The sequence below is a fragment of the Rhinolophus sinicus genome, linkage group LG02 (genome assembly GCF_036562045.2).
Source record: "Rhinolophus sinicus isolate RSC01 linkage group LG02, ASM3656204v1, whole genome shotgun sequence".
Classification (NCBI taxonomy): domain Eukaryota; kingdom Metazoa; phylum Chordata; class Mammalia; order Chiroptera; family Rhinolophidae; genus Rhinolophus; species Rhinolophus sinicus.
In genome coordinates, this window is record NC_133752.1 from 81,044,445 (window position 1) to 81,116,533 (window position 72,089).

The window sequence follows — 72,089 nt, forward strand, 5'->3', positions numbered from 1 at the left end:
TGGAGGTGTTCTTAGTTTTATGACTGTCACCAATCCATTTCAACTCCTACTTCTATTTCTTATCCATAATTTCCACTGTTGACATAAGAAACATCCAAACCTGTAGAGAATTTTATAAGAGTTTGAGCCAAACTGATGACATATGCTGGGGAACAAGAGCTCAAATGCTCTAGAGAATAACAGTTTTGCAGCTTCTTTTATGCATTTGAAATTAAAGAGGGAACATAAGGAAGATTGCATGAAGGTAGGAGAAAGCAAGACCAGATTGGATTACAGGATAATTAACAAGATTATGTGCTCTCTGGAGGGTGGTTATAACTTATTTCAAAGGTGTGTTAGACTAGATGCATAGAAACAATGGACAGGCTTTACTTAAGGCAAAAAAAAAAGGCTTTTAGTAAAGAAGTTATATGCCTGGGGGGGTGACTACCCACTATGACCTGCTCAGTTAAAAATTTTGGATCAGATCACCCTGTGAGGTTACTTTCCATGGAACTTTTCTTGTCCTTACCACTGCGCTAGTTGAGAACAATTTCTTGCTTAAATTCTCACATCAGTAGCTTAACTAGTCTACCTTCCCACAGTCTCACCCATCTACAATCCATCCTCCTCACCATCAGCTGGGAAATTTCTTTAAAATTTCTTTAAAGGGGTCATATCTATAAAATAAATGTTAGGGGTTGGCCACACACTACAATTTGCCTACTTATTATTGATTTCCCCTTTATCTTTATTAATAAAACTCTTCATTTTTATAGAGTGACAATGTGCCCACTTAAAAATGCTTATTTCCCTAGACTCACGGTGAGCAGTTCTGGCCATTGATATCTATATCGCAGTCTCTGCATGACACTTCAGGAAAGTTTTATTACCCTAATCAAATGTGAGAGTTGAAACGAGTCTTTCACCCTTTTCCCTTCCTTCTCACTCCTGTCTGGAATTAATCAACAATAGCAGGAGGTGTAGTGGCTGCTTTAATACCATCAGGAAGGAACAGACCCACCAAGGTGGAAGAGCAGGTCCATAGAAGAAGCCGGGTTCCTTTGAGCTGTCACATTAACCCTGCCTGCATTTCATACCTCTGGTCTTATTCCCACTTCTTACAGAAGAAAAATAACCCTCATTTGTTTAATACAGTTCTTTGAGTTTCTATTCCTAGCAGCCAAACACAATCCAAGTGTTTGAAGAATAAATTACAAAGCTTTTATTAAAAATAAAAGCTTTGCAAATTCCTTCCAGGTCAAATTCTACATGATTCCAGAATTTATTCACCTCATCAACAGGATTTGATGAAATAAAACTCATGCCAGATTATCTTACTTCTAACACCAAATGCCCATTTCTCCACATCTAGAGGCTATGTCCTAATCAAATTGATTCTCTAAGTAGAGCTCACTAACATATGCTCTTTATGCAGAATAATCAACACAACAGAAATATAGAGAGCGCTTATCCCATTCAAAGCTTTATTCTATGCACTGTAGAGTCATAAAGGACATAAAACATAGAGTCCTTGCACTTAAGAAACACACTACGTGGAAAGATAAGAAATAAACATGAAAAAAATATTGTAATGAAAATAGCAGATCAAGATAAGAATAGAAAAGACCTGATAAGACAGAATGCAAATTAATCCTTTTTTAAAAAGATGTGGAAACAATGAGAGTGTTGAAGCTTAAATCAGAAAAAAAAGTGCACTTTAACTGAATATTGAAAGGAATAATAAGGATTAAATATTTTTTAAAGTCTTCTAGCCACAACAGCATGGTGAATTCACACTTTGAAGAATCATCTCTCTTTCAAACACATAGTAATTATAAATAAAATATAGAAATTAGAAGGAAAAAAGAACCAGTTTCAAAACAAGAGGATATCCACAAAAGAGAGAAACAAAGCAGAGAGTCTGATTAAAGCCACAAGCCCACTGGTGGTTGTAGCCAGAGGTTGACTTCAGCGGACTTGACAAAATCAGACATTCTTTACATCACGTGGCTGGCCAGGGTGAGGCTTGAAGCCAGATGCTGGCAGATAAGAAAATAGTACTGAACACTCCCTAAAAAGTAACAGCTTTGAACAAGCCTGTAGACCTAGAAAGATGGAAGAGTTCAGGTACAGCCTCATGACCAAAAATTAATCAAGCCACCTGCTGACCCAGTGACTGAATCTGTAATTTCATTATTATGACTTTGGATGGGCAGCTCCAAAATAGCATTATAAAACCTGGTCTGGACTGGGGCCCAGAGAGCGTGGTGGAGAAAATTGAAAAGCCAATAGACAAGGAGAAGTAAGAAAAGAGAAAGGATAAATAAACAAACAAACAAAGAAACCTAAAAGTTACCATTTAAAACAAGCCTGAAAACCTAAATTCCAAAAAACTGTGGAAAAATCTAATGCAAATAAGATGGCCATAAAATTTTTAAGTGGAGATAAATATATTCCAGATAAAAATAATGTGATGGAAAAGTATAATGTAGACTTTACATAAGTATTTTTAGATGTTTAAAGAGATAAATGCAACAACTTCTAATAAAAGAAAGCCAGAAACTATTGGGGGAGTGACAAATGAAATTAAAGCAAAAACAGGAATAAATTATTTTTAAAAATTCAAAAATCTTGAAAATAAAAAATGTAGTCAAGTAAATTTTAGAAAAATAACCCAACTGGATAAATGTTAAAATGAAAACAGTAAGAGACTAAATGAAAGAACTGAAAGATAGTACTGAGGAAATCACCTAAAATACAGTACAAAGAAATAAAAAGTATATTTTAAAAATGTGAAAAATCAATTTAAGATTTGAGTGTGTATCTTAGGTGACTTCCTCACCCAGGCACTATTGGCATTTTGTGCAAGATAATTCTTTGTTATGGGAGCTATCCTAAGCTTTATAGGATGTTTACTAGCATCCCTGGCTTCTACCCACTAGAAGTCAGTAGTATCCCTCAGTTTTGACAAAAAATAAATAAAATGATTCCAGACATTGACAAATATCCCCTGCAGGGCAAAACTGCCTCCTGTTGAGAATCATAGCACTAACACAAACCTAAAATGAGTTACAGAAGGTACAATGGTAGAAACAGTAGACAGCAAGATAGGAAGAGATAATAGCTGAGAATTTTTCGGTAATATGAGTGCTCAAATAAAAAATGCATTCCAAGTATTCAATAGGAAAAAATAAAGAAAATATAAATATAGGCACATTATAATAAACCTTAAAAAGACATACTTATAAACAAACATTAAAAATTATAATAAACATAAAGTGAAATCAGAAGACCACCAGAGAGAGAAGATAAATTACCTACAGAGTAAAAATAATTAGACTGACATCAACAACAATAGATTTCAAAAGACAATGGTATACAAGACATAAATAAAGCTACTTCTTACTTCTTACTTTAGAATTTTATACCTAACAATCACTCAGAATTAAGAAAAAATTACAGGTATTTCCAGACATGCAAAAACTAAGAGAGCTTCCCTCCCTACAGCCTAACTTAACAAACTTCTAAAACATACAATAAATAATACTGAGCACAGTAAATCCTAAAAGCATATCAGTTAATTTAATTCAATGTTAGTGGAAAAATGAATTTAACACTTTTTGTACTAAAGGAACACATCGAAACAAAACTCTAGAGGAGATCGAAGATGGCAGAGTAGATAAACACTGTGCCTCCTTCCTTCCATGAACACATTAAAATTATAACTAAATTATAGAACAATCAATCTGGAGAATATCTGAAGTCTACCTGAACAGAAGTTGTATAACCCAGAATATAATGAAGACACCACATCAAGACTGGTAGGAGGGGCAGACAAGTGAAATGGGCTAGCTCCAAACCTCCATGTGGAGGTGAGAACCAGGAGAGACATCTCAGCCATGGAGGTTCCCCCGGAGGAACAAGGGACCCCAGCCACAAACTAGTCTCCTCAGCCCAAAATACTGATGCCGGTAAGAGGAAACCCCCCAACATCTGGATGTGCAAAACAGTGAGGATTCCAACCCTCCAGGTGGGATGGAAAGCTGCAGGAAACCCAGACAAGATCGTCTTAAATGGCCCATGTGCAGACTCACTTGCTCACAGGCACTCACCTTGGGCTCCAGTGGGGGACAATAACTCGGGGGTGACGGAGATATAGGGGTGCAGATTGAGGTGTGTGGTTTCATAGGAAGGGCCGCAGAATAGTCATCATTTTCCCTGTGTGGGGTCTTTCTCCCATGCAGCCCATTGATGGGTGTCATTTTTCCTGGGTTGAGCCCTCCCCCACAGGCCAAATCAGAATTAGATAGGCCTGGTGAGCTCCACTCGCTCCACCCTGCCCAACACTACAGGAACTTTCTCCATGAGCATCCAGCCCCACCCAAGTTGCACTCTTCTTGAAAAACTGAGTCCAGGTTGCTGGCAACTGGCCTCGGTGTGCTCTGAGACTTTTGTTGAGTAGCTCTAGGCTCAGCACTCCAAACCAGAGTCTACATTAAACTATTGACACAACACTTCCAAATCTAGTGACCCCCTGAGATCCTGCCTCACTCAACTTGTGTACCACACAAGGCTTTATCAGTGGCTGAACTTTAAGGGAGCCAGAAGGTGGCAGCAGGCCTCAGGGTGTCCTGGCTTTTTGTGGAACTACCCCATGCAGCCATCATCGTTTAGCAGCATGGCCTCTCCTATGTGCCTCTAGGTTTAGCACAGGCAGTGAACAACTGTGGTTCATTTTTTAGCTCCTACCAGGTACTCCCGGGCCAATCACAGGCAGTGGGTGACCTGGGCCTGCACCAGAGCTCCTTGCAAGCGGCCCCAGAACCAATATACTTGGAGGTTGGCTCAGACCACAACAGACCACCATCCATTTAGCCCCACAAGTGGCACAAACAAAGGGCGGTCTCAACAGGCACCAGATCCTGTGGGATCAAATCCCACTAAGTGGGGTAAGCCCCCCTGCCCAGCAGTCTGCAAGCTGTGGATGTAGACAAACCCCATCGCTAATCAGCTTGAGGGATAATCCCACCTACTGACAGGCCAATAGCAATCAAGGCTCAACTGTAACAGGCAGGCGCATACAACCAACACAATGGACACTCCTGGAGCACCCAGAGCAGGTGACCAGGGAGACTGTCAGGGTCCCACAGGGCACCTGCTACATAAGGACACCTGGCCAATACTGGCAGACATAGCAGGTCTACCTAATACATAGAAACAAACAGAGAGGCAGCAAGAATGAAGAAACAAAGAAATACATCCCAAATAAAAAAAAAAAAAAACCACAGGAGAAAACTCCAGAAAAAGAACTAAATGAAATGGAGGCAAGCAATCTACCAGAGACAGAGTTCAAATCAATGGTTATAAGCATACTCAAGGAATTTACTGAGGACTTCAACAGGCAGATAGTAAGCATAAAAAAGGATATAGAAAAAAACAACAGTCAGAAGTGAAGAATACAATAACTGAAATGAAGAATGCACTAGAAGGAATCACCAGCAGACTAGATGAAGCAGAGGATCGAATCAGTGATTTGAAAGACATGGTAGCAGAAAATACCCAATCAGAACAACAAAAAGAAAAAAGAAAGCAAAACAATGAGGAGAGTCTAAGAGACTTCTGGGACAACATCAAGGATAATAACATTCACATCATAGGGGTATCGGAAGGAAAAGAGAGAAAGCAAGGGATTGAGAACATATTTGAAGAAATAATGACTGGAAACTTTCCTAACCTGGTAAAGAAAATAGACATACAAGCCCAGGAAGCACAGGGAGTCCCAACAAGATGAACCCAAACAGGCCCAAACCAAACACATCATAATCAAAATGCAAAGATTAAAGACAGAGAGAATCCTAAAAGCAGTAAGAGGGAGGCAACAAGCAACATCTAAGGAAGCTCCCATATGATTGTCAGCAGATTGATTTCTCAACAGAAACTTTGCAGGCCAGAGGGATTGGCACAAAATATTCAACGTGATGAAAAACAAGGACCTGCAACCAACATTACTCTACCCAGCAAAGCTATCATTTATAATCGAAGGACAGATAAAGAGCTTCCCAGATATGGAAAAGCTAAAGGAGTTCATCACCATGAAACCAGTATTACAAGGAATGTTAGAGAGACTTCTTTAAGATGTGGGGGGAAAAGATATTCCAATCAAGACATAGGAGGGCTGAATGAATAAGAAAAAGAAAACCTTACATATGCTGCCTACCAGGAGACTCACTTTAGGTTGAAAGACATACAGATGGAAGGTAAAGGGATGGAAAAAGTTATTTCATGAAAATGGAAATAAAAAAAAATGTTTTTTAAGTTGGGATAGCAATACTTATTCCAGACAAAATAGACCTTAAAACAATGGCTATAAAAACGGACAGAGAAGGACCCAGTAATCCTATTTCTGGGTATTTATCCAAAGAAACCCAAAACACTACTTTGAGGGAACATGTGCATCCATATGTTCATTGCTACATTATTTACAATAGTCAAAATGTGGAGGCAGCCTGAGTGTCTATCGATGAATGAATAGGTAAAGAAGAGGTGGCACATATATACAGTGGAATATTGCTCACCTAGGGAAGGGAATGGGTCCTTGCCATCTGTGGCGGCATGACTGGAGGGTACTGTGCTGAGTGGAGTGTCAGACAAAGACAGGTGCAATGTGATTTTATTTATATGTGGAGCTAAAGAACAAAGTAAACAAAACAGAAACAAACTCATACATACAGAGAACATATTGATGGTTGCCAGTAATAATGATTCTACTTAACTGAGCATGGTAGGAGCAAGCAATTAACTAGCAGACTACTGTGGAACACAGGGAGTACCAGGAGATGAGACAGACATGGGGGGTTGAGGAGGCCTCCACAGAGTCCAGGTTGACTCGCAGCCGTGTGCATTACCAGCAGAGACCAGAACAGGCCCAATCGTCCCCTGGGTCACTAGCTGGTAACACCCACTGACCTGATTAGAGGAGATATAAGAGGCTTGGCATAAAAGAAAAACTGGGGCAGTCTTGAAAAATGGGTGAATCTGAATGTGCTTCCTGGATAACATGGAAGAGATGCCTTACAGACTTAAGGTATGTGAGCACAACCTCTCTAATTGATGGCTAAGCTATGCAGACACTCAGAAAAACCCTAGGAAATGAGGTTTAAAAGTAAAAAAACTAACTGAGCAGAGTCATCACAGTTACACACTGTGAGGAGACAGACTTAGTCTAGTCAAGTTATTAACAATAGACTGACAACCCTCACTGGGAAACCCAGAATGTAGAGTTGCTACGGTAGATTACCGTAAATGTCCAGAATTCATCAGCAAAGACAAAAATTAGTGGGCATGCAAAGAGCTGACATGTTACAAGGTGGAAAGAAGGATACTCAAAGACAACTTGGACAGAGGTCCAGAAGGAAGGAAATAGAAAAGTGTCAGAGCAACAGTGAACAGATCTGTAGGGTTACATCTCAGGGTTTACAGGTGAGGAGGGTAAGAACAGCAGGGGAGGCCTAGAGACAGAGGAACTTGAACACCAAGCAGAGAAGATCAACTTAAGTCTCCTGGAAATGGGGAGTCATCGAAGGGTTTCCAAGGGAAGGAGGGGAATAGTGTGATCAGACCTCTCTGCTGGCCAGAGGAGTGGGCAGCAAGACGGGGCTTCGGCAGTGACCTAGGCAACAGGGAACACAAGCCAGAGGTCAGGACAGTCACGCCAGGCACAGAAAGTTACAGGGACATATTTCAGAGATAGAAACTCTTCTTCTGAGGTCCAACAAAGTCATTGCTTCACAAAGAGCCATTTTTGTCAATTCAGACCAATATCATAACTTGACAGGGTCTTTCTTTTCCTAGGACACAAATAAAGTAATATCACTAAATTCTCTTCCTCTAGTGTAGAGAATTCGCCCCACCTTGATTTGTGTATCTTCCCAAAGGCATGACTTGCTTTGGACAAACCCCATGCTGTACGGCTGAATACAGATATTTTACATGAAAGTCCTCAACTACACAATTCAAGTGCAACACTAGAAACCCTGTTCTCCAAAGTTCAAACATGGAGTTTGAACAGAAGCTCCCAGGTTTCTGAAGGCAGAAAGCGGCAGGCATAAAATCTCAAAGCCCATATGTCTGATAAATTGAAAAAGCTAATGTGTGTTGAATCCCTTACCTCTGTTTCCTCAGGGCAGCTTTCTATGTTCCTGGTATGCAGAAAGTGCTTGGGGAGCTTCCAGCTTTGTCATAAACGTGCTCGTGGCAGGAATGATAAAGCAATATAATTATAATTCAGACTTGCCAGTGTGCAAAATTTATTTAAAGATTTTTATCAAAGGATCTCACAGCACATTGAGTATCTTTGGATCACTTCCTAACATTAAGTATTTTACAATTCTTCCTGTGGACCACTCTCACAGCAAGTTGATAAAAAACGGTAGGTAACTTTATTCCCATTTTACAAATAAGAACAAGTCTCATATCATAAGGCAGATCAGCAGAATGCTGCTAAGGGTTTTGAGGGTAGTGATGACTCTTCAACAAACACAAAATTGATTATCTATACATTGTTATGTCCTGAATTGTGTCCCCCTCCAAAAAAAGAAAAAAATGTGTATGTTGAAGTCCTAAGCCCCAGTACCTCAGAATGTGACTATATTTGAATATAGGATCTTTAAAGAGGTAATTAAAGTTAAAATGAGGTCATTATAGTGGGACTTAATCCAACATGACTTGTGTCCTTATAAGAAGAAATTTGGACACAAACCGGCACAGAGGGAAGAACTTGTGAGAACACAGGGAGAAAATGGTCACCCACACTCCAAGAGAGGCCTGAGAAGAAACTACAGCAGCCCTACCAAACTCATATATGATTTCATGATCTGTGTCAGTAGACCACACAGATATAGTTTGGTGACATTTTTAAAAGAGCAATAACAAGTGGTTTAATTGTTTATCTACTCTGTTCTGGAAGAGCATTAAATTGGAAGGCCTTGTTCTGTCATCAGCCATCTGTGTGACGCTGGGAAAATCACTTAAACTCTTTAACTTTCCATTTTCGTATAGGCTGACTTAAACTAGATGAATACTTTTCAAACTCTGTTGAGCAGAATCTTAGGGTTTCAGAAAGGTGCCCCAAGAACTACTTGGAAAAGCAAGAGCAGTTTTACCCTGCCTTTTTTCTCACTGGGGTTTGACCTAAGAATGTAAGAATTCATCTTTGATGAGGGAGATTAAAAAAGAAAACGACAATGAGATGATCTTCAAAGTTACTTCTAGTCCTATGTTATGTGTAATTCTATTAGCCTACAGGAGGGTTTCCACTTGTTAGTTCTGTGTTTGTATAATATCCAAGTACTGGTAACAAAAATGCAAGTTAATCAATTGAGAAAACTTAAGGACACTTACCATAATGTTGCACAGCGTTTCTCAACCTGATCACTGCTGAAATTCTGGCCTGGATGATTCCTTATTTTGGAAGGCTACCCTGTGTATTATGGAATATTTAGCAGCATTCCTATCTCTACCCATTATGTGCCGGTAGCAACTCTGACATCCAGTTGTGACAATCAAAAATGCCTCCAGACACTGCCAGTGCCCTCTGGTGAGTCAAAATCGCCCCCAGATTGTGAACCACTGTGTTATAGTAACTCAGATATCCTTGCCTCCCTTCAAGAGAGGCCAGGAAGATGTGATCTCAATCCATGATGCTCAAATATATTCATCACTCACTTGGATCAAATGAGCCTCTTCCACACACACACAAAAAATAAAAATAAAAAAAATAACAAAAAACAGAACAATGTTTATACTATGTTTTTCTCTTTGATCAGGAGAGGTTAACAGATAAGTAAACAATTGCCATACTGGTCACTTAAATAAAAGGAAGCTCAGTTAAGGAAACTGTGTCCCCCGTTGGGGCTAGCTTCCCTAGCTCTGCACCATTTCACAGAGCTTTGCTCATTTAGAAGTGTCCCCAGCTCCAGGTTTCATGCTCTGCTGTCTCTGTCTTGAAATTCTTTACAATTATATTTTTGAGTTCTTGTGTTTTATCAGTGAAGCCCCATGGGGCAGTACAGCATGGCCTCCCTCTCGCTGCCTCCCCCACTCCCTAGGACCAGGTCCAGGCCATTCCTCTCCACTCCTGCATCAGGGGTATCCCACGTGGCATCTCGGGCCAGCAAGGCAGAGGCCACCCCCACTCTGGGTTGGCAGAGACAAGGACGTTTTACAGAGCGAGGCTGGGGCCTCTCACTCGACCCCAATCAGGCACGAGTATGACCCCGCACAGAGGATGCAGTCCCTTGGAGATTTGTGGGTTATTTGTCTGCTGTGGGGTTGGGGCCACGGCCATGGAAAGGGGAGACTGATTTCCCCACCCCACTGAGAGAACTGGGTATTTTCATTTTGTAAATTATATAGCTGGCCCTGCAGCCATCCTCCGAAAACTAGAGTTTCTCTGTGCCAGCCTGAGATACTTGGAACTGCACTGCAACATCTCCGGAAGTTAAACTGAACACTGACCCTGGTCAGGGCTATCCAGTGGACCCTGGGGCTCACTCTACCCTCCACCATCATGCACAGGAGAAGACCTGCAGGACAGCACAGAGGGGTCAGCCACATGTGCCTGGGGGCAAAGGGTACCTGGCGGGACCAACCTGGCCAGGAGGGAAACACCTATGCACAGGGTGGGCACACCAGAGTATGCATAATGTGGCTGGGATGACTGCTTGGAACATACACATGTGATGGAGAGACCAGTGGTTTGCTCTTTGCCAGACTCTTGGGTCTTGGTTTCTTTGACCTCTTGGTGGTTTTGATTTCCTGCTCGGAGACACTGCTCCCTGGTTCTCCACCCACCTTGCTCTCCTGACTCTCCCACTCTATGGCCATGCCCTTGGCCTCCTTCAGGAGCTCCTGTTTCCCTGCACGGCTTTGAAATGTTTGGGCTCATGACCTTCTTTGCTTCTTACACTGTGCCTTACCTGTGCAATCTCCTGGGCACCACGGTGCCAGACACTGCCTCTGTGCTAGACTTGAAACCTTGTCCCAGCCGCGTGAGTGCAGGCTCTATCCCTTGTCCAAAATGCAGGACAAGGTGCTGGGAAGGGTTCTAAAAGAGAAAGTTTTTCCTTTCTTTCACACTCTCCCTCTTGCCATGATGGCATTTATTTATTTACTATTTAATGTCACTCTAAATAAATAAATTAAAATTTTGGATTATTACATGAATTTTACCATTATTTTTATATTGTACATTGCCAATTTTAAACATAAGATAATTTAACCCATGGACAGTGTCACCAGACCTGCATAATTTACATTTCACAGCTCATTCATACATGTATGTCTGTATTACCAGAACAGTGGAAACACTGCGCAAAATTAGCTCTACTGTTTTTATTTCATTTCTTGATCATCGTTGTTTCAGCCAACATTCTCTACCTTTGTCTTACCAATGAATAAGGACTAAAAGGAAAAGGAACTGGAGGTTATTCAATCTTTCTCTTTGCTTCTATGCCATCCTTAACACTGTGTGTTTGGCTAATTACAGGAATTAACATGAGCAAGAAAGAATATGACAGGGCTCCTTGGTCATTCCCATTTCTTAGAACGCCACCGCCTTCTTTCTACATTCAAAGTAAGCTCTGGTTGGAATGGGAAGAGTGGCCTCTGGGGCTGTGGGCAGCTCTGTTGGTCTCCCACAGTCATGGGTCCTCCACAGTGCTGTGTTGTGGGACATCAAGGATGGAAAATGCAGAAGAGTGATGCGGAACCATGGTGCATGGACACTGCCGGGACCTCCTCTCCTCACAGCACCTCCATTGTCCCGTCAGATTTCACTTGTACGAGGTCAAAGATAAATTAGTAAGAATTTCAAGACAGCAATGGCAGAACATTAAACCAAGTGCAAGTCCCTTCTCTGAAATACATATCTCCAGCCCCAGACCACTTTTATAAACTACAAGCTTAAAGTACCACACATGTCCTATAAATGTCTACCTCAGTGTGTATAAAACTGAGTTCCTCACCCAGCTGCCTCCCTGTCTCCTGAGTAGAAGACTCTGCCCTTCCCCTCTCCGCCTCCATCCTCATACACCAGGACTCGTGGACTCTCTGGCCTCCTCTTTGTACTTACATCAGTCAGCCACCTTTGAATTTGTTTTAATGTCTGAACATCTCACCTGAACATATCTCCCCTAATTACTCCTGCCACATTTCTGTGCCTCCAACCCCATCCTTCGATTTAGCCTCCATTTCAGAGATGTGCTTTTCTAAGGCAATTGGATCTCTTTGCTATTTAAAACCCTTCCTAGTTTCTCCATCCCATTTGGGGGAACCTCTACTAGTTCCTTTCATCGCACATCATCCCTTTTGTGAGCTTGCTCTGGCTACACTTCCAGCCCCAAATTTCACTGCTCCTCAACAGAGACCTTCTTTTACAAATACACTTAGTACAGATTTCTGCAAGTTCCTTTCAAAGGCATCATATTTTCTCATGTCTCTCTGTGCCTCGCTCATGTTATTTCCTCTGCCTACAGGGTCTTTCCCTTAGCTAATGCCTATTCATCCTTCAAGACTTATTTTAAACACTCTTTTCTACAAAAAATCTTCTAATGCCAACCTACGGAGGTTAAGTTGACTGGCTCAAGCTTACAAATCTTTTGCATTTACACTACTTCCACTGATTGTAGCTCTCATCTTAAAGCATTACTAGTTTGCTAATCTGTTTTCTGTCTAAAGTGTGAATGTCCTTAACGAAAGAGCTGTGTCTTATGTATCTTTATAACCCCGGCAGATAGCACATGCCAGTTGCTCAATAGTTTTTGTTGGCTGAGTGATTTGATGAAAATAGATGGATCTCAGATTATTTGGTTGACTCCAGCCTAACTATTCCACTCTTAACTGGATTGCTTTGTATCGTTTTTTGCTAGGATATTTCTAGCTGATTGATTAATTTATTTTGTTTTCCTAGGAACCATAGTTAATTAGGCTGATTTTTTTTCAGGAACATTCTTTTCTCTGTTAAGTACAAATTAAATATTCTATAATCCTAGATCATACCTGCTTTCGTTCTTCTCTGTGTTCCTTGAAACCTAGCAGAGTATCTGGAATATAATAGTCCTCAATAAACATATTTCAAATGAATGAATGAATGAATGAATGAATGGGCCCCACCTTCCACTGCCCAATTTTTAATCTTCAGGAAATTCCTTAGACTTTATAAATATCCTGTGGGCAGGGGGAAAAGCAGGTAAAACTAAAATACAAAATAATTATTATATTTGGCTCAAGAAAAGATCAATGGCAAAGCCAAAAATAATAGGCACTTAATTATTTAATTCCCACATGCTGAAGAAGGGGGAAAAATGCCTATAAAACTAAATCCTGTGAATGCTTTAATTTTTTGCCAAAGTCAGGAGATATACCAATGAGCTGGGATACCACAAGATGAAAAATGCATTTATCTCTAGGATCACAGCAACATCTGCATCATGTTAGAACTTGTACCACAGTGTTGTAGTGATGGACTAAACTAAACAGTTGCAACTGAGATGAATTGACCATTTTCTCTCACAAAGTGCCCTGAGTGCTGCTAACGTCCATGCAGAAAGACCACGTGGCTGGAGATCCACAAGGAAATTCTTAGACAGGACAGAAATGTAATTAAGTTCTAAACTGAAACAAACTTCATCATAATGATCTGTGCAATTTATGAAAGGGCTAATTTATAGGTTAATAGTATAATAACATAAGCACTGTGTTTTTTACCCTGAGAATTTTCCAAATGGCTATTCACGAACCCAAAGCATTTTCCATTATCATCAAATTGACTAATGTGGGTCATGTAGAAATAGGTCAATGCTGAATTAATTCTGAAAGCAAACTTTACTGGGGCATAGGAGACCATGGATTCACTATTCACCTTATGTCCTTTTCTAAAGAAAGACAACAAAAACAATGGACTTTCCTATTGTCCAAGTTCACCAGTGATTAGACCAAGAAGACTATACTTTGAGTCAGTTCATTTCATGTCCTGGAATTCTTACAGGTAAATGTCTTCTTCTAGGACATGCTCACGTTCAAAAGACACAGTAAATGCTGATCACTGGGCCCAAAAGATCAGCTCCCAGCATAGTAAAGAAGGAGAAAAAATCGAATTGTTCCAAAGGTATCTACAAAAGACATTTCTTTACAGCAAAATAAAGAAATACATACATACATATATACATACATACGTATATACATACATACATACGTACCAGTTCAATTTAAGCAGCTACTTCAACAGACAATGAAGTAGTTCCTCCTACACAGTGAACATGCGATTTGTTGTGAGATGGTAAATAGCATATTTGTATTAAATACTAAAATATTTTACATGCAAATATTAAAATATTCCTGGAATAGTAGTTTCTACTTATCTGAGGGGGATACATTCTAAGTAAACCCCCAGTGGGTGCCCGAAACCATGGATAGTATCAAACCCGGTATGTACTATATGTTGTCCTATACATATAGACCTAAGATAAACTTTAATTATAAATTAGGCACAGCAGGAGATTGACAACAATAACTAATAATAGAACAATTATAACACTATACTATAACAAAAGTTACGTGAATGTTATAGCTCTCTTGCTGTCTCAAAGTATCTTGCTGTACTGTACTCACCTCTTCACTTACTCTTGCACTCTGGGGTCATTATTAAGTAAAAAAGAATCACTTGAACACATGCACTGTGATACCTCGACAGTTGATCTGATAACCAAGATGGTTACTAAGTGACTAATGGGCAGGGAGTATATACAGCAAGGAAACCCCAGACAAAGGGATGATTCATGTCGGGGCAGGACTAAGCAGGAGGGAGATTTCACCATGCACTCACAATGGTGTGCAATTTAAAACTTATGAATTGTTTATTTCTGGAATTTTCCATTTAATATTTTCAGACTGCTGTTGACCGCGGGTAACTGAAACCATGGAAAGTGAAACCATGGGGAAGGAGAGACTACTGTAAATAATGTCCTGAAAATTGACAAAAGTCCCTGGATTCGTTTCAGCTCCATTTCTAGTATGTATTTTCTTATCGTTACAGGTAGATAAATCTCAGTAATAAACCAAAGGATAAATTTGAATACAGAAATCATAACATACAAAACAGTTGCTCATGGGAAACAGTCTGTACCAAAGGGCCGTTGAAAACACAAATATTCTCAGCAACTTTTTCAACTATATCACTCATCTGAAATGTGCTGGGAATTCATTAAGAATGAAAAAATTCTGCTTTTGCACAACAACACCACCATACAGAAGCTAGCCCAGTCAGTGCCTTTTATGCAGTGACTGCAAACAAAAATTATTTAATCAAGTTTTACTTCCCTTATCACCATAAAAAAAAGGTTCCTATATTACATAAGGGTTCTTTTGATGGGAAATAAATAGAAACCTGACACAGAGTGGCTACAATAATAAAGATGTTTTCGCTAATTCTCACATTGAAAAAAAAAAAAGCAATTTAGAAGTAAGGAGACTTTCAGGTTGATTCAGCAGCCTAACAATAATGTTTTACATTTCTTTACATTTCTTCATTTTTCCATTGTTATTATTGACCTTATTCTTAACTGGTAGTAGTCACTGGCATCACATTCAGGCACAACAATTCAGAAGAGAAAAAAGAAGAAGAAAGAACAACTCTAACTCTCTTCTGTCTCTTTCTTAAAGGAAAGAAAACTTTCCCCAGGGGAAAGATTTTTCCCCTCCAACAGATTTATCTTCAGGTGTGATTTTCTATATTGGTTCAGAGACTGCTAAAGTCTGAATGTTTGTGTTCTCCCCAAATTTCATGTTAAATTCTAATGCCCAATGTGATAGTATTATGTGGTGAGATTTTTGGGAGCTGATTAGGTCATGAGGGTGGGGCCTCCATGATGGGATTAGTGTCCTTATAAAGAGGCCCCAGAGAGCTTGCTTGCCACTTCCACCAAGTGTGAATGCAACTAGAAATCTGTGACTGGGAAAAGGGCCCTGACCCCACCATGCTGGCACCCTGATCTTGGCCTCCAGAACTGTGAGAAAATTTGTTTTGTTGTTTAGAAGTCATCCAGTGGGTGGTATTTTATTATAGCAGCTCAGACTAATACACAGGCCTTCCCCAAACCAGGTACTAGGAAAATAAATGTGATTAGCTCAGAGTTGTTTTCTGAGGCTGTATTGGGTAATGAAGAGTCAGCCACAATGCAGGTAAATATTGCTTCCTCATCTGGCATTTTCATGCTGAGAGCTTGAAATCCTTGGACAGGACAGATCCACAGATGGAAGGAGTTGAGTCCCTGAATATCCCTGCTGGCCAGGAACACCTACATCAGAATATTACGTGAGAATCTTCTAGTACGTCATGCTACTGAAACTTGGGTTGTTATATGTTGCAGCAGCTAATGCTAGGATATTTATGAGGGATTCTTGAAGCAACACAAATTTGTTGAGACTAACTGAATTGGGAAAATAGAAAATGCTCTCTATGTCAATTATAGTCAATGTACCCTAAAGAATTTACAGCAGATGTTGACGCCTGTCCCCAGTTCTCTCAGGAAAGAGTCTGTGAAATCTCTCCAGATGGCCAAGGACTGATTCTACGTCCCATGGTCTCTCTGGGAAATCTTCTTGATTCAGAGAGCCTGGTACCTTTCCTTAGCGTTGCATGTGCACTTGATTGCAACATTCTGTGTGTGGATTTCTACAGATGTCTCTCCTCTCCTCTAACACCCTTGCAAAATTCTGCACATAAGCCTATAGTGCTATAGCTGACTGTCTAACAGGAAAATGTAATCTTCATGTGTCTACATTCCCTCTGTCAAATCAGATGCTACCCTCTGGCCATTGGCAGGGCACAGAGGATGTAATAGAGCTGGTGGAGACGATGACATGGGGTGGTTAACATTACTTCATAGAGAAGACTTGCTTCTTACTTCAAGTTGGAAATTAAAATAGGTCCTCCAATTTTTGCAGCATTGACCCATCAAAGATTCTCAAGTATCCATCCTGCAGCCATCACTTGATATGGTTATTATTTACTCACATCCTGCACAGCATTGTCTGGTTTATGATTGCATGAAAAAGGTGATTGTTTTTATACTCTGGGATATAGGTAGATTAAAATTACATAAGGCCAAAATGGAGAGTTTGAGCAATTCATTGTGGAGAACACATGTTTTAAAAATTAAATTAAAACATTCAGGGTCGTGTTCCTCAGCTTTAGTGAGACCCTATGCCAAGCAAAAGAGGTACAACAGTGGTTTCTAACCTTTCAGAAGCATTAGGGTGAATGAAATTTTTTCAAAGCAAAATGAGTATATTCCTTCTTTGATTCTATTCCTGTACCAAAACTGAGGGTTGACGGGGAAGAGAAGAACAGAAGGTTGGAAAACACCAATTTTTATCAAGTTGGGAAAGGTTTTGAGAAATAAATGGAGTTTTAGGAATTTAGGTAATGACACCAAAAAATAAATGAGTACTTTGAGGCTGAAGAAGGTAACTCAAGAGTGAGATATCCTGATCCAGGCAAAGCTCAGAGATGAAACAGAATGAATAGAAAAGTCCAGTTCATTTTCCTTCATCTCTAACCAGAAGATCGAATTCAGAGCTAAACACAAACATCTTTTTTTCTGAGTCTATAAAAGCTGGTTTATGCCAAAATCATGACTCTCACCACAATTTGTCACAAACTACTTATCTCTTTAGCAACAAAATGTAGCAACAAACTATAACAACCAACCATAGATTTTTCTCCTAAGCTGTTATTATGCAGCCGTTTCATGCTTCTCTCCTAAGGTTGAATTAGAAGATGATAATGATTTCTGAAAAATTTAAGGATGAGGAAGATTTAGAGGAATAAAGCAGAGAATTTAGGTTTGCTTTGGTTTCAAAAGAAACCCTGTCAGAGGGAGAAATCAATTTGTAGCATATTGACAAATGACAAAAGAGTCACAGGATGTGAAAAACAGCATAAGGAATGTAGCAAATAACCTTGTCATAACCATGTATGGGGTAAGGGGAGTACTAGACTTACCAGGGGGATCACTTTGTAAGTTACATTAATGTCCAACACTGTGCTATAAACCTGAAACTAATATAATATTGAATGTCAACTGTACTTTAAATTTTTTTAATTTTTTAATTAATTTGTAGCAAAATTATAAGTTCACCAAAAGAAGGAAGCTCTAAAGCAAAAAGATCTACATCTTTTTTGGTCTGAGATTAAGACCGAAAGATCTAAAGCAACTCACTGCCCTCAGACGTTTCCCTAATTTGCCATAATCGTCCCACTTAAAGGAGCAGGTCTGCTTGGGATGCTGAAGAGACTGTAAAGGATTCCTATTTCTACTGCCTCATTTTGCAGGTAAGGAACTGAAGGCACAACAACTTCCCTAAGAATAAATTGGGAATCCCACAGCATCTGCAAGAGTTGTGACTCAGGGTCTTCCCACTACAATACACTGCACTCCTAGAAAGATGTTCCTCCATCAGAGGAAATACCTAGCTGTCATTTCCAGAACAATTTTTAAACTAGTGGATTTTAGTGGAGGGGAAGAATAAGCAAGGTCATAGGAGTTTGATCAATTTGAACAATGTTTACATTTTTTCTGGGTAAAGTCTTGCCCTTGGTCCACTTGTTAAGAATTTGATTAGTAAAACAGATTCTGAATCCCACCTCTGAAAACACAGTTCGACTCTCTTAAGCAAAATAAATGCAAATGTACACCAAGGTTCATTTTTATCTTAGGAACTGAAATGTATCCTCTTCGTCTTTCACAAGAATTTGTGGAGTCTGGATCACTTCCTTAGAAACCATCAGGGTGTAGTAAGTGGGGCTCATACACTAATTCCATTGTGTTTCTAATTCCATTAGCAACTTTATACATATAAAACCCATGGTCCATGACATAAACCTTTGCTTTTAATTTTCTACTTTTCCATAATTATGAAGTGAGTAGCCTCATAACATGCAAATTTATACTTCTGAATGGAGAGAGGCAAAATGTAGTTAGAAATTCTGCAAAACTCCTGGGGAAGGAAAAAAAAGGTTTATTTTAATAGCTTTAGCAGATTGGAATTTACTGCATCTTCTGAACAAATATTTATGGAAACATAATCAAAACTTTTTCAAACTTCCTGCTTCCTTTTTAACATTGGCTTCCAATGTCGTCATAATAAATAGCATTACATTCATTTTCCACCTTGCCTCTTATTTTAAAACCATCTGAATGTACATAAAGCAAAATCAGGTTGATATTGTTGAATTTTGATACTATTTGTGAGTTCAAATAAAACTAATCTCTGGGTCAACAAAAACTGCAAAATGCAGGCATTTTATAGATGTTAATTACAGAAAATACTGTAAAACAAGGCACAGAAACTCGGGACAAACCACACTATTATCGATTGCTTTAGCAGTTAGTCTAAGTACTTGAAAAAGAAATCTATAATAAGACCACAGGCTGACAAATATAAGATTTACAAAAGATAAATATTGCAAGCAGTATAAATTTGTCATCTCTTTCTAATCCAAAAAGAATTCCCTTCATAACAGACCAATGATTATATGGAGACATCAGGTTTTGTTTGTTGAAAACACTACAATTCCTTCCCAACCTCTGTCAAAAATATATTGCCCTTTCCTCATATTAACTACTCTACTCTACCCCTTGTCTTTTTCTCTGAATCCATGAAAAGAATGTTATTATTAAGAAGAGGAAAAGAGGTTAATAGGGGCTGAGAATGAGAAGAGGGAAGAAGGAAGAAGAAAAATCCTGAATCTAAGTGACTCTTATGTAATTAACTTTCAATTTAATTTGCTCAGCTATTATGACAGTAAGTGACCCATCGGATCAGTCGACCTAAATTGACCATTTTGTGACTGATGCATTAATAGCTGATCTGATTGGCCATGTTGACTGGCCCCAGTGAAAAATCTACTAAGCCAAAAGGAGTCCTGGGATTATATATTTATGAGTCCATAAGGAATACTCAGATTCACTTGGCAACATTAAATGGAAAAAGAATATGATTAAGAAGGTCAGCAATCAACCAAATGAACATCTAGAATTTTGACTTCTCTTGCCAACCACTTAACTTATTCCCTCCCTTCATAAATATAGAAATTCATACAAAATAAGCAGTCATCTTGGCCCTTGGGGATGGACCTTCTGTTGCTCTTTAAAGGGTGCTTTGGTACCAACTATGCACAAAATATTTCTTTGCAGTCAGAAGATTAACAACCCTACCTCAGGATTCTCCTGTTTCTCTAGATTTAATGTTTTTCATATTTAATTTGTAAATTGACCCAGTTTCTTCAGTACCCACACATATTTCCCTCCTTCTCTATGGGGATTATTTCTCGCCTTCCTCTGTCATTACCGATACCGGTGGTTCTCAACCAGGGTAACTTCGCACCCCAAGGGACATTTGGCAGCATATGGACACACTTCTGATTGTCAAAATTTCAGGGGTGGGAGGAGGGGTTGTTACTGGTGTCTAGTGGGTAGAGGCCAAGGATGCTGCCAAACATCTTACTCCCACAGGAAAACCCCCACAACAGAATTTTCTGGCCCCAAATCTCAATAGTGCCAAGGTTGAGAAACCCTGACCTAGGTATTGCCATTCATCCAGACTTTGAGACCAATATGTGTCATATAAATGGAATCAAATAACCTTTGGGGATTGTTTTTTCGTTCAGTATCATTCCCTGAAGATTCATCCAAGTTGTTGACTGTATTAATAATTTGTTGACTGTACTAATAATTTGTTCCTGTTTAATTCCTGAGTAATATTCTGTAGTATAGATGTAACACCATTTGTTTAACTATTCACCTGTTGAAGGACATAAAGACTAATTCCAGTTTGGAGCTATTACAAGTAAAGCTGCTATGAACATTGGTGTGCAGGCTTTTGTGTGACCATAAGTTTTCATTTCTCTGAGGTAACTGCCTTGAGAGTACAATTGCTAGGTTATAAGTAATAGCATCTTTAGTTTTTTAAGAAACTGCCAAGCTGCTTCACAAATGGGTACCATTTCACATTCTCACCAACAATGTGTGAGTGATCCAGATTTTATACATCCTTTCCAGCATTTGTCACTTTTTTATTTTAGCTGTTCTAATAAATGTGTAGTAATATCTCGTTGTGATTTTAATTGGCATTTTCCTGACAGCTAATGATGTTGAACTTTCCATGGGCTTATTTTCCACCTATATACTGACTTCAGTGAAATATCTCCATGTATGTTGCCCATTTTCTAATTAGATTGCTTTGTTTTTTATTATTGAGTTTTAAGAGTTTTTATATAATCTAGATACTACTCTTTGTCAAATATGTAGTTTGCAAATACTTTCTCCCAGTATGTAGTTTGTCTTTCCCTTTCACATGGGCTTTCACAGAGCAAAAGTGTTTAAATTTTGATGAGGTCCAATTTATCTGTTTTTCCTTTTATGGATTGCACTTTGGTTTTATATTTATAAACTCTTTGCCTAGCATTAGATCCCAAAGATTTTTTAAATTCTCTAGTTTTATAGTTTTACATTTTAAATTTAAGTCTGATCCATTTTGAGTTAATTTTTGTCTAAGGTGTTAGGTTTAGGTCAAGATTTCTATTTTGCCTATAGATATCCAATTGCTACAAAACCATTTGTCAAAAGGATATTGGGTTACTCCATTTTGTGGGAAAGTTTTTCTTTGACATCATTCATGCATGATTGACAACTTGTCTGTATGCACAAGGCTTGGCCATTCAGTTAGCACACAGGCTACATTGCCATAACAATGCCTTGTGTGTTAGGACAAGGTAGAAGACTGTTTCTCTTAAAAATAATAGTCCAAAGGGAATAGTCAGGACTTGCTAGAAAGCTCCACAACCCGGGGTCACTCAGAGACCCAGGCCCTTTTAGTGTATAGCCCCTCCATCTCCTCAGGTACTGACCTGCTCTTAATGATTCAGGCTGACATTCCAATCTGAGGGAAGGAACGAGAAAGCCCAACTCAAGCTGCCTCATCGTTAAAAGATTGACTTGACACATCACTTCTGATTCTATCCCACTGGATTGCACTGTCGTCTGGCCACACCCAAGTTGGCACAAGGCTGTGAAATGCAGTCTAGCTGGGAGGCCAGGTGTCCAGCTAAAACCAAGAGCTTTTGTTTCAAAAAGGAATAAGGGGAGAGTGAATACTTGGGGACAATGACCAGTTTCTGCCTCACCAGGTCTGCACATGTCCCTTGAAAATTCTCCATACAGGACCAATTCTCTGTTTTAAGGTCATATCTGTGATTATCCTTATGGTCTCATGGCTTTCTTTCCTAAATGCTTACAGGATTTTCTTTGTCTTCAGTGTTTAAAATTTTTAGTATGATTTCTTAGGAGTGTGTCCATGAATTTTACCTAGATCGTTTTAAACATTTTCATTGAAATCTTCATTTAGGTGAAAAAAATTTTCTTCAATATTTTCTTATTATTAATATTAAATTTGGTCTGTTTTATCAGCAAGCCTGCTATCTTTATTTTGACTGCTCTCTAATAAATGCCCTCCAAAACTAGTATTTTCTCTCTTTTCATCCTTTTACCTTTTTACTTTTTGTTTTCTAACAATTCTTCCTGTTTCATTGATTTGATTTTCTTCACTTAGCAATCTATTCACTATATTCATTAAATTTCTTGTTTTTTATCATAATTCTTTTTCAGAAAACTAACAACTTCAAAAATTAATCCAAAAAGGGATAGTTGCATATTTTTTCTATGTCCTTTCCATTCATAGAGACACCTATACATGCCGATTATTGAGTATTGCCAAATAAAAGTCAAGCTTGGTTGTGTTCCAAATTCACAATGCAACTTCTGGTGGAAAGTAGAAGAGTAGAGAAAGAAAATTGAGTCAGTACAAACTAATTTTATTTGGAATGAGAGGTGATGGGCGGGAGAGTTCCTTTCTTTCTTATCTCCTGCTGTGGTTTGGAAGGTAGGTACTCTGCTGCTAATCCTGACAGCATGGCAGCCTTACAGAGCATGGCGCAGCACCTTTTCATGACCTAGATGGACGTCCAAAGGAAGGCTTCTCCATGCCCAAGTCTCCATTTTGTGAGACAGGCAGCCTTTACAGGATCAAGCCAGGGACCTTAAAAACTGTTGGGATCCTAAGGTTACTGATTCAGAGAAGTAATTAGAAGCCTCGAATTGAACAGCCTACAGTCCCTTCAATCCATTTCAATTTCCTCCTGTGTCCTAGATCAGGACACTTTTACCTTTCAGTGGCAGGAGTTATCAGGAAGTTACTTATGCTGGGCACTTCTCTGACTTTTAGGTACACCATCATTCTCTCAGAAGTAATGTCATTATTTTGTCATTTGGGGGCTTTTTTTCCTTTGTCTTAAGCCTATTGGCAAATATTTAGCTGAAATTTCTCTAGGTTTCTGGTATGTGTACACATCAGAGAGATTGAGAGAAAGAGGAGGGGGTCAGAGAGAAAAGGGGAGAAAGAAAAATTGGGTTTTTTAAAGGGTATTTATGGGAGTTATATCTATGCCTCCAGGACGCGATTTACCCAAATGTCTCGTCCTACTACTTAAAATGTCCAAGTGTTCCCAAACTGCAGTACATCAATGGTCACATACAGTTAAATCTGGCATTGATCTGTTCAGTTGCACCCCTTGTGCACCCCCCCATGCAGGTTTGTAGGTTCCAATCCCAGTGCTGACATGTGCCCTGGAGAACTCATCCTGTGTGGCTTATCCATCAGCCATCAGTGTTCCTCAGGTTCCGGACTCGAGGCTTGAGGTGGGCCACAGGCATTCACTGGGACCCAGACTGCAATGAAATGCCTTGTCTGGCTCTTTACTTAGCAGATGTCGTGTGGTTTTCTCCTAATGTTAAAACCAGGTTCAAAATGGTCCAAAATAAGCAATATGCTGTCATTAGATATTTCCCTTATACCACAGAAAAAATTCACACACCATACCTATACCATCAGGAATCCAGAAACATCTCACATTTAACCCAAACACCCAGTTGCTATTCATAAAGGCTGCTCAGCACCTCAGGTCACTCATGAATTTCTTTAGTTATTCAGGAATTGAACAGCTTTGAGACCTTTGGGCCCCTGTTATAGTACAGAGCCAAGTATTGTGTTACAAGTACAAAAATTAATCATAACAATTAGGCAGGGAAGGGAGGTGTCAGGCTGGCTCCCAGTTCCTGGAGCAGAGTTAGGTTACCACTGGTGGATTACACAGAATACTGTTGTTGTCAGCTTCTTTAAGGCCATATTAGGAGCTTCGATGCCTACATTTAATTTCCTTGGTAGTTTTTAAATCTTAAGCTGCTATTCTCTCAACAACAGTAAAAAATACATTTTTTTTAAAAGGTCTCCCCTATGTTGCATTTCTTAATGAAGGTTATCTTCCATTAGACTTTTTTCATCATGGAAAATATACACTGGGCTCAAAAAGTGCCATCCAAAATGTATTTTAATTCCTTTACAATGTGCTTTCACCTAAGCACATTCTCTTCTTTCACTTCTAGAAAAGCACAAGCTGTGCAACCAGGTGCTAAACTATTCAGGAAGTGCAACAGAAGTTCAGCAAAGAAAGAAGTCCCAGGGGCGCAGTAGTGGAAACACTTTATGAAGAGTTCAGGCCTGGAGTGAAACTCTGCAAGATAAGTGGGCTGTGGAGAGGTATCTGGGAAGGAGAAGATATCCTAGTTAGAGGAACAGCATATCCAAAGGCATGGGAATCGAGTAATTACTTAAAATAGATGCAAGATGCTGCTCCAGGCTCTATGGGATAAAGAGAATCAAGTCAGTCCTAAAGGAGGATGGAAACCGATTGGAAAAATATATACAGAGTGAGCAACGCATTTGAGAATTAGAGGTGGCCATAAAAAGCACTCAATGATGGGTTGTTATGAGCCAAGGTGTGAATGTGAGGAGGGCTAAGGACTGAGAAGTCAGCACATGGCAGTCTGGTGGGAAATGGAGTGGCAGGAGAGTGGGACCAAGTTAGAGAAAGCCTCGGAGTCAGTCAGGGCTTGAATTGGATCAGTTCAGGGAATCTGTGTACATTGTTGATCCCCAAGAATCGACACAAAGGAAGCAGAGTTTCCTTACTATAGAATAACACTTTAAAGTTTACATAATTACTTCAATTCCATTATTTCTTCTGGTCCCCACAACTACAACTGTAAGGAAGGTAGAGTGAATATTAAACCCATTTAAAGGTAAGAAAATCAAGACTCAGATTTATCAAGATCATAGCCACTAGTTGTCTTGATTTCAAGAAAATTTTCTTTCTACTCTTGTGTACTTTTATGAGGCAGAAAATGGGTTTACTTACCTTTTACGAGTATGAAGGACCTCCTCTTTGTCTGACCCATTCATGTATGTTACCCTAGAGCACCAATAGCACTCAGCAGGTATATTCAGAAGTAAGGTAATGAGGGACCGTACTAAGCTAATCACAATGAAGAAAAATAAAGAGGAAAGGGATAAATGCAATGCAAGAATCGGTAAGACTCTCCAATGGCTAGGAATTTTGCCTTCATGGGCTCTTTCTTCCATAAATGTAAATTAAGTATAAATAATATAAATACAGATATAGATATAGCTATAACTATAACTATAAATATAAATATGTGTATATATACACATATAAATACATATATATTTATATACATACACGGTGTTTCCCCAAAAATAAGACCTAGCTGGAGAATCAGCTCTAATGCATCTTTTGGAGCAAAAATTAATATAAGATTCGGTCTTATTTTACCATAAGACCAGGTCTATATAATATAATATAATATAATATAATATAATATAATATAATATAATATAATATAATATAATATAATATAATAACCAGGTCTTATATTAGTTTTTGCTCCAAAAGTCACATTAGAGCTGATGGTCCATCTAGGTCTTGTTTTCAGGGAAACACAGTATATCGGTATTATATATTAGAACATGTTTTTTACCAAAAAATTTTCTTCATATTATAAGAGGAGTTAAAACATTTTCATGGGCCTCTAAAACTATTACAGGCACTGGACCTGTTCTTACTGTGCCTAATGGACAAATCAGTCCTAGCTGAAGGGATAGAGAGAAAATAAGAGTTTTAAATGATTGCAGAATTTCTAACAAGAGAACCTGGAAAAATGATATCATCTCTAAAAGAAATGAGTTAACAAGAGAAAAGTTAAAAAGTTAACAAGAGAAATTAACTTGAGAAGAAAGATAATAATTTTGACTCTGTACATGTGGTGAAAATCAATAGTAAAAGGTGTTTTTTAAAAACCATGAAAGTGAATGATCTCTGCAAGGAAGTGGATTGCAGAGGAAGGCACTAGAAACTAATACAAAAGGCTAATGAAGCATGCCACAGTTAAGGAGATAAAAGAGAGAGAGGAATCAGCAGAACCTATAGAAATGGTAGGTTCTTGTGCCCCTAAGAGAGGTTGTTAGTGTTGTGATTGGGATTATGGCTGAATTTAATTTCAAAATAGAATCCTAATTAGACATGGCATAATTATGAAAGAGAAGATAGAGACAGCAGTCACATCTTTTTGATTCTTTCTTCCTGAGTCCTTCACTGCCCATAAATATCCAACACATACATACAGCCCTGAACATAAGCTTCCCACATTATGTAACATTTCTAAATATCTCCATCCAAAGGTATTGTATGAATGAGGACACACAGACTCAACTGAAGGGAAGAATCTGGCAACTCAGCAACCTGAGGCAAGCATAGTAACTTGACAAAGCAAAAGTTACAACAGTTCCTTTATGGTCAAGGCATGAGCAGATGGGAAGTATGGAGTGTTTTCTTTCATCTCAAAAAACAAAATTCCTTGTTGGGTAAACTACTAGTTCCACTGTGTACAGTCCAAATCACTATAATCATTGTCCCTGGTTTTGTTGAAGTAGGTACCAATAATGGCCGTCATACTTATAATTTATCATGAAAGGTTTATTTTCTGTACTAATATTTCCTGAAAGAAAATTACCACTGATGAGGATTGCAACACATTTCCCCTGAGAATGTAGGTTGCTAGGTATTTTGGTGCAATTGCAGTAACCTACTCAGAAACAGATGGATTTGTGAATGATTGATGGATGAACAGGGAGGTGGTTGTTTAAGGTCAGTCATCTGAATCATGTCTTGGGAGAGTTCCCATGAAGTTATATAGGATGAAAATCTGGGCCAGTACTCACATGCCTGATTATTGAAGTAAGAACAGCTGCATTTATTTCAACATTCTCAGCCTCACACATACATACATGCCAGTGAAGCTTAGAGGTTAAAATGTAAAAGGAAAATCACAAGTAGAATAATAAGAAAATGGAACTGAAAAACATACCCTGGAAAACTAAATACATGCCTCAGCTAGGTTGGAAGATAAAACTGAATAAATTACTAGAATGTAGTACAGAGGAAAAACAGAAGGGAAAATGTGTGAGGTTATAAGATGTGGAAGCAAGAATAAGGAACTCTAATATGCATCTATCTAATTGGAATCTTAGCAAAAGAGAGTAAAAGTATAAAGTACATGAAATATACAAGGAGGTAATAGCTCGAATTTTTCCAGAATCAACTAAAATCATGAATCCACAAAAAAAGGAAATGCAAAGTATACTAAGCAATTAAACATAAAGAAAACATTACTTCTTCAGAATATGATCAAGTTGAGGAACTATTTTCAGGGGAAAAGAAGATCTTAGAAGCACCCAAAGATAAAGCCTAAGTCACCAACAAAAGAATAATCAGACAGACAGCAGACTTCTCAGCAGCAATAGTGGAAGATAAACAAGAGTGGAATATTTTCAAAACGATGAGACAGTTCTTGTCAGTAAGGAATGGTGTATCAAACAAAACTCTATTTCAAGAACAAAATAATAATCAAAACATTTTCAGATTTTAAAAAACCTGAAAAACTGCTAATGGAAGAAGTTTAGGAACAAGGAAAATTATTTCAGAGAGAAAATCTATGATATAAAAAGAAATTATCAGCAAAGAAATTAGTAAACACGTGGATAAAACTAACCATGAGAAATCTAACTAATAAAAACAACACTGGTAACATAATTTGTGAGGTTTACAAAACAGAAGATGAATCTCAAAGATCGGGTAACAATAACCAGTGGGTATGCAGGGGTGATTGGAGTTCTGTTATAAGTCCTAGTATTTTTACAGAGGAGAAAGAAAGCTACTGATATACTCTACGTTTAAAAAGCACAACTTCAAAGGAAACCAATAAATAACAGAAATAAAGTTGATTTTCCACACAGTATGAGATGAAATTAAATGGAGGGGAGGGGACACAAAAGACAGCAAGAAGAAGGAGGTAGATAGTGCACAATAAAAGTAGGACAAGCAACAACTAAATAAAATGGTAGAACAAATCCAAAGCTAGATAAATAAACTCACCAGTTAAGAGACATAGGATGATCACAATCTCCTTGGACGAATCTTATCTAGTTACAGGAAACAAAGAAAAAGAGTTCCTGAGGTCAAATAACCTATTACTAAAAATTAGAATATGCATCACTAACATAGACGCTAAAAGTGTGCAGAGAAGAGAGTGATGGGGTGCAGTGTGGTGTTCTGGCAGTAGACATAACATGGTTTGCCCAATCTTCTGCTCAATATCTGTGTGATCTCGGCAAATATTCAACCTGAACTTTATTGTCCAAAGCAATAGAAATAATAACAGAACCTATTTCATAGAGTTATTGTGACGATCATATGAGAGATCAAATATGTAAAGTGCTTAATGACAGTGCCTGGCACATAGAATGGACACAAATAAATGATTAGTGTGGAGTAGACTGGCGGGGGCGACAGGTTTCATACTGTGAAAACCATTGAATTTCGAAGAGTGGGTGAGTGGAATTAGGGAAGGTAAATCAGTAAGAAGAACAGAAAATAGAAAAGAATTAGCAAAGCCTGAGACAAATCTATGAAGATAAGATGCAATTGACCCAGGGTGGAACACAAGCAGGCTGGCTGGGGAATGCTTCCTGTTTCCTTAGTATCTCATTTCCTCCTCAACTCTCTTGTCCCTCCAGGATGTCTTGCTGGAAGTCAACGGTTACCATGAGAAAACATCTGTATCTGAAAACAGCTGTATGTGCATTTGTCTCATTAAAAAATACTTTTTCAGAGTTTGGACATTAATGTTGCGTATCACCAAGAATGTCATGAGAAATCCAGTGAGGAAAATGCAGTCTGTGCAATTAGTAGCCCTCAGGCAATAAAGCTTCTGTTTCAAAGAGTGTCAAAACCCTGCAAGGTCCAGAAACGCAGAACCAACTGCCAGGGTGGATGCCTAAACTCACATGGTTTCTGGTTTCACAACTCACAAACACACACACACACACACACAAGCACACACACACATATACATACAGGCACAATTCGTGCACATACCACATACGCATACACACACAAAAATGCACACACCATACATGCATACACACTACATGCACACATCCCATGAGCACACAAATGTGTGGCCATGCAACACTTGGCCATGCATACATACACACATGCATACACATATACACACACCCTGGGAATGCACACCACACTTGTCATACAAGTGCATAAAAACATAAATGCACACACCACACATGCACACACATGCTATACATACATATATACACACCACACACACATATGCATGTACACATACCACATATACATACACATACCACACATGAGAAACATACCTACTAGCAAAATAGTTCTTTGAACACAGCAATTAACAGCAACCAAATGTCCCTATAGGTAGCTTTATTTTAATTCTGTGTTTATATTCATTGAGCACTTCCTAATTTTTGAATCATGGAAACAAGCCCAATCAATGTTAAATTTATTTTAGAAATAATTAAGTAAATTCTTAAGGGCTTACATTATTCAAATAGTATCCTATGTTTAATTCTGCCCTGAGTAATGAATTCATTTATGTACCCTGAGAATACAGTTATTGTAACTTTATAACTATAAAATTCTCTCTTTAAACAGACAGTGAAATGTTTTATTACATTAGAATATTATACTTATGGTCAAATTATAACTATATAATAAGAAACATATTTCTGTGTAAGCTATTGAATAGTATTAAATTTGAATAGAAAATCTTTGGCACTAAGAATCCAGCACTTGCAGAACATACCACACAACTTTCTGAATTATCTACTTGTCTTTATGCCAATATACAGCAATTCTCTGTCTTTTCCAGTATTTTCCCAACTCATTTATGAGTCTAAAACAGTTGAACTTTTCACCACTTCTCCTGGTAGCATAATAGAAAACAAAGCTGCATATAGATTTTGCTGTAATTTACCCTGGAATTTATGGGGGGAAATTTATTCAAGTGTGTGTGTGTGTGTGTGTGTGTGTGTGTGTGTGTGTGTGTGTTTCAACAGGTCAGTTAGCTCAACAGTATACAGTCTTGGCAATTTGTGTTTAGGTTTCTATACTAAATAACATAATTTATAAAGTGTATATGGGATTGCATCTTTTGTCAAATGCCTTCCTTTCAATGAAAGGAGCTTTACATTGAATCAAGAAGGCCATACTAACATGACTGGCAAGACGCAGGGAGTTACACTGCTCACACACTGAACATGAGCCAATGCTGCTACTGAAAAGCTAGCGTGGAGCTCGGGTGCAATCACAGGGTAATGACATGCAAGAGCTAGAAACAGGTCCAGAGTTCTAATTCGCTTAGGTTAGTTGCCTATTAAATGTATTGTGTCCAATTTTTGTCTCCACATTTTAAGAGGGATATGAACACATGAATGAATATCTAGAGATTGAAGGTTGACCAAAGATGCAGAAAACAGGCCTAAGAAAGAAAAATGGGATGGTGTTGTTTTCCCAGCATGCAGGAAGCAGAGGGGAACCTGGTTTCTCTCTTCAGGTCTAGAAAAAGCTGATTCCTCTGTGCGTCTTCCTCAAGGGGGAGGTACTGAAGGAGAGATTCATGCACTGAAGGTGGAGTCATTGATTATGGAGGGTGGGGGGCAGGTGGAGACACATCCTAATGAGAGCTTCTAACCAGGTCCAGATCCTCTCTGAAAGCCTCAAACTCACATGTCCGTTTTCTGGTAAGAATGGGGTTAGTAAGGCTTATATTGCGCAAGCCAGTGCTCCGTTAACTATAGTAGGTGAAAGCATGAGGTCTACTGAATTAACAGTATAGGTTCTAGCAACACATAGGCTGGGGCCACATCCCAACTCTGCTTCTTACTAACGGAGGAAACTCAGGCAAGTTACTTCACCCCTCTGTGCCTCAGTTTCCTCATCTGTAACACAAGGAGAATGATCATATGTACCCCCAGGGTTGCTGTGAGAATAAATAAGCCAATGTGCAGAGAACACCCAGAACATGGCACATGCTGGCCCTCAGTTAGCTCATCTGATTTCACCCCATCATCAGTGGAGATGATTGGCAAGGAGGAAAATGGACTTAGGGGCTTTCCCAGAACATCCTGTATGCTTGTCTAACCAACCACTTAAACTATCAATGACAGTTCCTCATCATAGCGTGAAACGAGTCCTGAGTTGAGGTCGGAAGGCCTGGGTTAGAGTTCTGGCTCCATCACACCCCACTGAGGCGTGAGCCAGGCATGCGCTCTCTCTGTGCCTGGGTTTCTTCACCTCTGCCCTGCTTATCTCAGGGTTGTTGTGAGGATCAAATGAAAATATACATTCATCGTGTACCTGGTGCCATCACTGCACCATGGCCTGAGGCTTCCCTGAAGGGGACCAGTCTAGTGGGGAAGATTGTCAGTGCATGCAATGCCGAAGTCCTCACCAGGTGCGACAGTGAGCTGCAAAGTGCTGAGCAAGGGTTAGTTGTTGACGTGCGCATTACCATTCCTGGGACGTGACTGTAAAGTGATAGTCAAAGAAAAGACTGAAAAGTACTTAAGTTTGAAGCGGTATCTTTCTAATGTAAATGGATAGGTGTTTAGTCAATGAGCTGAAATTCACGTGTGAAACCATCAAGATCAGAAAGACTCCTTTAGGGGTATACAGATATAAGAAAATGGAGATACTGGGCTTCTCACACCCACTAGTCAATTTAAAGCTTAGTGCTTATGCTATAGACATCTCTAATAACTAAGATAATATTTTTCTTCTAAATTTGTTTTGGTGCAGTTTTAGCTATTCTTTCCAGTTGTTCCACCCTTCCTATAACTGGTCAGTTGGGTCACAATAAATGAGTTCTGCATTCTCAGACAAAGTTTCATGTTTCACATACATGAATGTAGAAGTGGCCCATACATGTCCCAAACACATGTAGAATGTATTTGATATCCTTGAGACAACAAAGTACTTCTGTCTCACAAGAGAATTAACATCAATAAAAATTAATATACCAATAAGAAAGCAACTTTAAAAACAGCCTTTCTATTATTATGATATTTATTTCAATCTTGCTCAAGAATTATTTAGGTCATTTACTGCAGTTGATAGAATTGCCCATTAGTGTGAAAACGTTTGCATGCCAAGAGCCAAAGAGATTTAATATATCCCTTTGGAGTAGTAAGAAGCCTTACATACGTCTGCTCCTGGAAACTTATTTACTATGACAGTATATAAATGCTTTAAAACAATTGTTCCCAAATATCAGTCAGCATATGGACAACTTAAAGAAAGTCACCACTGCTGCGTTTCATCAGTTTCCATTCTGACTTGGAGAGAAGTGGAAAGGGGAAAAAGTCAGACCATACCAACTCAAAAGAAAGCCTTTCCGCTTCCAGTGACTGTCTGCCCTCCCAATTATTAACAAAGAAAGACTCCTTTTCCCATTTCCTAGTGATGTCCACAGTTGAAGTGCAAACTGACTACAACTGAGTATTTAAGTGCAATATTTCAAGGACATTTATCATAAGTAAACACAGAGGGGCCAGACTTCTGTTTCAGCTTCAAGGTTTAAATGTCAAACACCTGGAGACATGATTACTCAGCCTTAAAAATCATTCTATAAGTTCATTGCTCTGGTTCAGGGAAAGTCAAATTACTGTTTGGGCTAGGGGAAAATAGGATGCAAAAGGGTAGAGGAGGGCAACGAGGGAGGGGTCCATAATTATGTACTTAACCCAAGAGCACACTTGACTCATTACAACATATTGGAAAGCTATGTTAGTATATAATTTGGATGGGAAGAATGAAGAATTCCCTATGTGCCCATGTGAAATGACGTACAAGCAACTGAAAATGCTCTAACTGAAAGTAAAGTTATCTAAAATTTGGCCATGAAGAATTTCCTAGTAAGACAGGGATTCTAATATTAAAATAGCATCCTCTTTGATTCAGATACAAGTGAGTTACTATTTCTAACTTCTTAGACCTAACTGCTTAGACCTAAAGGACCACTCGCTACCATCAACAAATTTCCAGAACAGAATAGACACTTGTCCTTTTATTTCTAATGCACATATTGTCTTCTCCTGATTTCTTTACCTTCTACACCTAATTTTCTTCCATTACTCAGTCACTATGTTCTTTCAAAGTCTGAATATTAAGTGCAAAACAAAATAACGCGCAGGTTAAGGATGATCTAATTAATTTCACATATTTTCAGAAATCCCTGTCTTAAAGATATTTCAGAATTCTGAAGGGACTCACATACCTCTGAATATACTCTTCTCAACCAACAAAATTCCATAGTGTCTTATTACTTATAAAATATACTTTTCTATTTCTATTGAGTATGTGGAAAGGATTCCTGCTGTACTCATAGTTGTGCAAAAATCCCAGCTAGAAAACAGTCCCCTAGCTGCCCTACAACCCACATAAGTCAGAAACTATCCTTCACCCAAGATGGCTACTAACACTATCTTGTGCCATGGCACATGATATAGAATGAGAAGAAGAGCTAAATTTAAAAAAGGGAAAAAGTCCAAACCTGAAGGTAGGTCATACAAAAATGGAGACTGATAAATCAAACTAGAAGCATTTTTACACTTATGATTTTACTTAAGACCATGAAACTGCTGAATTCTAGTATAGTATCGTATGTATTCAAAATACTTATAATTCCTATTTCTTATGCAAAAAAATCTAAACAAACATTTATCTGTTTTTCCTGAACACCCAGTAGAAGCCCAATATCCAACTTGAGAATATTCCCAGGAAGAAAAAGAGAGAGCTTTCTTGATTCACTATCCTTACTGAACATTAAACAAAGTAAAAACAAATTAAGGTAATTTTTTGGAGAGATCCAAGATGGCGGAGTAGATAAATACTGTGCTTCCTTCCTTCCATAAACACTTTAAAATTACAACTAAATTATAGAACAATCAACCTGGAGAACCATCTGAAATCTAGCTGGACAGAAGTTTTATAACTAAGAATATAAAGAGACATCGAGACTGGTAGGAGGGGCAGAGACAAAAAAACAGGCCAGTCCCAAACCTCTGTGTGGTGGTTGAGAATCAAGGATATCTCAGCTGCGGGGGTTACCCCTGGACACATAAGGGACCCCAGCCTCACACTAGGCTCCCCAGCCCAGAGTACTGGTACCAGGAAAAATAGCCCCCATAACATATGGAAATGAAAAACAGTGGGGAAACCAACCATATGGGTAGGATAGAAAGCTGCAGAAACCCAGATGTCATCTTAAACGGCCCACATACAGATTCACTCCCAGGCACTCACCCTGGGCTCCAATGGAGGGATGGTGACTTAGGGGGAATCGTAAGCACACGGAGGGGCGGACTGAGGTGTGTCGCTTCAAAGTGAGGGCTGAAGGACAGTAGCCATTTTCCATGTGTGGGGTCCTCCTCTCATGCAGCCAGCAGGTGGGAGCATATCTTTCCTGCCCCCATGCCCATGGGCAAATCTGAATCTGATTGGCCTGGTGAGCTCTGTTGGGATGCCACACCACCCAGTTCCCCCAATATCAGAAGCACTTTCTCCTGAGCAGCCAGTCCTGCCCATGTTGCACACTTCCTTGGAAAACTATTAAAGTCTGTGGGCCCCAGGTAGGTGGTAACTGGCCTCAGTGTGCTCTGAGACTTTTGCTGAGTAGCTCCAGGCTCAGCACTGGCATCAAACTACAGTCTATATTAATCTGGTGACCGCAACACTTCCCAATCTAGTGACTCCCTGAAATCCTGCCATCTGCATGCTGAACAAGGCTTTATCAGTGCCTGAACCTTAAGGGAGCTGGCAGGTAGCAGCAGGCCCCGGGGTATCCTGGCTTTCTGCAGAGCTACCCCAGGCCCAGTACTGGTCGCAGATGTCCTTGGTTCCCAGCATGACCTCTCCCACATGCCTCCAGGTTTAGCACAGGCAGTGAACAACCACAGATTGCTTCATAGCTCCTACCAGGTAGTCCTCACCAGTCACAAGCAGTGGGTGACCTGGGCTTACACTAACGCCTCTCCCAAGAAGCCCCAGAACCAACATACTTGCAGGTTGGCTTCAGACCACAGCAGAGCACTGCCCACTTAGCCCCACAAATCATATATACAAAGGGTGATCTCAACAGGCACCAGAGCCCACTGGGGTGAATCCCACTCAGTGGGGTAAGGCCCCCACACATCACCCTGCAAGCTGTGGATGTGGCCAAACCCTACAGTCAATCAGCCTGAGGGTCAATCCCACCTACTGATATGCCAATAGCAATCAAGGCTCAACTGTAACAGAAGGGCACATACAACCCCCACAAGGGACATTCTTGGAGTACCTGGCTCAGGTGACCAGGGAGATTGTACGACTGGGCCCCACAGGGCACCTACTACATAAGGCCACCTGGCCAAGACTGGGAGACATAGCTAGTACATAGAAACAAACACAGAGAGGCAGCCAAAATGAGGAAACAAAGAAATGCATCCCAAATGAAAAAAACGGAGAAAACTCCAGAAAAAGAACTAAATGAAATGGAGGCAAGCCACCTATCAGAGACACAGCTACAAACACTGGTTATAAGGATACTCAAGGAACTTACTGAGAACTTCAACAAAGAGATAGCAAGCATAAAAAGGGACATAAAAAAACATAAAAAAGAACCAGTGAAAAGTGAAGAATACAATAACTGAAATGAAGAAGCAGTCACTAACAGACTAGATGAAACAGAGGATTGAATCAGTGATTTGGAAGACAAGGTAGCAGAGAACACCCTATTGAAATGACAGCAACAAAAAGGAATCCAAAAAAATGAGGATAGTTTAAGAAACCTCTAGGACAACACGAAGCACAACAACATTCACATCATAGGGGTACCAGAAGGAAAAGAGAGAAAGCAAGTGATTGAGAACATATTTAAAGAAGTAATGACTGAAAACTTTCCTAACCTGGCAAAAGAAATAGACATACAAGTCCAGGAAGCACAGAGAGTGCCAAACAAGATGAACCCAAACAGGCCCACACCAAGTCGCATTATAATTAGAATGCAAAGATTAAATACAAAGAGAGAATCCTAAAAGCAGCAAGAGAAAGGCAACTAGTAACTTATAAGGGAGGCTCCCATAAGTTTGTCAGTTGATTTGTCAACAGAAACTTAGCAGGCCAAAAGGGATTGGCATGAAATATTCAACATGATGAAAAGCAAGGACATACAACCAAGATTACTCTACCCAACAAGGCTATCATTTAAAAATCAAAGGACAGATAAAGAGCTTCCTAGACAAGAAAAAGCTAAAGGAGTTCATCAGCACCAAACCTGGATTACAAGGAATGTTAGAGGGATTTCTTTAAGATGGAAAAAAATACGATCAAAATTATGAAAAATAAAATGGCAATAGCTACATATCAACAGTTACTTTAAATGTAAATGGATTTAAATGTTCCAATCAAAAGACATAGGGGGGCTAAATGGATAAGAAAACGAGACCCTCATATATGCTGCTATAAGAGATTCACTTCAGATTGAAAGACACACACAGATGGAAAGTAAAGGGATGTCAAAAGATATTTCATGAATATGGAAATAAAAAGATTTTTTTTCAGCTGAGATAGCAGTACTTATATCAGACAAAATAGAGTTTAAAACAAAGGCTATAACAAGAGACAAAGAAATTCCACTTCTGGGTAAATCCACTTCTGGGTATTTATTCGAAGAAACACAAAATGGTACTTCAAGGGGACATGTGCACCCATATGTCCGTTGCAACATTGTTTACAATGGCCAAGATGTGGAGGCAGCCTGGGTGTCCATCAATGGATGAGTGGATAAAGAGGACGTGGTACATATATACAATGGAATATTGCTCGGCCATGGAAGGGCATGGGTTCTTGCCATCTGCAGTGGCATGGATGGACCTGGAGGGTATTGTGCTGAGTGGAGTACATCAGACAAAGACAGATGCAATGTGATTTTACTTATACGTATAATCTAAAGAACAAAATAAACAAACAAAACAGAAGCAAACTCATAGATACAGAAAATATTTTGATGGTTGCCAGACAGGAGGGGGTTTGGGGGTGTAGGTGAAAAAAGTGGAAGGGATTAAGAAGTGCAAATTGGTTGTTACAAAGTAGTTATGGGGATGTAGGTTATAGCATAAGGAACATAGTTAATAATATTGTAATAAATATGTATGGTATCAGATGGATACCAGATTTGTTGGGGTGACTGAGGGGATTGGGGGGCAGGGTGTAAAAGGTGAAGGGATTAAGAAGTACAAATTGGGCGTTACAAAATAGTCATGGGGATGTAAAGTAAAGCATAGGGAATATAGTCAATAATACAGTAATAACGATGTATATTTACATAATATACTATGTATATTTAATACAGTAATAAATATGTATAGTGCCAGATGAGTACTCAACTATTCAGGGGGATCACTTCTTAAGTTATATAAATGTCGAAGCACTATGTTGTATACATGAAATTAACATAAAATAATGTTGACTGTCAATTGTAATGGATACATTTAAAAAGGGAGGGAAGGGGAATAAGAAATCCAAATTTCCAGGTATAAAACAAATAGGTCATGGGGATGTAACGTACAGCATAAGGAATATAGTCAATAGTATTGTGATAGCATGGTACGGTGTCAGATGGTTGCTGGATTTATCATGGTGATCACTTCTTTAAGTATCTAAATGTTGGATAACTATGGTGTACCCCTGAAACTAACATAATATTATATGTTAGCTATATTTTTAATAAAAATCTTTAAAAAAATAATATTTAGCCTAATAAAATCTCCATATTTGCTTTAAGAATTTCGTCAATGCCATATTTTCATTTAATAAGAATTACAAATAAGAATGTGAGGAGACCAGAAATGTAAATCCAGCTGTGTTAGAAAGCAAAGAATCACTTCCAGTCTCAGTCTATTAAAGTTAAAGACCCAGTTGGAAGTTAAAACCAGTTTGTCCACAATACAAAGCAGATCTTAGGTTTATCTTTCCAGTTGTTGAAGTTTTGGCTTATGCAACTTTCTGCCTTGTAGAGTGTTCTCCCTCCTCCTGAGTACTAAAGAACATAAACTCCATCGCAATCTCTTTCACCACAACTGCATGCGATCCTTTGAACCAGATTAATGGGAATCCTGGGGATATATGTGACATCATTGTAAGAAATGGTCAATATCAAGCAATCTAATTGCAAAATTCATAGACTGCTGTCACATAAGAGAAAAGCTTAAGGGCCAGAAGATTAACTATAATTTATTCTGTTTAAAGTTGGTGGTCAATTTACCAAAGTGAGAAATTTCCACAAAATATCTGTTTCACTTCCTAAAAGTAAGAGCTCAAAAATTCAGGTTCCTCTAAGGAGAGTCAAAGGAAAGTAACTGTCCTTTTATAGCTATACTCACTTAGAAATAATTGGTCCTAACCCTTTCTGCATGATCATTCATTCAAAAAAACAAAAAATACTGGTTCAAGGACATTGTGCTTGGTGCTGGACATACAAGGATAATTGGGTGTGGCCTCTTCCATCAAGGAGTTGACTATCTGAGAGGGAAGATAAATATAGTACTATTTTAGGACAATGTGATATAAGTTGTAATAGGTATGAACCAAGTGTTATATAAGCAGCATTGTATGAGAATGCCCTAGTCAAAATTACTTATGGTAGGACTGAATTAATGGATGGATTTTGCAGGTGAGAAAGTAAGACTCAATGAGGCAAAGCAATTTTTCCAGAGACCCGCAGCTAGTCAGCATCAGGGCAGGACTAGAACCTGAATCCCCTGACTTGTAGTCACTTTTCTACCTCATCACTCATATCTCCTCTCCAGAGGCATGACCTGTGAAGTCTTCCAGCCAACGGGAGAGCTTCCGTTTATTCTCTAGCATATGACCCCTTCTCACTGGGAGCACAGGACGTACAAATTTGGTTAGGTGTTCTTTCCCCTGCTGAGTTAAAATCCTTGCTCAAGAGTTCCCAACATCTGGAAAAGCAAAAGACGAAGCAGGACTCAGAGCCTAAGACAAAACCCAGAAAAGGGAAAATCATCTGAAAGGACAATTTTAGCGAAAAGTAGTTTTAAACAAATGTAAAACACGATTGATACAAAATTGGATTATCAACAACTTTAAAATATGACACAGTCCCCAGCCTTGAGAAATTTAAATGTAGAGACAAGAAGTAGATTTGGAAAAGGGAAACGCCAATAGTAGGCAATATGTGATGAGTCCTAACTGATGATCAGACCGAGCTGATACTGCATTCAGATACAAATTTTACTACAGCTTCCAGTGGTCAGGGCAGCTTCAGTGAGGAAGAGAAATTACGACAAGTCTTTGGCACTGGATAGATCTAGATGAGAGAAGAAAGAAGGTAGAACATGGCCAGGAGGCTTCATGGAATCAGAATGTGTAACATTTGTCTGAAAACAGCATGGGTAGCTAGAGCATATTTATACACAGGAATTACTGGGATTCAACTATGGAGAATTCTGAACATCAAGTGAGGGAGTTTAGGCTTTGGACTTCAAGCAAGGGACCCTCTGAACATTTTGAGCCAGGGAATGACATGGTACAAAGTAGTTCATTAGGAAGATTAGTATGAATAGAGGAAGCCATAGGGGACCCAATTCTTGACAATAGGAAAATCATTGAAGAGGCTCATAGAATTGTCCAAATGAGAGCTTAAGTGGGGTAGTGGCAGATGGAATGAAAAAGAACAGAGAGATATTATTTGGAAAACACTGCATATGACTCAGCAATTAGTTGGAATTGGAGGAAACAAAGATAACCCAGAGATGTCCAGACTCCACGGCTGATAAAATGGTAATTTCATGAACAGAAATGGAGACTTTGAGGAGGAAAATCAATTCTGTTCTAGGTGAATTTCTTTGTATTTGAGAGGAAAGTGGTGCATCTGGACTGAGGTAACCAACAAAGGGTTGAAATATGAGACAGAAATAGAAATCAAATTATGATGCCATCAACCTTTGTGCACTGAAGCTCATACCCAAGGCCTCGGAAGCAGAAGAGAGCCCTCCAAGGTCAGGTGTACAGTATAAAGGTAGAAGCTGAGAAGGGGCTGAAGGTGATGGGAGAAGAGCCAGGAGAAAACTCAGGAGCAATTTCCAGAAGTAACCGCCCTTGAGTGGCACCTCAAGGCAGTCAGCTGTGAGATCGACGTGTACGCATGTCCTCGCCTCAAGCACACGGCCAGCCTCACCCTACTCTGCTCCCCAAAGAAAGCCAGGTTTGTGTTTGAAAAGAAAAGGCTGGTACCCACGGACTGCCTAAATTCAGCTTCCTCCCAGTTCATATAATCATTTATTCTTCATCCAAGGGGATGCAGTTCTGTGAGAGCATCTTCTCTAAAGTATGTCACAGCATTCTCAGCTTCTACAAATATCCTGAAATAGAATATTCATGTTCATTAAATTATATTCCCATATGGTACACTTTAGACATTTAAAAAATATGTTTCAAAATTAGGGGAAAATAAACCTACTGTGTATAAATTTTACATGTTGTTTAAAATAGTTTAAAGGACTATAGAATGGATCCCACCATGTTTCTTCTTCAGAGCACGATTGCAAGCCTGCAAACACAAGCAGTACAGACACACAGCCAACATGGAAGAAATCATTCAGGTGCATCAGTTCTAGTTCAATGTTTTTATATATTTCTTTTCCAGGGAAGGTTTTAAAAAAAGTTCCCAGAGTTTAAAATGTCAGCATTTGATTGATTAGAGTAGCTTTCCCGGCTTAACCAGTGAGTTGATTTGAACAGTTCATCCATTAATACAGTAAAACACATGTTAAAGATTACAAATTGTTTAGCAGGTTTTGACAAACAAGTCCACTGGTGGTCCCGAGATTTCTGAGAAGCAGATGGAAGGGGTACAACTTCATAGATTCCTCTTCCTAGCTGCACAAAGCTGCAGAGGTCTAAAGTAGGTATTACTGCAAATAGGGACATAGTCAGACAATAAAGAGACACAATCGCTTCTGTTAGCACAATTAAATTGTGTGCAGAGGACCAGTCAGTCTATTTTGTTACCAGGAATGTGCTAATTATTCTTGCTAATTACATGGAAAACATTCATTATCACCTATAAGTGGAGCCGGACCCCTCAGGTTTTGGTGACAAATTAATTACTGTGTTTTCCTTCTGAATGTATTTCTAGTCAGTTCGTGGTATTATCTGAAAAATAAATGCTTTAGCAGCCCGCTTGTCACTCAGAGCCACTCATTAAAATGAAAAGTAGGCATGCAGAGCTGTATCAGTTTTCCTCCCCTGTTCTATTCAGGTGGTGGTTTCTGAAAGTCTCCAACTCCGATCACAGATTTATAAATCCGGAAGCCTGGTGAAACCCATGCAGCTGGGTCTTCATTAGTACAGTAACCACTCACTGAACCTCAGGAAGAAGGCAAGATGCCAGAACCTGGGAGGAGAAAAGGACCCCGCACGCCACACATACACACCCTCACCCTCTGGCGTTGCCTTTCAAAAGGTTGGGGTGACATTTTGCAATCTGGTCCAAATTTGGGATAATTGAGTTTTATTCCTCCTCTTCACCCCCAGTTTGGAATCTAGTCAATCACAAAACAAAGTCTTGAATTGCCAACTTAGGGCCTTCTATTTTGGGAGCAAACCCAACAGTAAAGACTCTTACATTTTTATTCTAAATGTGCATTACATTGGAAAGACCAGGATCTGCACATTTGTGATTTTGCTTTGACCTTATCTTGCCTGGAGCCATTCTCTAACTGTCTTGACTGTTCTTAACAGGCGAGGAGCTAGTCTTCCTCTTCTACTCTCTCCCCACCTTACGTTTGTTCCCTATAGTGGCAGCTGACTAAAGGCTTATAGAATGAAAAGATAGATCTTCAGGGCTTTGGGCCCATTCTGAGGGGCATCCTGAATTAATAATTCAGGGTTACCCTCACCCACTCTTCTTCCCACCATTTAAATTCAATTCCTGGAAAGTCTTTAACAGAAAGCATTTCAAGTGAAAAGTTTGGACCTGAACAGGAGATGGGTGAAGAAGGCTGTGGTACCACCATCTCCACACCTCTGGAAGCCCATCTAATACTCTAGTCCGGTGCATGGCTCCCTGGACTCAATGTCTCCTCCAAGCCATAATGGGTCCAGATTGGACCCGAGCCTGCATCACGCACAGGAGAACCTAGCTCCACTTTAATCAAGCATGTTCCTTAACCTACTACATGCCCAGCACTATAGTGGCACATTTTGCAAAACCCAGGTTTGCACAGTCCCACAAGTCTATCTCTTGTTCTTTCTAAAGCTTCCTCTGATTGCCCCTTCATATTTGCTTTGGCTCTTTTCAAGTTCATGTGCCTTTTATCCTTCAACATTTGGTCTATTTCTGTAGCAGCTCCACAACACAAATGCAAATAGTAGTTCTTGATCATAAATAAAATAGGGAGAAAGTTTCCATTGTCACATAATTTACCCTTTCCCCCACTTTCAATTTAAAACAATATTTGGAAACAGGAACTACAGGAAGCTCGTAGGTACTTGAGGTGCATGTAAATTTCACACTGTCTGAATAACCCATTTGTAGTTGATTTTACCAGAATTTCGGTTTACAAGTTTGTGACTTTCATATTTTACAAAGAAAGAAGTTTAGAATTTTTGTTTCTTTGTTTTTAATATCACATTTATCTCATTCTCTAGTTTCCTTAAATTTGTGATCATTTTGTCTGAAACATGTAAGTTGCAATAACTGAAGTAAAACTCTGCATGTCATAAGACCATGAATCCAGAAAGCACTGGTAGAAGTCAAACTGTGGGTATATTTCTGCCTGAATTCTGCTATGATTATAGGGAGAGGGCTCACAGCTAAATTTCACCACCACGGCAGGTCAAATCTGCCTCACTCTCCCTTTCTTCACCCTCCTGCCCTTTTCTGATGTGATGTTTCTTATCAGGTCACCACCATGTTCACACCTTGATTCTGCTTCCCCCACCTTTCCAAAATTCCATCCCTTGTTTTCTCTCATTTGCCAGTGTTTAACTGTGTGCTGTGTATGAGGCACTGATAAATACCTTTATACACATTGTAATTCATGTCTTTTTCCTATTATTTCAAGATTTTGTTAATATTATCAAATCACTGAGGCTAAAGCTTTAATGTGTTATTTTAGCCAATCTCCTACCACTTGTAGATTATCAAGACAGTACTAGAGAACACTTTTAACCCGAAGGGATGAATTTCTAATGCGGCTGATGTCACATAATATAGCGGTATGGTGATGAAATTATTTTGGAAGCAGCAAGAGGCCCTTGGCAACCCAATTAAATCATACACAGTATGTGACCACATGGTCAAGCAAAGCAGTAAACCCTCCTTCTTGCTTTCTATGCTTAAAGACCTTCAGGGAAAAAGACGTTCCTCAGAAATACTCTTAGGGAATTCCTTAAACTTACTCTGAGGTCACTCAACCAAAATATATTTTTTTAAAAAAAGCTTCAATTTCTTAAAATGATAGTTCTTTTAAAATAGAAAGTGGCTGTGCTTTCCTGAGGGTACTCATCCAACTGGAATCCTGGAATACTGGGCTGGAGAACCTTCAAGATCCCTCTGCAGGGAAGTGATCCTCCGGAGAAGGTTAAGAACACATACTTTGGCGTCAAGGAGACCTTGCGCTTGCACCAGCTCTTATAATTCCATGACAAGTCTTGGTTTCTACATGAGTAAAATGTGAGACTATCACAAGGTGGTGTGAGGATTACAGGAGAAACGCATCTGACATTTAACTGCTTTATTGGCCTAGTAAGTCCAGGTATAGTTAAATAACATCTTCACCATCTTTGCATGTTATATGGGCAATGCATGTTGTTGTCTCACCCAACTCCTCAGAATTAAAGAAATAAGCAAATCAATTTGACTAATCTAAAAATTGAAGATCTTTTTTTTTCAGTTCATTTACCCTTTCCAAAAAACAAAAAAAAAAAACAAAAAAAAAATAAAATCCTCCTCTCACAGGAGCTTAAAAATAATTTCATAAATTCTTAGTATTAAACAGTACCATCATGTTGCAGGCCCAGGGCCCACAGGATTTGGGGACAAGCAGAAGGGGTAGAGAAGAGGCATGGCAGGGCAGAGCAGGGGAGTGGGCCGGACCCTCAGCCGGTTTTGAGGATGGTGGCCACAAGCTATAGCAACCTTCTCCCGACACTAATAGTACAGATCCAGCTCTCACACTCCCCACATAGCACACAAATATATAACCCTCCACCACTGACATTCCAACCTGAAATACACACATGCTACTGGCAGCAGATAAGAGAAGTTAGGGGAAGGTTTGATGTATCTTTGCTCTAGGATTGAATTTCACCTGGCAGGACCATGCTTCCAAAAATCATCAGTTCCTCTCTTCCCCTGGAGCTAAATTAACCCTGAAATTCTACTTCTCATGGTCTGTTTCAAAGTTCCAGATTTCACATGCTTTCTTTCTACACAAATTAAAACTACACAGTATATGCCTCAACAGCACTCCCCTTTTTATCAATTCTTACAGATAATGTTGGGCTCCATTCCAGTGTGAGGGAGCATCTGACATACCACTGGTATGAACTACCAGCCCAGAATGAGTGCTCTAATCTCAAGTCTGTCCTTCCCCAGATGCCTCTGGTGCAACTCACCCCCTGCCCTCTTTGGCCATTCAGCAACATTCTATTACATTAGTCACAAAAGCATCTCCTCTAAGACACATAATCCATTTCCATTTGGTAATGTTCACCTCAGTTTATTGAGAATAGTATAGAAACAATAAACCTAACAAATGACCTTTCTGATAAATACTGTCAGACCTGAATTTCTTTCTCCTCACCTCAACCAAAATCTCACACAGAAAAATCTTACTATAATCAGTGTTTCTTTAAGTTTTATTACCAAAAATAGGTAATAATTAATATCTGCATGCACTATTTTCTCTAGAACTTGCAATGTGACAGGTCTTAATCATTGCACTTATATGCAAATAATGGATCGTTAAAAGAAAAAAAAACTACTGAAATTCATGGACACTGAAAATTTCATAGACACCTAATGTTCGGATCTGGTTGGAGGTTCATAAATCAGGAAGCGTCTAATCTAGAAAATAGAAAGGTGCTCCAAAGAGCCATACAGAGCACGAGGATTTTATGGCCCAAGGTAAGCAGGAATCAAGAAGGTATACTAGACAAACATGGACCGTTAATGCATTGTTACTTTCCTTATTTGAAATAACAAGGAATTTTTAGGCTAGTTGAGGTAATTAGGCTAGCTGAGCAATCAAGTTCTGATTGTCTGGCTTAGGTTTTTGGTTGGCTTACATAGGCTGCTACGGTATTAGAACCACCTCAGTCTAACGGCCTCCACTATATAATTGACAAGAACACTGTTTTAGTTCTGGCTACTATAACCAAGTACCATAGGGTAGAAGGTTTATAAACAACAAAAATTTATTTCACACCCTCTTAGAAGCTGGAAGTCTGAGATCAGGGTGCCATCATGGTCTGGTTCTGGTGAGAGTCCTCTTCCAGGTTGTAGACTGCCCACTTTTCATTGTATCTTCACAGCGGAAACAGAAAAGAGAGTTCTCCAGTGTTATTTTATAAAGGCACTAATCTCATTCATGAGGGCATCCTTATGGGTCTAATGATCTCCCAAAGGTCCCACCTCCTAATACTATCATACTGCGAGTTAGAATTTCAACACAAGAATTTGGGGGGGGGGGGGGACACAAATATTCAGTCCATTGCAGACACCTATGAAATTGAACAACTCTCTCCCACATCCTGGACAGTGCTCAGGATGTAATAAGCATTAAATGAGCTCTAGGAAAACTGAGTTGCTAGGTATCAATTGAAAGGTCTCTCTAATATCAAACCAACTCTCATCTGCCCTATTTGCCATAAGTCACATAATCACATAGGACACTTACAGTAAAGGAGCACAATCACTGGCAGATGACATAATACTATATAGAGAGTATCCTAAAGATTTCACCAAAACACTGTTAGAACCAATAAATGAGTGCAGTAAAAATTAATATTCAGAAATAGGTTGCACTTTTATAGAAAAATGAACTATCAGAAAGAGAAATTAAGAAAACAATCCTATTTACAATGGCATCCATCCCAAAAAATATATATATATATACCTAGCAATAAATTTAACCAAGGAGGTAAGAGACCAGTACTCAGAAAATTATAAGACACTGAAGGAAAACATTGAAAAAGATACAAATAAATGGAAGTATATACTGGGCTCATGGGTAGGAAGAATTAACATCATGAAAATAGCCATACTACCAAAAGCAATTGATAGCGTCAATACAATCCTTATCAAAATACCAATAGCATTTTTCCCAGAACTAGGACAAATAATCCTAAAATTCATATGGAACCACAAAAGACCCCAAATTGCCTCAGGAATCTTGAGAACAAAGAACAAAATAGGAAGTATCATGCTACCTGATATCAAACTATACTGCAAGTTTATACTAATCAAAACAGCATGGTACATGCATTAAAAACAAACACATAAATCAATGGAATAGGATAGAGAGCACACAAATAAACCCATGATTATATGGCCAATTAATCTATGACAAAGGAGGCAACAATATACAATTCTCTACATAAGTGGTGTTGGGAAAACTGGACAGATACATGCAAAAAAATGAAACTAGACCATGTCTGGGTATTTATCTGAAGAAATCCAAAACTAATTCAAAAAGACATATGCACCCCTATGTTCATTGCAGCATTATTTACAATAGCCAAGATGTGGAAGCAACCTAAGTGCACATCAATAGATAATGGGATAAAGAAGAGATGGAACATGTATACAACAGAATATTACTCGGTCATAAAAAAAAATGAAATCTTACTATTTGCGACAACATTGATGGACCTAGAAGGTATTATGCTAAGTGAAATAAGTCATACTGAGAAAGACAAATACTATATGATATCACTTATATGTGGAATCTACAGAACAAAATAAATGAACAAACAATGCAGAAACAGACTCACAGATACAGAGAACAAACTAATGGCTGCCAGATGAGAAGGGGGTTGGAGAGCTGGATGAAAAAGGAGAAGGAATTTAAAACTACAAATTGATAATTATAAGATAGTCACAGGGATGTAAAATACAGCATACAGAATATAGTTAGTAATATTGTAATAACTATGTATGGTGCCAGGTGGGTACTAGACTAATTGGGGGATAACTTCATAAATTATATAAATGTCTAACCATTATGCTGTACACCTAAAACTAATATAAAATAATATTGAATGTCAACTGTAATTGAAAAATTAAAAATTTTTAAATGAAGCTAGACTACTTTCTTAAACCATATAACAAGTATAAACTCAAAACGAACTAAAGACTTAAATGCAAGACCTGAAACCATAAAACTCCTAGAAAATAACATAGGCAGTAAACTCTTTTACATTGCTCTTAGTAATATTTTTTAAATATGTTTCCTGAGGCAAAGGAAACAAGAAAAATAAACCAACAGGACAATATCAAACTAAAAGGTTTTTGCACAGCAAAGAATACACCATGAACAAAACAAAAAGACAACCTACTGAATGGGAGAAGATATTCGCCAATGATACATCCAATAAGGCATTAATATCCAAAATATATTTTTAAAAAACTCATACAATGTAACACAAAAAAACCGAACAACTGATTAAAAATGGGCAGAGGACCTGAATAGACATTTCTCCAAAAAGGACATACAGATGGCCAATAGACATAGGAAAAGATGTTCAACATCACTCATCATCAGAGAAATGCAAATTAAAACCAAAATGAGATATGATTTCACACCTGTCAGAATGGCTGTCATCAATAAATCAACAAACAAGTGCTTGTGAGGATGTGACGAAAAGAGAACACAGGTGCATTGTTGGTGGGATTGCAAATTGGTGCAGCCACTATGGAAAATAATATGGAAGTTCCTCAAAAAATTAATAACCGAACTACCCTATGACCCAGTAATCCCACTTCTGTGTACTTATTGGAAGAAATCCAAAACACTAATTCGAAAAAATATATGTGTCCCTAGTTTATCATAGCATTATTTACAATAGCCAAGATATGGAAGCAACCTAAGTATCCATCGATAGACGATTGGACAAAGAAGAGGCGGTATACAGATACAAATGAATATTACTTGGCCATAGAAAAGAATGAAATCTTCCCACTTGTGACAATATGAATGGACCTAGAGTCTATTATGTTAAGTGAAATAAGTCAGACAGAGAAAGACAAATATCATATGATTTCACTTACATGTGGAATCTAAAAAACAAAATAAACAAACAAAACAGAAACAAACTCATAGATACAGAGATCAAACTGATGGTTCCCAGATGGGAGGGGGCTTGGGAAGTGGGTGAAAAGATTAAAGGGAGTAAGAAGTATAAATTGGTAATTACAAAATAGTCACGGGGCTGTGAATTACAGCATAGGGAATATAGTCAACAATACTATAATAACTATGTATGGTGCTATGTGGGTACTAGACTTATCAGGTCATCACTTCATAAATTATATAAATGTCAAACCACTATGATTTACACCTGCAACAATATAATATTGACTGTCAACTCTAATTGGAAATTTTTTTAAGTTAAAAACAAATAAATGCATATAATTTTTATTTAAAAAAATAAATAAAAAGGAGAAGACCTACTGAAATGTGTGTGAAAGCTCATTCCCTCCAGAGTGGAATGTCCAAACTTCTTCACAAGAATTAGATCAAATTGGTTTATTTAATAACTAAAACAGATGTAAATGTATCTTGAGCATCTGACTCTCAAAGGACAGGAGGGATTACTAGATAATTCAGCTTTCCCACTACTCCTTAATGGAAGGAAACAGTGCCAGCTATCGCCTGACTTCAAGGTGACCAGATGACAGCCCAATGACTGATGTGGACAGAGATATAATTTATTTGGCCAGGACAGTCAATAGATTTTTATGAACTAATACTTTAAAATGGGGAGGGTTCACATGAAATCTGCATTTCCAACTTCTTTTTAAAAATAAGAAGCTCTGATAGTATCAGGCTATGTCCCCATAGGGAGGTAATTGGCTGGACTGAGTGCAGGCCACCCTCTTTAGCAGAGGCCTATACTCGTGAGGGCTCTACTGCCTCCCACCTCCTTCTGTAATTTCCTATCCAGCTCACTTGACTCCCAACTTATCTGTCTGGTCCATGTTGGCATAAGAGTTTCTGACTGTGAGCTATAAATAAGTAATAAGTATATTTATCACTTACTAATTTTTCTTGTGTTCTTTAAAGGTCATGCTGATCCTGAACAAAATCTTGGCAGAAAGAAATGGAAAGACTTTTTTGCCCAGTGCAATCTAATGAGCAGAAAGGAGCCTTAAAACTTTGCAAGGTTGTCAAAGACGGGGATGAAGGGGAGTGGTCACATTAAGACCTGGAAACCAAATGAACTGAGTTGACCATAGGGCTGGGCAAGACAAGGAATTCCAGCCAGGAGGAGGTGTGGCCACACTGTGTGTGACTAACTCTTTCCCTGAATGGAGTAAAGGGTGGAGGTAAAACCAAACCGTTCCTGATGAGACAGACACTTAATATGTTGACGGTTCTGAGATGTATTCCACAAGCAGATTGCTTCATTAGGAATATGCAGCCAAAATAAATCTTATCAGTCTTATAGAGAGCCTTGAAGTCCACTTGTTGCTAATTTATAACACATTATATGAAAAATCAACCCAGCAGAGACCACTCACAGATGCAAGCAGGCTCACAACATGCTATGGAGAAGACCAAGGTAATTAAAACAATTTCCAGAAAGATGAAGGAGTCTTATTCACTAGGAAACAAGGTAGACTGTTGACAATTATGCAAATCAGGACACTGAGGAAAAATGATCAGAGAGAAAGCCCTTTCACAACTAATTTGATTCCAGTATCAGTCTCTAACGATGCCATAGCCCACAGCAGCAGAAGTGGTAACTGCAAACCCAAATCATGGTTTCTACAGCTCGTGTATCCTATGTTTAGATTCCAGGATACAAATAACACCTGAAAAGGTTCACTGTTGATCCAAAAGAGTCAAAAGAGCACAGTTAAAAGAAAGCTTGGTGGTCACCTAGATTAAAAATCCTTATTTTACAGATGGGGAAACTGAGGCTCAGAGGGCAGCTCTCTTGGCTATATAATTAGCTAATGTAGAGCTGAGACTAAAACACCTTTCTTACCTCCCAGTAGAGCAGTCTTCCACTTTCTGAAACAATGCATATAACATGTCACTCAAGGACAAAGGAAACTTTGTGCTGTTTTGAATATAACGTTTCTTTAGAAAAGAAAATCTAAATAAGAGAAAAAGGAGGTAGAATAGGCTTACTTCTCCTCATTAATTGATAAGAAGGATTCTGCTGAAAAATGTATATCGTTTGTAATTCTCATCTTCCAGTATGCTGTTCTTTACCTTAGAGTAGAAAATGTTTCAAATATTTAACAAATGAAGCTAATTATTCAAAAATAGCTGAATTTCTAATATAATGCCTAAGAGAATTCATTTATTCATCATTTCTTTGTTTCTATTGTGAATCCCAAGAAGATAAAACAGCAGACAGGTTTAAAGAAAGAAAAAATCCTACCTTTATTTTCAGGCCTGTACTTGACTCAGGAAATAAGTTAATTATTAAGCTAGTTTCATTTTAAAAAAGCAAATGTAATCATTTCTTCTTTATTCCAAACGTATGCTTTGCTTAGGAGTACAGATGTCATTCTATTTGAAGAACTGTTTGCTTGAGCTCAGAATTACCCCAGGGCAATGTGTTATTGATAAATCCATTTTCTTATATAATCATAATTTCACATTTACAAGATTTCACAGGATTCCACCTATAACCTTGACATGGTTTTTCCTAGGCAAGGGGACTAAAGTTCATGCTGCCCAGAAAAAACAACCTTATTCCAATGGGTGAACTTTTGCATTCAAAGCCCCAAAATAATTTGACAAGACTTTCTCTGAGAAAACACACAAGGCCCGCAATATTTTAAGACTCATATGCTTATCTATATACATTTACATGAATTTAAAGCACCTCCATTCAGAAGTATAAAGGTCCCCTTTGCAGAGATGAATATGGAGGATACAATTCAGTGACAACACAAAGACTTATTTAAACGTTATTTGTCTCCACATTCATTTATTTTCTGATGACAGAGGAGTCAGCTAAGGACCTTTATCTCTAATACGCTTCAATAAAGCAGTATTGTGCTTTTTTTCTTACTTTTTTATTGCTAGGTTTGGTTAGTTGGTTTTTGGCTTGTTTTTGCTTTTCTGTTGTACGTGTATTTGGGGTTTATTTTCAAAGCGGGAGAAAAAAAAAACCTATTAGGTAACATGAGGTGAGAAAAATGCATGGTGTACTATAGCAGGATACTCAGGAATCTCTCAAGTATTTAAATAAACACACACCACACCAATTTAAAAAAAAAAATGCTGGTTTTGCAAAAAGACACAGTCTTCTGAGCCCATCCAATGGGCAGGCATATCCGTGTGCATTTCTGGAGCCTGAGACAGAATTAACACTTCCTTTTAGCCTAATAGGCCCTGAGCCCCATCCTTTGTCTGCTGATTAACTGCTCTGTTCATTGACCAAACCATTAATTGCGTGTTCCTTATAGTTACCCTCCATTACTGTAAGAATTAATGAGACACAATTTCAGCTCCCAGATATCTCAGGCCAAGCCAATTGCACAGCACTCCCAATGAATTTGAACTCTCCAAGAGAAAGGAAAAAAACTAGTCAATTGTTCACAGGAAACAGAGGGGGATTTTGTTTTAAATTGTTTGTATTTATTTGAAGTTGTTTCATAAGTAGGCCCAGAAGGTAAAGGTAAGGGAGAGAAACAATAGATGAATGACTTGGGAACTCAGCTTTCACTGAAAAATCATGGTGGATGCAAAGAAACACATATATAAGAAAAACTCTGGAAACTGAATGATACAAATCAAGGCAATGAATAGTACCTAAAACCAATAACAAATCAACTTTCTAAATAGAACATGTATTATACAGAAACACAATGTAAGAACATCCTTTTAGTCTTCCTCATATAGATGGTATTTTGCTCAATTTGAGCAAAATCTTGACTTGTATTAATATTTCCCAACTCATAGAATTTGATGTTTATTATAACCCATGGCTTATTTGCCAAGATTTATGGAAGAATTACAAATGGCTAAAGACATAAAAAATCATCAGATTTGTATGGGATCACAAAAGACACTGAATAGCCAAAGCAATCCTAAGAAAAAATAACAGAGCTGGAGGTATCACACTCCTTGACTTCAATGTGTACTACAAAGTGACAATAATCAAAACAGCGTGTCATTGGCAGAAAAATAGACACACAGACCAATGAAACAGAACTGAAAACCCAGAAATAAACCCACATATATATGGGCAGATAATTTTCAACACAGGAGCCAAAAACATACAATAGAGAAAAGAAATCCTTTTCAATAAATGGTGCTGGGAAAATTGGAAAGCCACATGTAGAAGAAAGAAACAAGACTGCTACCCGTCACCACATACCAAAATTAACTCAAAATGAATCAAAGACCTAAACATAAGACCTGAAACAATAAATTGCATAGAAGAAAGCATAGGTACTAAACTTATGGATCCTAGATTCAGAGAGGATTTTATGAATTTGACCATTTGACCTAAAAGGCAAGGGAAGTAAAAGCAAAAATAAATGAATGGGACTGTATCAAACTAAAAAGCTTCTGCACAGCAAAAGAAGCTATCAACAAAACAAAGAGGCAACCAACTAAATGGGAGAAGACATTTGCAAACAATACTCCGATAAGGGACTAATATCCAAAATATATATTTAAAAAGTCCTATAACTCAACAAAAAAAAAACAACAACACAGAGTCCAATTAAATAATGGTCAGAAGACCTGAACAGATACTTCTTCCAAGAAGACATACAAATGCCCAATAGATATATGAAAAAATGTTCAACTTCACTACCTATTAGGGAAATACAAATCTAAACTACAATAAGATATCATCTCACACCTGTTAGAATAGCTATCATCAACAAGACAAATAATAAGTGCTAGAGAGGCAATAGAGAAAAAGGAACCCTCATATACTGCTGGTGGGAATGTAAATTGGTATGGCCACTATGGAAAACAGTATGGAAGGTCCTCAAAAAATTAAGAATAGAATTACCTTACAACCCAACAATTTCTCTTCTGGGTATCTACCAAAAAAATCTGAAAACATTTATCCACAAAAATATATGTACCCCTCTGTTCACTGCAGCATTATTCATGGTGGCCAAGACATGGAAATAACCAAAGTGTCATTTGATAAATGATTTGATAAAGAAGATGTGGTACATCTACACAATGGAATATTACTCAGCCATAAGAAAAGATAAAATACTGCCATTATTGACAACATGGATGGATAGTGAGATTATCATGCTAGGCAAAATAAGTCAGACAGAAAAAGTCAAGGACCATATAACTTCACCCACATGTGGGATATAAAACAGAAAGTAGCAAACAAACAAGAGAAACAAAAAGTCATAGACACAGACAACAGTTTATTGGTTATCAGAGGGTAAGGGGAGAGGGGAGATGGTAGAAGAGAGAAAAGGGGTTCAAATACATGGTGATAGAAGGAGAACTGACTCTGTGTGGTGAACACAATGCAATATATAGATAATGTTTTATAGAAATGCACACTTGAAACCTATGTGATTTTACTAACCAATGTCACCCTAGTAAATTTAATTTTTAAAAGGGCCAAAGAGAGAATAGCCCTTTACCTATATAGTCGGGAGAAGAGTAATTTTCCCTCTATCAAATCTTTTCAAATCAAGAAAGAAAAATTGATTTTGAGTATGGAAACAATCCCAAGATACTTTAAGTTTCAATTATTCCAAACTCTTTGTTGGTTTTACTGATCTTGGTTTCTTTGTATGTAGTGATTTGTTCTCATGCATTTCTGTTAAGGTTACTTTATCACCAGTCTGATAAAAATACTATTTTAATCCAATTTTTACTAAAAATGAGGATATAGTCTTTATATATTTACATACTTGTATATGCATGGACAGAGGATAGATATATAGGTGGGAGACAGATCAAGAAAGATGGAAGAGAGAAAGAGAGATGTTAGCCACAAAGAGATAATAGCTAATTAGACAGACATAGAAATTAGGGTCAAGCTCTCAGGATTGAACAGACAATCTTCTTCTAACTTCAACTAACTACAAGAACTACATTTTGTGTATTAATGTGGCACGGAGGGAGATGTGAAAAAGAATTTCATCTTTTCAGGTAGAAGTCTGAGGATATTGTATGCATATAAATGAAATATTTCCAGGTTTATGATAAAGTGACTGAGGGTGGGACCATGAAAAATCTTCAGGGCCCTTTTCAAGGCAGACAAGTCCCCATGAGGGTGAGGAATACTTGTGGAGGCTTAAACAATGCCTCAGAGCAACAGAAAATCACAGGTTAAATTTCTTGCCATTTATCAGAAAGCAAAAGAGAAAGTCGCTGTCTCTGTGTTTCAATTAAAAATATTGCTATAGAAAGTACAGCAGGGCTAGAATAAGTGCTGCCCAGGTGTGCCCCAAACAAATGGCTGCTGGGGCTCTTAGTGGAGTGTTGTATCTCCACACATCCTGTCCATTCCATCAAGGCTGTGTCTACCTGCCATATCTTCTTCCTCCCTTGTAGAATTCCCTTACCCTCCCTGCCTCTCAAATCTTATCCACGCTTCAAGGCCAGCTCCTTTTACACACCTACCTTTCAACCCCATCCTCCCATCAAAAGAAATGTTTCTCTTTTCCGACATCCCAAGGCACATAATTGCTTGTACCAACTTGTACCAAACATATGTCACTTAATCATATGCAGTATCAACTTTTCTGTGAATAAATGCCTGGGTCTCTGTCTAGATTGCAAATTACTTGAAAAAGGGTGAGATAAATTTTTCCCATTCCTCTACTAATGTGCTTCCTCCCAGGGGCACCTAGCAGGGCCCTATGTACCTTGTGGGAGCTTAATAAAGATCTCAGGAAAATTGAATCTATGGACAAATGAAGCAATACATGAAAGAGCAATTGGAGTGAAAAAATAGATAATAAGAAACAGGAATGGGAAGGAGACTAGACCTCGGGTGGTGAACACACAATAGAGTATACAGATGTTGTATTAAAAAGTTGTACACCTGAAATTTATATAATGGTATTGACCAATGTTACCCCAATAAATTTAATAATAATAATAAAAAGAAACAGAAATGATTTAACATGCTAAGTGGTTTGTGAACAGATGTAAAGTTTGGCCCAGGGTTAGGGTAGAGGCAGAGGACAGGACCCAGTATCCTCCTTGCGTCCCTTTATTAGAATATGCTTCAGTGGGAGGGGGCTTAGGAATGACCTTGAGGGAGGAGAAGGCTCCCTCTGGAGTTCTAGAAGTACAAGGACCTATTTATTACAGGAAGGAAATGACCAGGTGTGAACAGATTAGTTGAGCAACTGTAATTGATGAGAGTTGAAATGTAAGAACTGAGGTAGAGATTTAGAGCAAAGTTTTGATATTGATATAGAAACAGGAGAGTGGCCAATGCAAATATCCAAGAAGACTGTTTATCTTACTACCTAAGTTAAGAACAAATGAGATGGAGGCTCTAAATATGTCCTTCCCTTGTTCCTTAAGTGTACATAGCCTGGAAGAAGATGATACTGTGAATATAGAGAAGAAAAGAGTACACGATTACAAGTGAACTTGAACTTGAGCACAGAAGGACAGGTGGAACAAGCTGCCTTAGCTGTAGGCAAGGGAAGACAGACCCCCTACATACACAGGGGCTCTTACCAGATTCAATTAGTTTCCAAACAACTGCAGCTAATGGTTATCAGTGGTGGAACCATATTAAGAAACTAAAGTACAGACTAGCTAAGAGTACAGCCCACCGCAATTTTCTAGCAAAGCATATATATGTACACAGTATTCAATCTGGATAGGAAACAAAAATCTTAAATAAATCTGACCTTTAAAGGAAGTTCTATGAGAAGAGGGGAAAAACAAAATGCATAGATTATTTCCTGTTAAACACATTGAAAAGTTCAGGATTAGGGACAAGTAGATTTAGAAAGTGGACAAAGAATTTTGAAGAGAGAAGTGACACAACTACATAAAGCCAAACATGTGGATTTTTTTTGGTGATATACAGATTGTCAAACTAAATTTTCACTTTACATCCGGATGTTTAGCACAGTCAACACCATCAAATTAAGATTTCATAACTCTTGGCGATGTTATGTTAGTATCCTCTAAATTATCAGATTAATTCAGCTTTATGAAGTTATGATTTTCAGCTAAACTCACTAGCTAGACACATCTACAAACAGTGTCAACCAAAACCCAAAACAAGGCCAATTACATCACTTTGTCTAGCTAATTTAGGAAGTGAAAGTCAACTAACTTTAGTTCTTTAAATTTTTATTTAAGAAAAAAACCAAGTTAATAAAATATTTAAACTGGCAAGTCAGTAATGTACTTAACTAATTAGACATTGCATTAAAACATTGTTTTAATTACAAAAAAGATTATTAAAAATGCTTAACCTCACTAATAGTAATATTGCATTTACATAATATGTATTACCATTGTAGTACTACATAAACTTAAAAAAATTTTAGATTTACTTATCAAATTCATTTTAGAAGATGGACAATAAGTAGGATTGATTAACAAACTGGTAGAGAGAAGTTTAAATTGGTATGAGCCTTTTGGAGGGTAATTTGTCATGAGTTATTAAAATTGAAAACATGCGCATCCTTTAACTCAGCAATTCTACTTAACAGGATTTTTCCTAAGGAAATACTCTCTTGAGTGAACAAAGATATTCTTTTCAGCATTGTTTCTAAGGGTGGAAAAATTAGAAACAGCAGTTACGCAACAATAAGCAATTGGTAAACTATGGCAAGTTGGTAAAATAAGCAATGAGATGATATGCCGAGCATTATTAAATGAGCTTGTTATCTCTAAGACTAACTAAAAAAAATGTGCAAAATGTCATTAATAAAAAAGTTATTGCCAGAATGTAATTAAATATATATTAATATATACCAATAATTATAATTTAGTAACTATTACAACATACATGAGAAAGTTTGGAGATATATATATATATATATATATATATATATATATATATATCTTTCTTGATAGCTACTGATTATATATTAATATATATATTGTAAATATATATATTAATATGTATTACAAATATATAAATATATAATCAGTAGCTATCAAGGAAGAGTGGCCAGCAGGCAGATAAAAAATTACAGGAGTCTATTCATTTCTAGGCTATACATTTTTGAGCTCTTTTGAATTTTTTTATAACAAGCACATACTATTTGTATAATCGGGGAAAAGAGGTGAAATATAAAGAGTAAGCGCTTTAACTCTTTTGAAGTTCCTACTTGGTCACAGTCAGCAATCCAGTGTAGGAAACATGAATTTTTCCTTCCTGAACATACTAGACAATGTTACAAGTACACCCACATGAACTGGTCAGGCACCTTCTCAAACTCTCCAAGTGTTAATCAGTTTATTTTCACTTCTATCATTAGTCAATTCCATCATATTTTATGCACAAAAATGTTCCAGAAGAGATTTGTAGCTATACTGAAATGGACATAATTTTACAATTAGTAGTAGCAATAATTAACATTACTCAAAGTAACTTAGGCCCATTTTAGGTAATGTATTCATTGGATTTTAAAGTATTTCAGTGGCATACACCTGTTTTTATATATTTTTTAAATCTATACTAAACCCACTTCATTGAAATTAATTTAAATATACATGTAAATATCAATGCATGAATACTATATAACTAATAAAAGCTCTTTCAATCCCAAAATATATCATATAAAATGAGAATGCTTCGTGTCTTACGTAAGCAAATCTGCACCTAGCTGCCTCTCCATAATGGAATCAAATATCAGTTTTTATACATGTTGTTACATGTTCCCAAAACAGTCACTTGGTCACCTCCCCTCATAGTGCATCGTGAAGTTCCATGCAAGTTTATATTTTGTACATTGGTTCTTATATACAGATATGTTGACAGTATAAGTTGACTGTTTTTAAATAAACTCTTTAAGAATGCTATCATAACAATGACTTCCAGTTTCTGGTCCAGCATGTAAAGAGTTTAGAAGTCACCGTTATATCCTAACAATAAACTAAAAGTTGAACAAACTGAAAAGTCAACAACTCTTCTTAGATCTGTCAGAGAATTGAGACCACAGTACAAATCAATGCCCCCCAAACAGGAAAAACAGACAAGTAGATACAGAAAATCACAATTTACCAGAGCACAAACCCACAGGCAGACACCAGCATAAAGAGATAAAAAAAAGCATCAGAACAAGAGACAGATATGGCAGAAATGTTGGAATTATCAAACCAGTGATGTTTAAAACTATGATTACTATGATAGCAGCTTTAATGTAAAAAGCACTAATGTAAGGACAGACAGATAATGTAAGAAAGAGAAGGAAATTCTAAGAAACAATTTTAAAAATGCTAGAGATGAGAAACATTGTTGTAGGCATGAAAAAATGCCTTCAATAGGCTTACTAATAGTCTAGACAGAGAGAAGAAAAGAATCTCTGACCATGAGGATATGACAATAGAAACTTCCAAAATTGAGAAACCAGGAGAAAAAAACTGGAAGAAAACAGAACAGAATACCCAGGAACAGTGGAACAACACTTCTTCTATAACAACATGATACACAAAAGGTGTAACATTATGCATAATTGGTTACCAAAAGGAAAAGAAAAGGAAAGGAACAGAATAAATATCTGAAACAATAATGATTGAGAATTTTTCTTAATTAATGTCAGATACAAAACCATAGACCCAGGAAACTCAGAGAGCACCAAGCAGGATGCCAAAAAAATCCTACACTAAGGTACATCATATTCGAACTTTAGAAAATCAAAGGTAAAAAAAAAATCTTGAAAGTACTCAGAAAAAATAAAACATACCTGTAGTGTAATAGAGATAAAATTTACATTGAACTTACCCTTAGAAATCATGCAAGCAAGAAATGAATGGAATGAAATATTTAAAGTGCTGACAGAACACCATCCACCTAGAGTTCTGTAACATGAGAAATTATCCTTCAAAAGTGAAGTAGAAATAAAGACTTTCTCAGAAAGAAAAATATTGAGGGGATTTTTTGCAAGTAGACTTACATTGCAAGAAATGTTAAAAGAAGTTCTTCAGAGAGGAGGAAAATGATATAGGTCAGAACTTTGGTCTACATAAAGAAAGGCAGAGCATCAATGAGTGATGGTAAAATAAAAACTATTTTTCTTATTTTTAATTTCTCTAACATATAACAATTTTTTTCAAAATAATAACAACAATGTATTTGATTATATATCTATATCTACATGATTCTGTATAAATGAAATTAGTGATATCAATGACACAAGAGACAGGTGAGAGGAATTATGTATATTTCAATATTACAAGGTACTTGTACTACCCATGAAGTGTTATAGTGTTATTTGAAAGTGGACTAGAATTAGTTGTAAATATATACTGCAAACTCTAAGATAAACACTTTAAAGTAAAAAAAAGAAACATAATCGACAAGCTAAGAAAGGAGAGACAATGGAATTATATAAAATGCTCAATTAAACCCACAAAAGATTTTTTTTTAAAAAGGTATGGAAGACAAAAGTACAAAGAACAATGGCAATAAAGAGAAAAGAGTAAAAAATATGGTCGATATTAATCCAAATATATCAATAATCACTTTAAACATCAATGGTCTAAATACACCAACTAAAATGCAGAGATTGGAGTGATGTCAGAAATATGGCAGCATGAGGGGTGTTCCTTGAAATCGCCCCTGGAAGTTACAACAAATTGAACAGCTATAATTCAACAAAGGATTCCCTATGCCACACACAAACATATCTGAGAAATCCCGCATCAAAACATCTGAAGGTGGGCAAATTGGGGAGAACAGGAGAGAAGAGAAAGATGAAGTGAAGACACAGGGACCACAGGATGCAGCCTGCAGCTCGCTGAGGTCTTAGGAGAAGGGAGGGTTGAGACTGCAGGTGCACTTTCTGTGGCCCCAGAAATCCTGCCTGAGGGATCAGCATATAATACAGCTGAACCCAGTGATCAGCGCAGAGACATCGTGGTAAAGACCGAATACAGAAGTGTGACAACTTCAGTTTAAGGCAGACAACTTCACTGCCAGGCAGAAAACAAAGCCACAGAGCCTGACTGTCTCCCCCAACCCTCCCAGAGCTCTCCTCCCCCACACTGTCCCAGTGTTAGCAGCTGGGCCCCAGAAAAAAACAGTAGCAGTGTCGGATTAAAGAGCAGAATATCTACAGTCCTGAGAACTGGAGTGACAGTTCCTGAGCAGCGGATGCATGGGGTGGCTAATCTCAGTGATGGGGAGGAGCTACAGAGGCAAGACAGCTTGGTCTATCTGTCGCCACTGCTTGGAGGGGAGCAGAGTGACTGCCACCTCTCCCAGCCCACCCTGCCCCCACCTTTCCCAGCTGCTTACAGCGGGTGCACCCAGGGCTGCTGAGGCACAGAGCTCTACATCTGTCTACAGGGGAAGCACTGGGATTTCTGAGGCTCAGAATCCCATGGCCCACTACATCCTCCCATGGAGGTAGTGCCCTGAGACTGAGGTTACCTGGTCATAGAGAAGAAGCCGACCTCCCCAGGAAATCTCCTACCATGTGAGAAGTCTGAACAGTTCAAGAGAAAATAAAATGCTCCAGAGCTCCCTACTGGAAGGCAAAAGAAAGAACTCTTCATATCAACCTGCTGCAGAATTTACTCCTATAGATGCCCAGGAAAAGAAATAATCCAGTAATTGCCATGAATAACCAAGGCAGCACAGAAAGAAAATGAAAAATCTCCAAAAAATAAACTTAAAGACATGGAAATATGTGACTTAGTTGACTGAGAATTCAAGATTGCAGTTATGAAAAAAAAACTCAACAAGATGCAAGAAGACTCAGATAGGCAGTTTACTGAAGTCAGAAATAAAATCAGTGAAAAAAATGAATATTTTACCAAACGGATTGAAATTTTAAAAAAGAACCAAATAGAAATTCTTAGGCTGAAGAACTAAATAAAAGAGATGAAGAAGGAAATAGCTAGCTTAGGAAATACAGCTGACCAGATGGAGGAAAGAATTAGTGATATCAAAAATAGAAATCTGGAAATGATGCAGATGGAAGAAGAGAAAAACTTGAGAGTTAAAAGAAATGAAAAAAAAAAAAACAAAAAAAAAAAAACCTAAAAGAACAATCTAACTCCATCAGAAAGAGCAACATAAAAATAATGGGTATACCAAAAGAAGAAGAGAGGGAGAAGAGTACAGAGAGTCTATTCAAACAAATAGTTGACAAGAATTTCACCTGTGGAAAGAACTGGATCCTCGAATCCGAGAAACAAATAGAACACCTAATTATCTCAATCCCAACAGGCCTTCTCCAAGACATATTATTGAAGCTGTCAAAAATTAATAACAAAGAAAGAATTCTCAGGGAAGCTAGGGAAAAGAAGGCTGTAATCTACAAAGGAAAGCCCAGCAGATTATCATGAGACTTTTCAGCAGAAACTCTATGAGCCACTCCTGGCCAGAAGGGAGTAGAATCAAATATTCAAACTAATGAAAGAGAGAAATTACCAGCCAAGAATAATATATCTAGCAAAGTTATCCTTTAGATCTGAGGGAAGAATAAAGAGCTTTCCAGACATACAGAAGCTGAGGGAATTTTGCACCATAAGGCCTGCATTACAGGAAATACTGAAGAAGGTTATTCAACCTGAAACAAAAGGACAAAAGGATATAAAACATGAGCAAGGTTACTAACGGATAGACGGGAGCAGGAAATGGCAACCCCTACACAGAATACGGCACTATACCCTTAAACATAACATAAAGGGTAAAGAAGATAAAAACATTTAAAAAAAAGAAAAACCAATAAAGAAGACAATTTGCTACTGCAACTCAGAAATCAACTCATAGCATAAATAGAGATAATTTGTGACAACAAAAACATAAAAGGGAGGGAGTAAAGGTCTGAATTTGCAAACGGGAATGGAAATAAGAAGCATGCTGAAGAAAAAGAACTACTACACTCATATATATGAAACTGTCTTTTACATAAAATTAATGGTATCCACTCAAAAAAAAAAAATCCAGAACTGAGACACATAACATTAAAAAAAGAGGAAACAGAGGGGGAAAAAATCATATAATACCACCAAACTAAAATAACAGACAGAAACAAAAAGTCAAAGAAACAATGGAGACACCGAACTACCAGAAAACAAAAGATAAAATGGCTGTAAGTAAGCCTCGTATATTAATAATCACCCTAAATGTATATGGACTGAACTCACCAATAAAAAGGCACAGAGCAGCAGATTCGATCCAAAAACAAAACCCAACCATATACTGCTTCCAAGAGACATATCTCATCTTCAAAGACAAATATAGACTCAAAGTGAAAGGGTGGAAAATGATAATCCAAACAAATGGCATTCAGAGAAAAGCAAGTGTACCCATACTTATATCTGATTAAACAGACTTCAGGATAAAAAAGGTAACAAGAGACAAAGATGGACATTTAATACTGATAAAGGGGAAAATACAACAAGAAACTATAACACTTGTCAATATATATGCTCCCAATCAGAGAGCACCAAAATATATAAAGCAACTACCAATGCAACAAAAGGGAGAAACGGACAAAAACAATTATAGTAGGGGACCTAAATATACCACTGATATCTTTGGATAGATCATCCAAACAGAAAATAAATAAGGAAATATCAGATAAAGTTCCAGTCATGATGGAAGAGCAGGTAAATGCCTTCTTTCATGACTACATCAAAATTACAACTAAACTACAAAACAACCATCATTGACAATCACCTGAAATCTTGCTGAACCGAAGCCCTACAACTAAGGACTTACAGAAGATGCCACCTCAAGGCTGGTAGGAGAGGTGAAAACGTGGTATGGGCTGGTACCACACTGGAATGTGACCATTAAAAATCGAGAGGGATGTCTCAGCTGCGGAGGTCCTCCCTGAAGTAGCAAGTGATCCTAGCACCACACCAGGCTCCCCAACCTTGGATTCCAGTGCCAGAGAGAGAAGACCCCATAATTTCTGGTTGTGAAAAACAGCAGATATTGTGGCTGAGTGAGATGGAGGGTGTCTGCACTCTAGGTGCTCCTCTTAAAGGGGTGGCACACAGACATATTCACCCACAGAATCACTAGCTCTAAGCTTCAGCACTAGGGCAGCAGCTGGAGAGTCAACAGGGACATACGGGGCGAACTGAGTTGTCTGACTTCCAGATGAGGGATGGAGCAGCAGCTTTCTCCCAGATGAAGGAGCTGGTGAAAGCCATTGTTTTCTGTTGAGCTCTCTCCCTTCCTGGTATGCAGAGGCAGGTGGCCACCATATGTGAGTCTCCCAAGCTTGCTGACACCATTCGTTCACCACACCCTTGTGACTGTGAGAACTCACCCCACCTAACTTTTAGGCACACCCAATCTGCTTCCAGTGGCTTTTTTGTACAAACCACCTGCCTTGTCTCATGCTGCAGACTTTCCCAGGGTCTCTCAAAGGTTCACAGAACCCAGACAAGCAACATCTGGCTTGAGCATGTCCCGTACCTCTGGCTAAGCAGCCCTAAGCCCAACACTAGCAGCAGCCAGCCTTGGTTTGCAGCTTGACACCTCAAAGCACTTCCAAGTATGGCATGAGCAGTGGTCATCTGTGGGTTGCTTTGTGGCTACAGCCAGGTGGTCCTGGGTGGGGCACAAGCTCTGGCTAAACTTGACCTGCAAAGTGTCCCCTACCAGATGGCCCTGTTACTCGTGCACCCAGTGTCCAGCTTCAAAATAAACTGGAGCATCACCCAGCCACCTCCAAAAATGACACACCTAAAGGGCGGATTGGGCAGGCACCACAGCCCTGCTGAAGCAGATCCTGCTCTGTAGGGTCAGCCCCTGCACCACAATTCCTCCACTGTAGTTAAGGCCAGTCCTCATAACCAATAGCCCAAGAGTCAATCCCTCCTACTGACGTGCAAACAGCAACCAAGGCTCAACTACAAGAGAAGGTACACACAATCCAAGCAAGAGACACACATGGAACACCTGGCTCAGGTGACCAGGGAGACTGTACCCTATAGGATAGCTACTACACAAGGCCACTCTACTAAGACCTGGAGACATAGCAGCCCTACCTAATACATAGAAAAAAACATGGGGAGGCAGCTAAAATGGGGGAAACAAAGAAACATTTCCTAAATAACAGAACAAAGCTCCAGAAAAGAAACTAAACAACATGGAGGCAAGCAATCTACCAGACACAGAGTTCTAAACACTGGTTATAAGGATGTTCAATGATCTCTGGGAGAACTTCAACAAAGAGATAGAATACATAAAAATGGAGATAGGAAACATAGAAAAGAACCAGTCAGTAATAAAGAATACAATAACTGAAACGAAGATTACACTAGAAGAAATCAACAGCAGAATAATAGAGGAAGCAGAGAATCAAAAATCAGCAATTTAGAAGACAAGGTAGCATAAAACACCCAATCAGAACAACAAAAAGAAAAAAGAATTTAAAAAAGAAAGAGATAGTTTAAGGGATATTTGGGACAACATGAAGCACAACAACATTCACATTATAGGAGTATAAGAAGGAGAAGAGACGGAGAAAGGGATCAAGAACCTAAGTGAAGAAATGATGATTGAAAACTTTCCTAACTTGGCAAAGGAAATAGATATATAAGTCCAGGAAGCACAAAGTCCCAAACAAGATGAACCCAAACAGGCCCACACCAAGACACATTATAATTAAAATGGCAAAAGTTAAAGACAAAGAGAATCCTAAAAGCAGCAAGAAAAACATAATTAGTTACTTACAAGGGAGCTCCCATAAGACAATCAGCTGATTTCTCAACAGAACTCAGCCAGAAGGGAGTTCAGGAAATATTCAAAGTGATGAAAAATAAGGGCCTTTAACAAAGACTATTCTACCCAGCAAAGCTGTCATTTAAAATTGAAGGAGAAATAAAGAGCTTCCCAGACAAGAAAAAACTAAAGGAATTCATTACCACAAGCCAGTATTACAAGAAATGTTAAAAGGACTTTTTTAAGAAGAAAAAAGGGCAAAACAAAGAAGAACAAAAATACAAATATTAAACTGGCAATAACTATGTACCTATAAATGATCACTTTAAATGTATATGGATTAAATGCTCCAATCAAAAGACATATGGTAGCTGAATAGAGAAGAAAACAAGACCCAAGCCTATGCTGTCTACAAGAGACTCACCTCAAATTGAAAGACACACATAGACTGAAAGTAAAGGATGGAAAAAGATATTTCGCACAAAAAGAAATGAGAAAAAAAGCTGGGGTAGAAATAAATATATAAAACAAAATAGACTTTAAAATGAAGACTATAATAAGAGGCAAAGAAGGACATTACATAATGATAGAGGGATCAGTCTAATAAGAAAACATAACCCTAGTAAACATCTATGTACCCAATATTGGAGCACCTAAATATATAAAACAAATATTGACTGACATAAAGACTGAGGTCAACAATAACACAATCATAGTAGGGGAATCTAACACCACACTGACACCAATGGACAGATCTTCCAGATAGAAAATCAACACAGAAACAGCGATCTTAAATGACACACAGACAAGATGGATTTAATTGATATTTTACAGCATTTCACCAAAAAGCAGCAGAATATATATTCTTCTCAAACACACATGGAACATTTTCCAGGATAGACCACACGTTAGGGCACAAAACAAGTCTCAATAAATTTAAGAAGACTGAAATCATATCAAGTGTCTTCTCTGACCACAATGGTATGAAACTAGAAATCAATTACAAGAAAAAAACTGAAAAACACACAAACACTTGGAGACTAAATAACATGTTACTAAATAATGAATGGGTCACAGTGAAATCAAGGAAGAAACAAAATGGTACCTTGAGACAAATGAAAATGAAAACACAACAACCCAAAATCTATTGGATACAGCAAAAGCAATCCTAAGATGGAAACTCACAGCAATGCAGAACTACCTCAAGAAACAAACAAACAAAAATTTCAAATCAACAGTCTATCTTTACACCTGGAAAAAGTTCTGGAAACTCGAGAGAGAGAGAGAACTGCTAACAGCAAAGAACACAAATAGACTGGGTCCTAACAATCTGTGAAGAAACAATGATCTTCAAAATTCACTGGCAGAGGTTCCCAAAGCTGTAAAAATGTTTAGAAGACTGTAATCTGCCAGCCTCAAAAGGCCTCTAACAATGTTGGACACTTACTCTGCGCAGGCATCTCACTTCATGGGGTCATCACTCCAGCCAGACCCCTTACCTCCATCCTTAGCCACTTGACAAAATGCAAGGAACTCTGGTCAATCATGTTCTCATATATTAAAAAGTGTGTTTCTTCCCACTTACCCCTACCCTCCAACTTCTGCTGATCTTCCTTTTCGTTGTTTCTGTAGTATTCTCTGGACCATTTATTTCATTGTAAATAAACTATCCTTTATCCCCAACCTGTTGTGTTTTGGTCCCTTCTTCCTCTGAGTTGATGGATTCTGGCTATATCACACCACTCCTTTCCTTTCATCTACAATCCAAAAATCAAAATCATCACATTCTTACACACACACACACACACACACACACACACACACACACACTCATTTACTAAGGATTTTGGCAGTGGTTCGATCTCTTAATTCCACCCCAACATCTACGATCATGTTTGCATGGCCTCAGTGTTCATATGGAGGACTTCCACTTTCAGTTAAAATACAAGTCATGAAAGACCTTCACGTTTGTTATAAAAAGAAGACAAGATAAACCAAAAGCATACTGTTAATGATCAGTAGATCTGAGTCATCTAAATGAACTTCACAGAAGAGCAAGCCCTTCGTAGAAAAGCAAAGCTCAGCAGCTGCCTCCATACTTGGGTCTGGGTATTGCCTTTTCTGGTATGAGTGAACAAAGATGATGGCCTGCCATAAGTTAAAGATTTTGCCAGGATGAGGGAAGCAAGCCAAACTTTTAAGAACAATTGGAGCTGGCATGACAGATTGAATTCTAGAAGAGTCCCAAATACAAAATAAGTCTGTTGGCCTAACAATTCTACCCTGCAAGAGCATTGCTGAATAAGTGGTCATAGGAACAGAACTAGAAAGTTGAAAGATATTTTATGGTCTTGTTCAGGGCTTAGGTTCCAGGGCCCTGCTACTGGGCCCTGGAATTTAGAGGCAAACTGAAACTAACTAAGCTGGAACCCCCGCTTCTCACTAGCCCAAATCTTAATTATATCAGCAAGATAATGTGGTGGCAGGAGAAGTTGTGAGTTAAGCTGAAGGGCACAGAGGGATCTCTATTATCTTATTTGAAACCACAGCATAACTGAAACTGAATAAAGCTGTGGCTAATCTCCAGCTCAGCTTGATTCACGGTGGGATCTCATTGGTCATTCCTTCACCTTAACACACAGAGGAAACTGAATAAATGTGCTATCTGGAAAAATAAAGCAAAGCAAAACTATCTAGTTCAAACTCCACTGTTCTTTTATTTAAAGATTATATATATGTACATATATACATACATATGTGTATATATGTATATGTGTGTGTGTGTGTGTGTATATATATATATATATATATATATATATATATATCCAGCATGCATTTAAAAATTAAAAATTAAAGTCATGAAAAGAAGCAGGAAACTGACCAATAATCAAGAGAAAAAAGTCAATAGAGGCAGACCCACAACTGACCCCACTGGTGAATATGGATTTTAGAAAGCAAATATCATGTTAAAGAATTTAGAGAAAAATATGGGTCAAATGAGTGAACAGATAGGGAATTTCACCACAGAATTAGCAGTTCTAAAACAAATCAAATAAAAATTCTGTGGATGAACAACAGACTGACACAGAAGAAAGGACCTGTGAATTCAAAGATGGATGCATTAAAAATACCCAAATTGAAATGACTCTGGATGGTAAACACACAATGCGATATGTAGATGATGTATTACAGAATTGTACACCTGAAACCTATGTAACTTTACTAACAATTGTCATCCCAATAGACTTTATTTTTTTAAAAAATACCCTAATTGAAACATAGATTGAAAAATTAAAAAACTGAACAGAATATAAGAGACCTCTGGGATAATACTATAACATGTGTAATTGAAGTCCCAGAGAAAGAGGAGAGAGAGAATGGGACAGAATAAATACTATCCAAAAAATTTTCAAAACTAATGAATGACCCCTCAGATTCAAAATTAGTAAACTTCAAGAAGGATTTAAACAAAAGAAAGAGGAAAAAAAACAAAAAGCACCTAGGCACATCATAATCAAATTGCTGAACCTCAGAGAAAAGGAACAGTTAAGATAATGGAATGATATTTTTAATATGCTTAAAGAAAAATATTACCAATTTATAATTCGGTATCTAGTGAAAATATCCTTTAATATCCATGTGAAAACCCAGTCGACCCCCTTCAAAGTTTCTAAATCCCTGTTAGCAACTCTCTCCTATGACCACACGCTGACCTCAGCTTCCCATAACTGAATCATTTCTAAAATCTTCAGTTCCAGTAAATCAATTTCTACCCACAGCAGGCTTTTCTTTGAATGTGTTCATTTCCTTATTCTTATTACACTTGTCTCACTCTACTGATTCCTTCACCATCGATTGCATATTCTTAAGATATTTCTGTCATAAAAAATAAAATAAAAACATGGTTGACCTTGTATCTCCTCCCAGATACAAGCTTTTTTACCATTTCTTAGAGCCAAGTTCCTCAAAGGGATAATCTGTATATACTGCATTTATCTCCTACAACTTGTCTGTCCAACCTATAGCAATGTGACATCTTCTCACACCACACCATTTAAACTAGTCTGGCTAAAATCACTAATGGCATACTGTCAAATTAAATTGATATTTTCCTGTATCATCCTAACCTTTCTATAGCGTTTAACCCTGTTGACGACTCTCTTCTAGGAATTTTCTTCTCCTTTGGCTGTCTCTTCTAGTTGTCCTTTTGAATCTCTGATCATTCTTTTTCAGTCTCCTTTATAATATTTACTTTCCCCTATGTCTTCTTTTTTCCTGCCTTAAGTGTTCTGGATCTGGGAGTATGCTGCCTGCTCTAAGATTCTAAGATTTAACAAGGTTGCCAATAAAAGATCATGTATCATTTGTCTACACATGAGTGTTTGAAAATAGTAATGATGTTACAATTAGAAAATAAAAATGACTATTTCTGCTACAATGAATACCAGTGATTAAGTAAATCACAAGGGATGATGACTTAACTCACTTTGAAATGATGATTCTCTAAATTTTAGAAGAAAAGTAAATATACATATACGTATATATTACATTCTTACTCTTTCAGTAGCTATAATAGCAAAAATTCTAGCTTCTGTTTAAATTACTAAATCATTTTTCCTACTGCCAGTTAGATACTATTATTCAATTACTATGTTTTAAGACATCCATGAGAATGACTTTGGAATTCCTCCAAACTTATTTTGTTGTTGCTTGTTGTGCTGACAAATACTAAAATATTAGTCTCCATGTCCTATGGCTATGTATAAAGAAATAAAGACATTCATTCCAATTTACTGTGTTTTGCTGTTCTAATTAAACCTCTTATACAAAAATGTGTTTTTTCAGTGTTTTATTGCCACAAAAATGCTGCATAACAAACAATCACAATGTATCGGTGGCCTACGACAATAAACACTTATGTTTTGCTCACAAGTCTATAAGATGGCTGATAATTCTGCTGTGTCACTCAAGAGTCTACTCCATGGGTGGGTTGACTGGGGGCTGGCTATTCTAGGATGGTCTCAGTGGGAAAAACGCAGCTCTCCTCCATGTGGTCTCTCATCCTCCAATAGGTTAGCCCAGGCTGTTCTCATTGCAGGGGCAAGTGCCAGGAGGCCTAGAAAAAAATGGACAAAGCTTCTTGAGGCCTAGGCTCAGGAGTGGCACATGGTTACTTCTGCCACATTCTCTTGGCCAGAATGAATCATAAAGTGGACCAGACTCAAGGATGGGAAGGTAGACTCCATCTCTCACTGAGAGTAGCTGCAAGATCCATATTGCCAAGGGTCTAGATAGATGGAGGAGTGAAAAATAGGGGTCATTTAAGCAATTGATCTATCAGTGTTCAAATTTATTTTATACTATGACTTGCTTTATATTTACAGATATCCACTGAATGCTGTTATTTGTTCTGTTATATCGTTTGCTACATAAACACACACATCAATACATGACAGAAATAGATATATAGATGTAAGTATATACAAGGTATGATAATTAAGTTTGCAAACTTGTTGCAATGATGTTGCTAACCTTTTTTGATATTAGAGGGATTATTCATTATGAATTTGTACCAACTGGACAGTTAATCAAGTTTACTAGTTGGAAGTGCTGAAAATGCTGCATGAAAAATTTCGACGACCTGAACTTTTCGCCAACAATTCATGGCTCTTGTATCACGACAATGCACCAGCTCACACAGCACTGTCTACAAGGGAGTTTTTAGCCAGTAAATAAATAACTGTATTGGAACACCCTCCCTACTCACCTGATCTGTCCCCCAATGACTTCTTTCTTTACCCAAGATAAAAGAAATATTAAAAGTAAGACACTTTGATGACATTCAGGACATCAAGGGTAATACGACAACAGCTCTGATGGCCATTCCAGAAAGAGTTCCAAAATTGCTTTGAAAGGTCGACTAGGCACCGGTGTCAGTGCATAGCTTCCCAAGGGAAGGTGATCGAAGTGATATTCACTAATAAGGCATGTAGCACTTTTTCTAGGATGAGTTTGCAAACCTCATTGTCAGACCTCGTATATGATTAAAAAAATATATTTAATTTTCCTGAAAATTGAGAATAGATTCTGAAATGTATTCAGAAATATATTCAAATGTATTCAGAAAAAAAGTGTTAGCACATATCTTCAGTAACTGTGCACTCATCTATAGAAGTGAATATTTCTTCTTTCCCCTTTTGACTTGAAATGATTTGCCTTTACTTATTCTCTATTTAATATTACAGTTTATCGAGGCTTGCTGCTATTTAGATGTCCCAGTGTTGGACACAAGAAAGACAGTTAAAACCATGATATTAGAATCACTCAGGTGATAAATTTTCAGTGTCTTTGGTCAGTTATTTTGTGCTACAACTGCCAAAGGAACAGTATTACTAGATGAGAACTTGAAGAAAAACATCCCTGAAATGGGCACAAAAGTCACATCTCTAAGCAATCCCAGCACCTCCTTACCTGCTATATAGATGGAGGAGGGGTGAAGGGTGATAACCTGGGAACAGTTCATCAAACAGGAACAAGGACACAATTGATATAAATATTTGTGAAAGGTTTTACAGATGAGACTGGGCCTCGCATCACCCATTCCCGTGGTAAA

At 38.1% G+C, this 72,089-nt stretch overlaps 1 long non-coding RNA gene across 1 annotated transcript; it reads right to left on the bottom strand.

Annotated features, from left to right (window-relative positions):
* Positions 1-24,544: 24,544 nt before the first annotated feature.
* On the bottom strand, positions 24,545-45,983 carry LOC141568335 (uncharacterized). The gene is made up of 3 exons (XR_012491490.1): positions 45,883-45,983; positions 40,686-40,809; positions 24,545-24,697 (listed from the first exon to the last, which is right to left on the bottom strand). It is a non-coding gene; the product is annotated as an uncharacterized LOC141568335 (long non-coding RNA).
* Between the last annotated feature and the right edge of the window lie 26,106 nt (positions 45,984-72,089).